The 71,904-nt window shown below is 38.5% G+C and overlaps 4 protein-coding genes across 16 annotated transcripts in view; 3 read left to right on the forward strand and 1 right to left on the reverse strand.

Annotated features, from left to right (window-relative positions):
• Nucleotides 1-4,789: 4,789 nt before the first annotated feature.
• LOC309710992 (zinc finger MIZ domain-containing protein 2-like) lies at nucleotides 4,790-44,400 on the forward strand. 10 transcript variants are annotated; one of them, XM_082540918.1, is made up of 21 exons: nucleotides 4,790-4,855; nucleotides 5,222-5,420; nucleotides 10,335-10,391; nucleotides 19,202-19,277; nucleotides 22,222-22,424; nucleotides 24,916-25,084; nucleotides 26,551-26,769; nucleotides 27,341-27,553; nucleotides 32,389-32,472; nucleotides 33,742-33,919; nucleotides 34,429-34,570; nucleotides 34,917-34,995; nucleotides 35,474-35,605; nucleotides 35,740-35,845; nucleotides 36,983-37,140; nucleotides 37,231-37,298; nucleotides 37,390-37,458; nucleotides 38,778-39,019; nucleotides 41,386-41,507; nucleotides 43,474-43,683; nucleotides 43,986-44,400. In XM_082540918.1, the coding sequence occupies exons 2-21, from the start codon at nucleotides 5,299-5,301 to the stop codon at nucleotides 44,091-44,093; spliced, it is 2,757 nt and encodes a 918-aa protein (XP_082397044.1). In that variant the 5' UTR covers nucleotides 4,790-4,855; nucleotides 5,222-5,298; the 3' UTR covers nucleotides 44,094-44,400. The 10 variants fall into 10 exon arrangements, with proteins under 10 accessions (XP_082397044.1, XP_082397046.1, XP_082397049.1 ...); XM_082540920.1 differs by having other exon boundaries at nucleotides 4,790-4,831; XM_082540923.1 differs by lacking the exons at nucleotides 4,790-4,855; nucleotides 5,222-5,420 and adding an exon at nucleotides 21,119-21,236.
• A 4,450-nt stretch (nucleotides 44,401-48,850) lies between these two features.
• Nucleotides 48,851-51,353, forward strand: LOC309711115 (peptidyl-prolyl cis-trans isomerase-like). Its single transcript, XM_082541141.1, has 5 exons — nucleotides 48,851-49,030; nucleotides 49,817-49,847; nucleotides 50,475-50,563; nucleotides 50,660-50,832; nucleotides 50,927-51,353. The coding sequence occupies exons 1-5, from the start codon at nucleotides 48,962-48,964 to the stop codon at nucleotides 51,060-51,062; spliced, it is 498 nt and encodes a 165-aa protein (XP_082397267.1). The 5' UTR covers nucleotides 48,851-48,961; the 3' UTR covers nucleotides 51,063-51,353.
• A 4,859-nt stretch (nucleotides 51,354-56,212) lies between these two features.
• Nucleotides 56,213-71,290, reverse strand: LOC309710888 (dual specificity protein phosphatase 26-like). 4 transcript variants are annotated; one of them, XM_082540735.1, is made up of 5 exons: nucleotides 71,064-71,290; nucleotides 69,451-69,512; nucleotides 68,311-68,494; nucleotides 67,699-67,910; nucleotides 56,213-64,658 (listed from the first exon to the last, which is right to left on the reverse strand). In XM_082540735.1, exons 1-5 carry the CDS (start codon nucleotides 71,093-71,095, stop codon nucleotides 64,453-64,455), a joined length of 696 nt encoding a protein of 231 aa, XP_082396861.1. In that variant the 5' UTR covers nucleotides 71,096-71,290; the 3' UTR covers nucleotides 56,213-64,452. The 4 variants fall into 4 exon arrangements, with proteins under 4 accessions (XP_082396861.1, XP_082396862.1, XP_082396864.1 ...); XM_082540736.1 differs by lacking the exon at nucleotides 71,064-71,290 and having other exon boundaries at nucleotides 56,213-63,076; nucleotides 64,418-64,658; nucleotides 69,451-70,065; XM_082540738.1 differs by lacking the exon at nucleotides 69,451-69,512 and having other exon boundaries at nucleotides 71,064-71,090.
• The window catches only part of ddx56 (DEAD (Asp-Glu-Ala-Asp) box helicase 56), a 17,419-nt gene continuing 14,372 nt past the window's right edge, over nucleotides 68,858-71,904 (forward strand). The window contains exons 1-2 of the mRNA XM_082540734.1: nucleotides 68,858-68,952; nucleotides 70,491-70,612. Of these exons, the coding sequence (XP_082396860.1) occupies nucleotides 70,556-70,612 (57 nt within the window). The 5' untranslated portion in view covers nucleotides 68,858-68,952; nucleotides 70,491-70,555. The remainder of the gene's footprint in view (nucleotides 68,953-70,490; nucleotides 70,613-71,904) is intronic.

Here is a 71,904-nt window from a genome sequence, read left to right on the forward strand (position 1 = left end):
TTCTTACCACTGTGTGTTTGTTAATGACTCTGGATCATGCACATACTGTCATGCTTCTACTTCTCTTTGCAAATAAGCAAGTTTACCTCAAGGTGAAGTGGAGAAAGTGATGATGGTGTAAGAGAGACGCCTGCATCGCTAAAGCAGGAAAACAGGAGGAGATATGACTAAAGAAACTGAAACAATAGTGTCACAAGTCAGTGATTCATCTGTATTTCATTACATGAATATGTTTGTGTTCTACACACAGATTTAGAACAAAGGATGAAGGTCTGGTTGTTTTAAAAACTCTTAGTAACATTATTATTATTATCATTATTGCTGTTGTAGTTATCATTTGATCATTAATTACATTTCCAAAACACCATGTAATAAAATGATTGATTGATTACAATTAACTTAAAAGAAAAGTTCTGGAAATGGCTTTAAGGCTCCTGTGCTTTCCTGGCTGGCACATCTCTGCAACATTGTGTGCAAGTCTGGCGGTGGAACACGGCACCAGCACTTTATCCTCTGAAGAACCCCGCATGTCTTGGGGTTGTTTTGTAGCATGTCTGTTCTTACAAACTGAGCATTAGTACAGATGCAGTGACAGCTTGTTTCACATTGTTAGAATGATTCTGTTCATAGAGTTTGAGCAGAATTTCTACGTACGTACAGTGATGTGAAAAACTGGTTCAGATCATTAAACAAATTTAAATATAAGACAATGATAACACAAGTGAACACAAAATGCAGTTTCTAAATCAAAGTGTTGATTATTTATGTCAAGATGCGTGGCAAGAACCGGTACCAAATGCAGGATTTGACCATCAGAGTCGGTGTGTTTATTTACAGTGAGAAATGTGAACAATCGTGAAACAGAAGGAAAGAAGTGGTTTCCATGAACGTGCTCCTGACTCCTGCTCCAACACTCGAAATTTACAATTTAAGTTTGTAACAAGACAAGACAAGATCTTCTTCTTCTATAGACATGTTCCCTGTTTAATGGTGCGTTTGGCACCAAATTCAGTATTTAGATCCAGCCGTCAGTAAAAGTGTTTTCACTCACTCCCAGCAGAGGGCATGCAGACATCTCACCTCTCATCTTCATCTTCAGTTCTAAAACAAGCTGAATAAGATTGATGATGAACTGTCCTCCTGAGGTCTTGGCCTTCTCTCTGTCAGTCAGATTAATTGTGTCTATTGACAGTGATCAAATCCAGCACACCTCAGAGCTCCATTAGAGCATACAAAGACTCAATATATTTTATAGAGTCATTCAATTGTTGATCTGTCCTGTTAACATTATGGATTAACTAATCCCTCTCTCTTTCATCCTTTAATTACATTAAATGAGGGTGCTGTACATATTTTTAAACTACTATACAAATAATAAATGTCTTTGTTGCCTCTCAGTCTAAGTTTTATGATGATTTCAGGTGATTAAGTTCAGCGTTTACCCTTAATTATGTGTGACTGTCATCACATGCATCATCCACCATTCATGTCACACCCCTGGCTGAAGGGGAAAGACAGAAATGGACACCTCACTGAAAAAATGAATGTATTTAAAAAACAAAGTCAATGTCTGTAATATGTGAAGTAAATAAAATTCAAATAATCCCAAATGACCTGTAAGAATGAGCGATAGAAACCGAGGTTGCAGACGTCCATATATAGTCTCAGTTGAGTAACTAAGCATGGTGACAAATATTGCTCTAAACAAGCCAGATTTGATTGACCTGACAACATTTTTGATTTGTGCATGTAAAGAAAGTCAATTAAAATGAACAAGAAAAAAAGAAGAAAATGCCCGTGTTATGTAAGCTTTGGATGAAATGGAGATAATAGCTAACACATTAATGAGCCCACTCCTGCAGCATGATAAGTATGAAGGCTTAATTTGTTACCCAGATGATTTCAATGAGAAAAAATACATCTCAGCACAGGACACATGAAGGTGCAGCATGAGAAGAAATACAACAGGAGAAAGATGGTGCAGAGATAATCGTGGACCAAGTAGAAGAAGCAGACAGCAAACTGTGAGCAGACAAAACAAACTAAGAGCTCAAAATTGTTGCGCTGATTGAAGAAAAGTTACATTTGGTTAGTTTGGGCTCTGAAGCTCCAGCTGTGTGGTTAGTTGTTTTGAAGATGAAGATGAAATTAGTTCCAAAAAGAATTGGAGAAATATTATATGTGAAAGTGCCGAAGGCTTTAAAGATCTGGGTGGTTTATTCACAGCAGAAAAAGAAAATAGGATGATCATGACATGATAATGTGGCAAAAAAATGTCTTGTTTCCTTAATCAGCACGACAGTTTAGGTCTCAACTAAAAAAACTTGGAAATGGGTTGCCTTATGCTCAGTGTGTTAAATGTTTAGTCAGTTCTCAGCAGTCTTCCATTGTAATGGTACATTTAATTAATGTAGTTTATTTGAAGAATTGTAGGCCTTAGTGAAATGGAGACACAGCTCCTAAACTCTGAAGACAAACATAAAAAAAAGACAGCTTGGAAGTCGTTCAATGTTGCTTAGCCCTTTGAACGACAGGAAATACAATAACAAACGTAAAAGAAATTGTAATTTAAAAATAATAATTTCATTTGGCATCTGTTGAATTTGTTGTCACAACGTCTTAAAATGGGTGGAAGTAAAGGATTTTTAAAATTTTATATCAGGAAAAAAAATTATGTTTAGACATGAAAATTCTTTCATAAATGAAGCTGATAAAAAGTTGAAGGCAGTGGCACACCCAAATGTTCACATTGTTTATGGAAAAGTGCCAACTTGGTTTAATCCGTGTGAAAAGAGAAAATGGGATGATCCACACAGTAATGAGTCCAATGTATTATTTTCTTAATCAGCAAAGTAGTTTTGGTCTGTGCTGATATCTTTGGAAAAAACTTTTGACTGATAAGTTGGGATTTAACATGATAAACTTACAGTAGATAACAAAATGTACCACTGGAAGACAGGAGACATTGTTGCTGTAAATGGGCTTTTGTACATCTGTGTTAATATTCCATTAAACCTCATTCATGATTTATGGTCAGTGTTACTATTAAGTGTTCATATTTCTTTAATTCTCTGATTAATTATGTGTTACTCAACATTAAACTAAAAATAATTGTAGTCATAGAACAAGACGTTTTTAATTGTATTTAATTTATTTATTATTAACCCTCTGGGGTCCAGGGTATAATTGGCCGCTTTTGACTACTTTTGATTTTACCTCTATATTTCACCTTTAAAATATGTTTTTCTTGCCTTGTTTGGTATCATTATTTTCAGCACAACCTCAAATATCTGAAATTTGAGTTATTTTTTCATTTTGGTATACTATATTAGCACAGTTGATCTAAATTCAGACAAAAAATTCAAAATCAGAGTACAAAAAAGTTGTATTTTTTACTGTAAAACCCACAAACATGTTTAACAAATGATTTTCATAACTTGAAATGCAAATACAAATTGTACATTTCTAAAAAATTATGCACAAGTTTTGCAAACAACAAAGTTATATGGTACTATTTACCTAAAAATGCAGCCAAGGCCTCAGGCGTTTTTTATATAACCAAAATCTATTTACAGAACAATCAGGTGTGCTGCATCAAATAAGAAGGCACACAAATTATTTGTGCCAGTCCAAAAAATGTAGTTTGTGTTCAGTACAGAGGCGGAGCCAGACATTTGAAACACCCAGGGCTTAGCCCTAAAGGGTAGTATGCATGTGGGATTTTTTTTTTTTTTTTTGGGGGGGGGGGGGGGGGGTTAGAAATGACTGAAAGATTAATAGGCTGTGTTTTGAGTTTTGTTCAAAAAAGAATGACTTCATATAGGAAAAAAATATATCACATATGCAGGACACCTTAAACTAGTTTTTTAATTAAGCAGCAAGGCAGAACAAAATCAGGGCTGTATCAAGACACAGGGACTAAACCCCAATTCAACCAGACCCAGGACTGATCCGGAATTAAAATAGGACTACAACAGTTCAAAATCAGGACTACTGAGGACTTAACCAAGACAGAACAAGAATCAGAACTAGATGATAATAGAACTAAAAATCATCATAGACCTGCACTACACTTATTTTTTAATTCGACCAAAGTACACTATTTAGATTGAGAAAAGTTTATATAATTATTTAGCCTTGTTGTGCAAACAAGCCTGCATAACTTAATAAATATAGAATTTGAAAAATAACAAACCTAAAAAGAAACACTAGGTATGAGATACATGAGTACCTATGATACGGTGATACTTTTGGTAAACAATCATTTGACTAAGGCTATGTCCACACGTACCCGGGTATTTTTGAAAACGCAGATTTTTCTATGCGTTTGCACCTTTCGTCCACAGGTAAACGGCGTTTTTGGTCACTGAAAACGGAGATTTTTAAAAACTCCGGCCAGTGTGGATATTTTCTAAAACTCAGTTTTTGCATTTACGTGTGGACGAGAAAAACGCAGAAAACGCAGCGTCAAAGATGTGCGCCTTTTTTGACGTCACAGTGTGCGCCACGTTATTGTTTCGGTGAAATGAATTTCTACAATACTGTTACTGTTAATTGTAGCCTCTGCAGTGTTTAAATGCTTACATATACACACACAGTTACTGTCCCTCCACACATACGACTGGGTTCTGCTTCTATGCCCCAGCTTTGTTTACTTTTTGCCACCAAGGCTTCTAGACTTTCTGATTGGCCAACATTTCTACACGGTTAGGAATCTAGCGCCATCTCCTGCTTTGGCATGTTCCTAGCAGCGTTTTCCTTCATTTCTGCCTTTACGTGTGGACGGGATTATTTTTTAAAACGAAAGATCTCCGTTTTCAAAAATACCCGGGTACGTGTGGACGTAGCCTAAGAGGTCTGTCTCACCTGCTCTTGTTCCATCTCTGTTCTGTCCTCATTCTCCTCTCTCTCACTCTCTGTTCCTCTCTCTCCCTTTTTGTGCTGACAATCATCAAATATACAGTTGAAACCAGATATTTACATACTCTTCAAATAAAAACACTTTTTTAATTGTAACATCAAATCAGACTAAATGTTTATTTTTTTTAGATTGATAAATATAAAAAACGTATTTGTTAACTTTAAGAGTAAAGAGAGAAATTGTCTGTATTTCTTAATTGTAAATGGCACCAAATTGTATTCAAAACTGAGCCACACTTATGGAGCTCCACAATTCTTTCCCAGGTGTTTTGGTTGATATCTCTTGATTTTCCCATTTCAGAGAAACAGGCTCTGGCTGTGTCCCAATTAAGAGACTGCACGCTTGAAGTACGCGCACTACTATGTACGGTGCGTACTATGAGGACGAGAATAACCGGACGGACCAGTTGCACGAACCAAAACATGCTAACAAGTGCACTGGGACTGGGAGACACTTCAAAGAAGTGGAAGCGGGGCGGCCAAAGAGTAAACTTTCAAAAGTAAGTTCTGAATATTATGTCACTTATTTATGTGCAAATGTTTAATAATGAAGAACATTAAAACATTACTGTTGGCCACATGCCGGCAAAGTTATGTGACATTAGCGATGTTTGTACTTTCAGCATTTACTTTGTTTTAAAGCCTTTACTTTATACGCCGTTCGATAGTTGACCTTAATCTTACAGAGAATCTGATGATTTTGTGGATAATTAAAGTCAGTCATATATCCACAAACACAACAAGCTGAAAGTCAGTGATGCTGCTCGGTTTGCAGTCCTGAATATCACTGCACAAGCAGGATTCACTGCACTGTTAATGTTAGCTATGTTATATTGCTGCCTCTGTTCAGTGGTGTCGAGCCAAACTGACTTTAACGTGTGTTTGAACGAGCTGACGGTTCACTCGTTAAGCTGAAAGAAAGATGCTTTAATCACAGGAGTCACACATGTGTCCACTGTACCATCTGGGAACTCTTCTTGTTTAGCACTTGTAATAACACAAACACTAAATCCTCCTTCTCTTGTGCTGTTTTGTAGCAGTGTGTACACCTGAGACTGTCACCTGTCTGTCTGTCCTGCACTCTCTCTCTTTTTCTTTTTCTCTGATTGTGGAATAAAAGTATGAACATGTGTTTATAAGTTACACTTGTGTTTGAATCCTGCAGCTTATCACACATTTGATTTCCATATGTGACAACTGCAAGCAAGGGTGTAGATTTGGTTTTGGCATTGGTGGGGACGGATGATTCAACCACTGAACGCTGCCCTGTTTCCTTTTTTTTCCTTTTCGTCTTTGCTTCTTGATAAACCAAAAAAAAATGGAGAAATATACTTGCCTACATATGCTATTCTACATGCTTTTAAACCATTTAAAATGACAATTCATAGTTTTATATGTGAATTATATAATGTTAAGTTTCCCGATTCTTTTGTCCCCATGATAGAACAGAGAAAACCGACTCATAGTGTGTTAAAACATTTATATTTCTTTTTATTCAATCATCTTCTGGAAGAGAGAGACCCCTGCACAACTCAAACGCCAGTTGCAAGAGCTCTAAAATTTTTAGCTCAACATGTGTCTTATGTGGTATTATTTCTGTACTTCAGACGTCACACACAGTTTCAAACATTGCTTATATGAAAAGTTCCTCCTTTCTGTGTCTTTATCTATTAATATGCCTGTGCACTAAAACTTCCTGTTTTTTAGTCTGGGTGATCACTTTGTGAGTCAAAAGTGGCCTTGCTCTACAAGCCTTCATTATTAAAGCACATAAAACAATATAATAGGAAAATAAGGATACCAAGGATATTGATTTCATGACAACAGTCATGAAAATAAAAGAATATGACCTTAAGGACTTAACAACATTACTTCAGTTATACTACACTAACATCTCTTATACATTAGCACTAAGGGAACACTGAATGACCTGGTGGTTTTTGTCCATAAAACTACTCATCTAAGATTACCACAAAGTAACAGATCTCTTAGCAAAATTATGCAACCTTTTAGGCACACTATTGCCCCTATCAAGTCAGTGATCTGGGATGTTTTACTCTAAACATGAACTACTGTTACAGCAACAGACATGGACTACTGGTGTCCCACACAACAACTCAATGTCCACTATGTGAAGGAGCCAAACACATGCCTTCTCCTCTCATTAACTGAGATAAACTGCTGGCATATTTGTTTTACATCTATACTGTCCAATCTCTCCTGGTGGACATGGCAACACGTTATTCATGGTTACATACAATTTTAGACTGATGTGGGCCAAAGCCTGCCGGGAGTTTGCTGTTCTCCCCGGTTCAGGTATTTGAAGTTTGCACAGCTACGTTCTCGCCTAGAAAGACTAATAAGAGGGACACTGAAATTCGGGATTGTCCGAGAAAAAACGGGAGGGTTGGCATGTATTGCCTTGCATAGCCTGTAACGTTATTATGATGGACAGGTTTTATGAGTGAACTTGACTTTAAGTCACTTACAGGTTTCTTTGAAAAATAGAAAAAATAGAAATATATATATGGTGGATACAATCATGCATTCCAGATGCAAGAATCCATTTGAGCTAGCCACTCAGCAGTCTAAAAGCAACACACACTTACACACCTTGGAGGGACGAGAAAGAGAAAACACACTCTGAGGTAAGAAGCCAAACATAAAAACAACAGACATTGATTTTTGATCATAACAGCATTCCCCCAGGGATCAATAAAGTATTCTGATTCTGATTCTGATATTAAGCATGTAAATATGTTACTTGTTTAGGAGATTACAGTGTCCAATTAACATATATTATATATGACCATGTGATAGGATGTTAGGTTGACTTTCTGACTTTACATCATGAAGTCATCGGTTTGTCTGCTTCATCTCCTCCTCTGCATGTATAAATCTTTGTTGGCAACAAATCTTATAGTGTTGAAAAGCCTGTTTGTTTACCTTGAAATGATGCCACATTTGTGTAGAAAATGCATTTGTGGGTTGAGCAGCAGTGCAACATATGTGTGTGTGTGTGTGTGTGTGTGTGTGTGTGTGTGTGTGTGTGTGTGTGTGTGTGTGTGTGTGTGTGTGTGTGTGTTGTTGAACCGATTTCTTCGGCCTGGTCCCCACACAGGGACCTCCAGAATGGGGGGAAAAACAATAAAACAATGCACCACATTTGATGAAGTTCAATTCTGAGACACAAGATGGCAGTAGTGAGACTGTTATGACAGTTTAAGTTCAGATTTCCACAAAATCACCACCTTGAGTGATTAATAATAGCGACTATTTCTACTACTACCACTGCTACTAATAATAACAAAAAAAAACTACTATATTGTTGTTGTTGTTGCTGCTGCTGCTGTTGTTGTTTTTTGCAAGTTCTTTCACATGACTCTAATTATTGTATGTATGCCTAGATGAGAAATTGAACCAGCTTTATATGCAGTATAGATTCTCAAAAAAAAGAGGGGATTCAAGAAAGTTTTTTACAGAATAATGTTTTTAATGCTTTGTCAATGTGGTGATGGAGTGTTGGAGATTTAGTGTCTCTGTCTGTTATATAACAACAATAACAAAAAAATAATGTGATTAATTAGATTAATCAACTAAAGCTATGGAATAAACACAGCAAAACTGATTTCTGATCTGATGCAAGGAAAAAATGCAAATTCTCAAATAGACATATAAACATAGAAATATGCAGCACTTGCTTTCCCCCCACTGAATGCTGCAGCTTGTCCAGGTATTTAAATTTATGGCTGTTATAGTACAACTTGAGTTCAGCTGCTCCAGATGTTAAGATCAGTGCACCTGAAAGAAACTTTTGGTGGACAACATCAGCAGATTCTACCAAGATTTGAAGTCATCTGAAGTTTGGTGCCAGATAGTCACGTAAAAACATGAAGTATAGGGGTTAGAGGACAAAATGATGATTGGAGTTCATGCAAAGCAACTTTGAAGCCATGAAAGAGGTGTAAAAATACTACATTGCACTATCTGATCACCCATAATATCTGAGTGACTCTCTATTCATACACAAATGGTGTAAATCATTAATGAAGAGACCTGGATTAGGAAAATAACTCATCAGCTGTAGAAGTCATTTTAAATGCAATGTGTTATTTAAGTTCTTCTGCATTATAATGGAATACAAAAATAAGGTAATATGATATGGAAATACTCCATACTCAGAGTTCTTAACCTGAGCTGCAAAAAATCTTAATTATGTTTGGGTTGCTTTAATAATGCTTAAAAAACTGTGCTGTGTATTTGAAACAGTTGTTTTACATATGATATGCTGAATGATTCATTGACTCATTGAGGAATGAGTGCACGGGAGCTTTTGCAGAGCAAAGAAATCAACATTGTCTATTATGAACACAGCTGCTCATTTTCTACTCACTGTGCTGCCCATTCCAAAAAGCGAATAGTCAGTGGAAATGCAATGTCTCTTTAAAAGGTAAAAGCAGTTGGAGTCCATCATAGCTGTTTTGTTTTTCTGATGTTTAGCTGCAAATTATTATTATTAGTAGTAGTAGTAGTATTAGCATTATTAAGATGGTGGAGAAGAACTCCCCTACTGGTGGAAGAGGCCTCTGGCAGAATCACACTCAGGGATAGGCAGTCATCTGCACTTTACATCAATCATCACTGACCTGTTATCTAATAAGACTTTAACCTAGTGACTGAGACCATAAACTCCACAGGAAAGTGATTACTGAGGTCATAGATCAAGGGAACCAAGTGCCATTTTCCAAAGATTTCCTTCCAGCTTATGAATGCCAAAAACCGTAATTTTCCATAGTTTAATTGACTGTGGCTCTGAAAGTAAAGTTGGTTGCCTATTAGTTGGAGAGTGAGTAAGTGTGTGATTGTTGGAAAATAGCTCTGCATGATTTGTGTGTGTGTAAATGCGTAGAGAATGTGGCTTTTAGTAAAAGCATTTTGAATGCTCGGTTGGAACAGCAAGTGTACCAGTCTAGGGTACCAGTTTAGGGTGGTGATTAGTGCTGACGCTTCACAGCAGGAAAGTTCTTGGTTACAACAAGTATGTAGGTTCCCTTCAGGTAATCTTTCACCTGTAGTCCAAATTCATGTATGTTATGTTAAATGGAAACATTAAGCGTTTAAATTGTGTAGAATATACAGAATAGAATATTATTTTATGGGTAAATGTGACTGTAGTATTTTAATGCGCTTTGAGTTGTCCATAAGACTAGAAAACGTTATATAAATGCCTGTCTACTCACTCGCCCTTCCATAGTAAGTACAAAATTAACGGTAAATGGAGACCTATAAAGATTATGCTAATCATGAGTACCACATTTTTTATTCTTGGACACTTTTATTCAGTTAAAATAATCCTCATACATCTTCTGCTGTCTAAAGCAAGACATTTTATCTCCCTTCTTTTCCTTTTTAAGGCAACTTTCTTCTGACTGGCTGGCCCTCATAAACAGCGTGAGCCTCTTGAACACCAGGTAGGCTGGGTGGGCGGGGCTTCTGTGCTAACTGCAAGAGCTGGGTGCTTGAGATGACCATATTGGCGATATCTTCTCTCCGTGATGTCACACAGATCTCACTGCTTGAAACTGAACATTAAGAACAGTCTGAGCCCAAGCTTTGGCTCACAGATATTACATGTTCATATAATGAACTCATTATTTGATTATCATATTGTATAATTTTTCTATGATAGAGAATAAGTAAAAACATAATTGGTTCCTTTTAAGGTCCATGCAATAGACAATGTTGCAAAGTGTTGCAAACTTCACTTGTATCTATAATTAATCAGATAGTGACGGCAAAGTCTAATGTATAGTAAACTTTTTGGGTCCACCTTTATCCATTTTATTGATTTAGAGGCAGAACGGATCATCTTGATGACACTGGGTGGAACTTAATCTCTTGTATGTATAGCAAAAAATTTAATTTTGTGTAGTAACTTTTTTGTTCTTGTAGCAATCATGTGTGTTTTGTTGCCAGCTGTATCTACACAGTATGCATGGATATGTTTTGCCCACGTGAGAAAAATCATGTGTCTGTTAGGAAATAGGAGTTTCTGCAAGCTCGGCCAGTAAAGGGGAGGAGGACCTCGCTGCTTCAGCCATTCTGCGCCTGTGTGTTATTCTGGGTCAACCATTTCCCTGGAATGTTCTGCCTGCTGCCAATGACAAGTCACTACAAAGGAATGCACACACAACAGCACAGAAACACAAGGATGACTTAAAAAGGCCTGAATATGAGGACATAGAGCATTTCTCCTGTGACTGCAACCACTGGCAACACATCCAGAATGCTTCCTCTATTTGGCACTTAGAGGCATAAATGTTCCAAATGATACCTACAGTTATGAAATAGGTGTATACAGTATGGATAACCATTTGTGTTAACGCTACAGAATGCTCCCATGAGGATAATTAATTTGATAAGAGGAATGGTTTTAGAGAAGCAGAAGTACGTGTTTTTACCAAAGGCAGAGTATAGCACTGCTTTACCCTCTGTCTCCTCATCCTCCCCATCAACAAGCTTTTTTCATTCCTCCCCGAGCACAGATTGTTGCAGCAAGGATGGCTCTTCTGCCTCACATTCAAAATGGGCTTAATCCTTCAGCCGTATACATTGTCAGATTTGTTTGTGTAGGCAAAGGAATGTGTGTAGGAAAAGGAGGTGTTCTTTGACATTGTGAAGTGACTGCAGTACACTGGAATTGTATGTGATTGTACTATGCGGCAGGTTGTGGGGGGAGGAAGCAGCAAGGCAGCTGCAGCATGAAAGGTGGAGGTGGTGGTGGGGGGGTAATATGGATAGTGTAGAGAAAAATGAAGAAATGGGAAATCCGGGGAACCTGTTTCCAGGGCAACAGAGGTCTGGAAAAATACAGGCAAGCTGGACTTTTTATTCTCCACACTGCACTAGCCCTCTGGCAAGACACTGCAGACACCTCTAATGACTCCAAAACACTCACTGGCCCTGCTGCTAAAATACTGCCAGGCATCAAGTGATATACGCACCTTTTCTTAGTGTGTGTGTGTGTGTGTGCATGCTGCCTAGGAGCCAATACTGTCAAACATGTGCATTGCAGGTGCATGTATGATGGGAATGAGTGAAAAGCACACATGTTGCATGGTGCATGAATCAAACATAAATGATCATTAGCAGGTGACGTCATGGTCGATGATGCCCCCACCAACTCCCAACTCCCTCCCTCTCGCCACAACACACACAGGCAACATCGCTCCTTTTCTTGTGTAATGACCTGCTGCTCTGGTCTGCAGTCACTCAGCCGCCAGACTTGTAGGAGGAGGGACGTGAAAATGCCTTTCTCTGTGGGAGACAATGACTCTGTGATCTCATGAATATATTAGAGGGTCACTGAGCAAGGTATACAGAGCAGCCATTCTCTGCCTGCAAAAACCTATTGTAATTGACTCAGCTGGAGTCATCGTGTGTATTGACACACACGAGAATAGCTGTGTTAATATATAAACACATTAGTTTACCTTTGTGTGTGTGTGCAATGATAATTGCAAAAATGCATTATAAATCGCCCAACTAGCCTCTGCTCGATAATACGGCCATCAAGCAGCTTTGTCTTAATGACACGACTGCGACACTAGTAGCTAAGCTAACGTTGTTTAGCTAACGTAACTACCTACAATCAAGCGGCTTCGTTGTCTGGCAGCTGGAGCAGATACGGGGTGAGTTCTGCGGGCACTTATTATCAGGAATACCGGTTCCAGGAAATTAGTAAGGCGCTTTTATTATCGCGTGAATAATTACTTAGTTAGTTAAACTAATTACTTAATTAGTTTAGGGTAGGAAAATAGAGTGTTACACAAACTTATCAACGCGAGCTAAGCATCCTCCATTTAGCTAACGGTGCCAACCGGCGGCGTGTTCACATCCCTCCACAGCTCTGTTTCCACTTCTCTGCTGGCATTCACAAGACAGCGATACACGGACTTGCTGCTAGGGTCACAACAGCACGTTGCAGCTAACCAATACGGGACTATTGCATTGTTTCCCCCCACCGTTTCCTTGCTTTTAAATCGCCATTCGGAATCAAAACAACCCGAGTTTGATCATCAGTCCAGGCAGGTCGGTGAAACAAAACATCTGCTATTCTCATCTTGTTTTTTTTTTAAAGTGACGCTTACACACTCGCGCAGAGGTTGAACTCCTCCACACAATCTATGCTGCTGATTTTTCCTCCCGTTCTGCTGCACATACATTACAGCCGCATGTTTTGTTTGTACTGCGATACTCTTGAGTTGAGTGCTAGTGTTGATTTGCATGTTGTACACGGCTCTGATTATCACCTTTTATTCACCTTATCATGTCTAAATGTATGTCACCATTAATTTGCAGTCCATTTCGTTAACTGGGTGTTTCGGGACATTTATAGGCATAGGTGGTCGTTGTTGTTGCGTTGCGATATATATTTCTGAGCTGAGGTAGCCAGTGCCCTGTTTTTTGTTTTGTTTTTCCTTGGCCATGACTTCCTGGATTGTGTGAGGGGTACAATAACATGTTGTTCTGGCATGAAGACAGACTGTTATTTTGGGTCAGCGTTGACATGAAAAGACAGATTCTTACCTTTGTTAACCCCGTTATACGTTCAGAAAAGGCTCAAATGAATATTTATGGTGAAGACTTTTAGCTGCTTTTTCCTGATTTATTTAGTTTTTAAGATGAAGTTGGGCATACATTCTAGTTGGTGACTTAGTGAATGTAATTCAACACTTTTTTTTTTTTACTTGTGTCTAGGATTGTATTTATGCCTAAGGTATGTGTGCTAACGGAAAAGGGGCTAGTGGAATAACTAGTCTAGTACAGTATAATATAGGATAGAAAAAACCAAACAAACAGAAAACATGAGTGAAGTTTGTTTAGGATTGAGTTGCACTTTGTACTCTGGACTATGACTGCAACTTATTGTTTTCATTAGGGGTGCACTGATTGTGAAATTTTTCTCTAGTATTAATGTTTAAAAACAGCTTTTGTTTTCCTTATTGTTCAGTGGAAATAATTTTTTTTCTTTTAGATTTTTTTTTCAAATTACTATAGACCACTCACACTGGTAAATGCCATATTATTTTCTGTTATTCTGATACCAGTCAACAGGCTTAAGGTTTAAGAAAAAAAAGCTTTGAGCTTTTCTCTACACTTCTGTCCAAAATGTTTTCAGGTTGTTGTCACATGTGATGTAGGTGATATTTGGGAAGCTGACACCAAAGATTCGACCTTTTTTTCCCCTTGGAAGTGACAACTGTTTGTTTTCAAAGTTGCTTGTTAGTTAAATTTATCAATTGTTTCATCAGTTGGTATATATGAGGGGAATAATGAGCTTTTAGCTTGTTTTGGAACTGCATTTGTTTTAATACTAAAGACACAAACAGACAAGAGGCATTATTTCTTGTTAAAGTTGGCCCACAACTTCATCTAGGATTGCTGCAGACAGGCAGACACACACACACAGCCCGCTTTACTAGCAGTTAAAGTAGTTAACAATAAACAACAGTAGGAGGAATTTGGAAAGGTCAGTAAAGTTTCCTTCTAAACAATATTGTCACATTAAACATTTTCATAAAGGTTAACCTGGCCAGTGTACACACTGATGTTAGCTGCTTAACTATTAGTAGTTACTAGATCGCCACAAGCGTAGTTTCAGGGGCTCAAAAGCTAGTGTACTCCAAGTTCTGGGCCTACACTCTGATAATTCTGAGGGTTGCAGCTGAAGGTTAACTTAAGCTAGTGAGTAGTGGCTATGGCTAATAATAAAAAGCTAATTTTAATTTTGGAGCTACCCAGCAAACATCAGTCGTGTCCGTCTGTAACATTATAATTTATGGTGTTAATTTGACAGGATAACACAACTATTTGTGTCTGAAAGTTATTTCAAGAGGAAAGCTTAGCAACTAGAGCGAAAACTGGTATCTTATCTTACCAGCTTTATTTGATCAGCAATGAAAATGTGAAGCTGAAGTTACTAGAAGCGCGCTTACCTCATACAGTCTAAATATAATCACTTTTATTTTTTGTTAGCGTTAGCATGCTGTCTTCACAGATGCTTGCAAAGAACCAAAGTTGTGTTAGCAGCATAATGCGGTTGTTTTTGTCCTGGATGCCGTTTTCCACTTTACCATTTATCTCGTCCTTTTGTGCAATAAAAATAAATATCCATATGTCTCTTTATTTTCCTCCACTGACACACAAAGTAAAATCAGCTGATTGTAGTGAGAGTGCAAGAACTGATAAGTGGGGTCAATAGGCAAGGAACTGTAAACTGGTTTTCCACAACCACCGGTTCTCGATTCCCATTCCTACTCTTCACCACAGTGAGGATTGCAGCATATTAGTTTAACATTGGTATTTGGTTGCTGCTCTGTATTGGCAGATACTGTGAGCAGTGAATGTGAGTGCGAATGGTTGCCTGTCTCTGTGTTAGCCCTGCGACAGACTGGCGACCTGTCCAGGGTCTAGCCCGCTTCTCGCCTTATGACAGCTGGGGTAGGCTCCAGTGCCCCCCGCGACCCTGAAACGGATAAGCGAAAGTGGATGGATGGTAATCTAAAAGTGCTGGCTGAGTCTGCACTTGCTCAACTTACCTGTTTTGTTAGAACAAGACACAGTCAGAGCTTCCATCCCATCTCCCTCTTGTCAGAACCTTTCTTGCTGATGTGCTAAAGAACAACTTTTTCATTTTCCATCTTTGAATCACACATGTTATCCAAGGTAGAGGAAACTTATCTGTGACAATGCTAAATCACTGAAGCTATGTCCACCAAACATGGAGAGCATAAGTTTTCTAGCGAAACTGAAATAAGCACAGTTTTCATTGACAATATTGGACTGCGGCCACAGAATGGCTGTAATGTAAAGGATGGCTGCACATACTAATTGACAGACAAGAAGCTTTATGATACCGCTCACTGAGATTTAAAAAAACAAAAACAGAACATATATTTTTTTCTTATCAGTGTATAGGGGTGGCGCTTTTTGCATTTTTAAAATTTTGGCTTTGAAAGGTATCATAAGTCTCCAGTTCTTGATCTGAAGGTCAAAGTCCCAGAGACCTTGACCTCAAAGTTAAGATCAGAGGTCAAGTTGTCTAAAAGATCTAGACAGTTGGATTTTCAGATACTGTGAATTAGGAGTCAAATGTGTGTCAAATTGTTAAGTGGCTTTTTTTGGAATTTGCATCAGAGGTTTACTTTCTTTTCAGTTGTGTGTGTGGGAGAGAGAGAAGTGAAGTGTTAAATAGGGCTGCAGTTTCTAATTTTTTGTGATGGATTAATAGTGTTTTGTTGAATAGTCCAACTTGCACATTTTCAGAAAAGCAGCAATTATTTGCATTTGACAAGCTTAAATTTATTAATTTTAGGCATTTATGCTTAAAAATTTAAAAAAAAAACTGTCTGAAATTTTCTTAAAACGTTCTTAAAAGCAGGAGCTGGAAAGCAGGAATGCAGGTATAGGAGCAGAGGGTCAGTTGTGAGTTGATTGAGTGGCTTTGGTGTTTTGGCTGGCAGTGTGTTGACAGTAACAGAGAAGCAAAGAACATATGGTGAGAAATGAAATGCTGCTAGACATCATTTTGTCATTTCTGTACAGGTAGTCTGTGCTGGTTGTGTTCACATTAAACCTGTGATAAAGTTAGACATCATAGATGTTTCATATTTATTTTTGTGTGGTTTTTGCCATCCAGCTGTAATGAGACAACAATAAGTTGTAAAGTGCTGGAAGTGCTTTTTGATGAATGAGAATTCAAGTATGGTGGTTACATGATTCAAGATTCAACTCTCTCTTTCTTTCTTTTTATACAAAATATGAAGTGTCTGACCTAAATCTACAAAGTGCAAATAGAAAGCCAGAGAAAAGATACAGTGGGAGGGGATGTTCAAGGCTCTGATGTTGGAAAATTAGCATGTCAGTTGGTAACTGTCAGATAAAGAAAATCTTGAGTGGGAGAACCCAGGAGGAGAGCAGTGGCAGAGCAGTGAGGAAGAATGTGCTGGGAAAAAAGCATCTGTCATTAAAGGAGGAAAAGGCACAAATAAAAAAGCAGCGGTGTTAATATATTGACCAAGTCAAAGAACAAGTTTAATCTGTTCTTGCATGTTCTCATGTGGTGTAACCTTTTTTGAACACTGTAATTAAGACATGCTGTGTGTGTAGATTAAAATGGTCCAAGCGTCACATTTGTCTGCACAGTAGAGCTGCAGAAATGTGACATTTCAATTTATGGAGGTTTGATGCTTTTTTTGTCACATATGACAGGGTGTCTTTTACAGATGTACCAATATCAGGTAATTTTAACCTTTTTCTTGTATAATAATATATTGGCAAATATAAATTGCATTTATATTTGCATGGATGATAATTAGCTGTTATGTCAATTTTGCTTTAGCTACATAATAAAAGTAATTGAGTTGTTTTAGGCTTTTAGCTTTTCATCACACGAAGTCTTATTTCTTTATATTGTTCTTCTAAGGAGCCACACTTTCTTGCAGTTTTTCTGAAGCGGTCTTGAGACGGTAGTTCAAAGTTTTACTTTTACAGACAGACATGTCTATAGGAGATGAAAGTCATACATTCTTCACTCTATTGCTAAGGGAGAGGCAAGCCACCCTTGATAAAAACCTAATTTCTGTCACTTGGATACGCAGTCTTGCTCTTTGGGTCACTACCCATAGCTCATGACAAGAGGTGAGGGTTGGGCCATAGTTTGACCGGTAAATCAGTAGCTTTGCTTTTACGCTGAACTCTCTTTCTACCATAGCAGACCAGTACTGCATCACTATAGCCACAGTCCCAACCTGTCTGTCAGCAAGACCATGAGATGCTTAAACTCCTTCACTTGGGGCAGCACCTCGTCCTTGAACCAGTAGACCATGGCTTCAGACTTGGAAGGGCTAATTGTTATACCCATTGCTTCACACTCAGCTGTGAACTGCTCCTTTTAAATCTAAAAGACATGGATTGAAAATACACTATGCTTCAAAATGGATCGTGTTTTTTTTTATTTTTTTTATATATATATAATACTTGTTTATTAAGGCCCTCTTAAAATAAATTTGCACAAGTAAAGACAGTGACAAAATCTTTTAGAGAACTGAAATATCAATTGACTGTATATTCAAAACACTAGCATTTTTCTACAATATTACAACTTTGAAATGGCACCGAATAGTAGGAAGGACATGGCAACCTGCTAGTGATCAAAGAAATCAGAACTCAGAACAGCGCTATATATGCCTTTTTAATCAACTTCACACTACCATAAACCTCCAGCAACCAACTGGGAGAGTAATATACATTGTTCCCTATTGTCCCCCAGTTACATGAGCTTAAATTGATGTCACTTAAACACAACACAGAGATGTTCTGGACATAAAGTTAAAGTGGTTGTTTCTTCACATTCTTTTAATGGCTTGAGTTCATTTTGTAAGGGTTTGGACTCCTTTGAACACAGGAAGCAAAAGAAGTACCTTTTGTATTGGTGCCCTTTTATAACTATGGGCCCTATTGGCTGATGGAGTTAATGGTTAACTCGTGTTTTTTTTCATTAAAATTTCTTTTAGATTAATCTTTAAAATGACTGTAAATTTATTTATGTATTTATTATTTGTAAAATTATGTTCACACATAAGGTGTGTTCAGATGTGTTACCATACTCAGATGTTTGGGTGACAGCAAATTATTTACCCAGGCGATAATAAATTTGATGTTTTGTTTTGTTTTGAATAATGCTTTTTATTTTTTAATAATGAAAAGCATCAAATTGTCTAATTGAAATATTTTAAACGGCAAATATTTCATCTTTTCATCCTTATGATTTTTTCTAAATGATCAACTAGCTTCACTTGTGTTTTGGATTCAGAAATAATCAAATTGATAGTGATCTCTGTCTTCAAATAAAAATAAAACAGGAAAAAATTCTGCTTAAGCTTTAAACGTTTGTGTCGGTAAGTGACTATTGTACATTGGTGTTCTGAGAGAAGACGGTGCCTCTCTGTTCTCTTAAATTTCTTTTGATATCAGCAGGCTAAATATAGCTCGCAGCACCCCTCCCCCTCCTTGACGAGGTATCAGAGCCAAGAGAGCAGTCAGTGATAGGCTAACATTTTGATGTGCACAGTGACACACACACACACATTAAAGTGAGTTGCTCAGAGTGGGACGGCACTGTCTTTGTGCACAGAGTACGGGCTACAGTGATGATAAATTGCTGCTGTTTGCGGCACCAAATGAGATTTGAGTATTCGTCTTTTTCTGTGCGTCTCAGGGCTGCCACTGGAGGATGGTGGGGGTACTCCGATGAACCTCCTCAAGTGCATGAAACCCTCCTTGCCTCCACAAAGGTATCTACACACTCACACAAGTGTGACCATAAGCTCAGTGTCCTCAGGTGAATCATGTGACCCTTCACCTGCTAAGCCAAGCAAGAATGAGTCTTGCATTACTAGGCAAGCCACTACAAGTTATAATGGAATGAAATTTTTCCCATTAGTTGTTCACTTATTTAATATGATTTAAATATACAAATTGGTTATTTCATTAAAATTTTCAAATTATTTTTATGTATGTTTGAAGTGTTCTTAAAACTACTCTTTCCACATCATATCTTCTAAAATTAAAATATGAATAACTTAAATAACTTTCATTTTCAAGCAAACGTCCCAAGCATTTCAAGGCTCAAATAGACTAAATCAGTTTTCTTTGGATTTTGGAGAGCAATCCTGCAGTAAGCTTTTTAAAGGTCTTACACCAGATTTGTCTATAACTGATTGGTTGTCTGTGATACCTACACTACGCCTGGTACAATAAAAGAAATAGTTATGTTTTTCAGAATTTTGAAAGTATGGTTTATTGTGAAATTCCCAATATAAAATCTTTCTTTTATGGCTTTATGCCTTAAAGGGACATTGTCATCTCCAGTTTCATCAGTGCCGTCTCACTTGATGGGGAAGATGTTTTTTTTGAGACACAGGTTCAGAGGGAGAGTGAAGTCAGCGCTGCACGACTTGTAGTGTCAAGCGATAGGAGTGTGCACTGCGTGTGTTAGCTATTCTGACCAGTATCAACCCTTCTTCATTCTGTCTCCTCCTGCACTCCATGGTCACATTTTGCTGTTTTTATGGAGACAAATTCATAACACATATGAAATTATGATAATTTTTATTATGAACTATTAATTTAACAAAGTTCCTAAACATTACATGTTAAGCAGTCATTCGTAAGCAGTCTGTTTTGTGCTGGCTATAGCTGATGTTCCCCTGCAGGCCTTTCCTCATGCAGTCATGGAAAATCAAAGGAAGAGAAGTCCAATTGCAGAACCATGCTGGCAAATATAAATCAATGCATATGGATAGAGAATGGATGGAGAATCTTTTGACTATAGACATGCTCAGTAAGTGTATGTGCTGCACCTCCGACCAGGAAGAAAACTTGGATGCATGGATCTGTAAATAATAAAGGAAAAAAAAGAAGCAGATAACTGAATTCCCTCCAGTTTGAACTATTAAAGGGAATCCAGAGTGTTTTCTGTTAAGTCTTTTTGGATGCATCTGGATTCGCTTAAGCCGAAACAGTCTTAATTGAGTGCAGCCATACAGCTTGATGACTGCTGTTTCACTACAGAAAGAAGTGGAAGAAATGTGTAGGCAGCTCAACAACAAGCAGTAATGGTTAAAAAGGGGGAAAATGGGGAAAAAAGTTACAGAAACATATTGAATCTGATTATTAAGTGAACAAATGCCAGATTAAACTTCTATGTCTTTACCAAAATATGGAAGAGTAATTTAAAAATATTAAAACTAAAACATCCATAATGGTGTTGAAGGTTTCAGTGTCAGTAAGCCTTTAAATATTGTGCTCTGAGACCGGTGCTGTCCTTTCCAGTAAATGGTTTTCAAGGAGGAAGCAGAAACCTTAACTGTGAGATAAATAAACCATGTTATGGTTCATCATTAGCTCGCCAAAGTAAAAGGTGCAATGATTACCTTTTACTCACGTCCTTGTGCTACAGCAGTAAAATGAGCTGTAATAAGGTCTGTTTTCATCATCTATTTTCGTTAGGAAATAATAAAGTTATGTCTGATATTCTGACATTTAATGTTATTGATATCTAGATGAAAGCTCTCTCTGCCTCTGCTGAACCTCCACAACTATCCCAGTGACTTGTATTCATATCCTCCTGCAGCATTGGCGGCTCCTTCATAAATGAGCCAGTCTCCTGGCAACCAGGCACCAATCAGCACGCAGGATCTCTCTCTGTAGTAACCACTGTGTGGGGTGTGACCAATCACACACACAATCAGGTAACACATGACTTGGTATCCTGGGTATCCTGGGACATTGTTCTCCTCCTGTTGGCTGTAACTATACAAAAGACTAATTTCAGAAGTATATACAAAGCCTGGGTTTAATTCAGAGTATAAAATCAAGGGCTGCTATTCTGACTGAGAATCTAGAAGTGAAATATTTCCCTTTACTAAAAGGGCTAGATTTTGTAAGAGGTACTTGTGCATATTCAGTTTGTTAACTAAAATAGATGGTAGTCAGGCAATCCCCTGTTTGGAAGCTTATTGTAGTGGATGGGGTCAGCAGCGAAACGGATGTCGGCCCCTCCAAAAAGAGGAAAAATCTGGTGTAAGTGCACACTGTGTATGAGATTTTCAGCCCTGTTCAACAGGGGACTAAAATAATTGTATTACTCTCCTTAAAGCCACCAGAATCACTTGACGAAAACAGTAATTTTGCCTTGCACGATATGAGAGCTGCTCGAGCACCAGTGTTTCAGTGTGTTGGTCGGTATTTTTCATCATGATTGTTTTTTTGTTTTGTTTTTTCATAAATGTCCCGTAATCTACTATTAGAAAAGTAAAGATTAGAAAACAATAAAGTCATCAATGGGCTAGCTGCTTTTCTCTGAAAGACTTTTACTTTCAGGACACTGATATGGCTGAAGTTGAGCTGCTCTCAACGGTTACATCCACATTTCATTGTTAAATGTCCTATTCCTAACCTACAGTGCTGTTATAACTTTCACAAATACTGTTTCGTCCCAAAGACCAAAACATGTTTGAGTCTACTTAGAAGTACATGTGTAAAAAAATTACTTAATTATTTTAAAATAAACTGTCTCTCTTTAACTTTCAGTTTGAGTGTTAAGAGTTAACCTAGGAAGCCCACACTTTGGTCTAATGAATGTCTCCCACCACCTTGTCTGCCTTCATATCTTCCCGTCACTTTATGGTTTATATGACTGTTTGGGGTGAAATTATTCCTCCTATTCCTATGTAGGTGTTTGGTGCACCCATGGGCCCTGGCGATAGCTCTGGCAGTCACATGATGCCCGGTGGTAGCCCTGGTATGGGTCCTGGGATGGGCTCCCAGTTCATAGGTCAGCAGTCATATGGAGATCCTGTCTCGAAAGGTTATGGCCAGCCAGTCATGTATGGACGTCCCAGCACTGCTTACAACCCAGCCTCCGCCTACAGTGGAAGGTATGCCATCCTATTGTTCTGATTATTGGCCAGTCTAGTTGGTGCTGTGAAACCACATTTTTTTATGCTCAGAGAAAAGGCAAAGAGAAACTACTAGTTGTAGTAAATTATGATCACCAGTTAATAGGTTAATATGCTTTTTCATGTCAAGTTAAAAGACATTGTAGATCCTTCAACACCAATTATTAAAAAGATGTAAGTGAATGTATGTATGCATACATTTTACCTTGAACGTCATTAAAAGATATATGCTGTACAGTCATTCCACCCTGGAAAATGAACATTCAAAGAAATCATGTGTATTTTAGTACTGACTATTTACACAGGCACAACTCCCCTAGCTTGCTGACTACATCCCATAGAGATTGTTTTATACTGTCCGACTACCAATATCACCGTAAGCAACTGAACTCATCTTTATCATTGCCAAAGTAACCTTACAGGGAGTGCAGAATTATTAGGCAAGTTGTAATTTTGAGGAATAATTTTATTATTGAACAACAACCATGTTCTCAATGAACCCAAAAAACTCATTAATATCAAAGCTGAATGCTTTTGGAAGTAGTTTTTAGTTTGTTTTTAGTTTTAGCTATTTTAGGGGGATATCTGTGTGTGCAGGTGACTATTACTGTGCATAATTATTAGGCAACTTAACAAAAAACAAATATATACCCATTTCAATTATTTATTTTTACCAGTGAAACCAATATAACACCTCCACATTCACAAATATACATTTCTGACATTCAAAAACAAAACAAAAACAAATCAGCGACCAATATAGCCACCTTTCTTTGCAAGGACACTCAAAAGCCTGCCATCCATGGATTCTGTCAGTGTTTTGATCTGTTCACCATCAACATTGCGTGCAGCAGCAACCACAGCCTCCCAGACACTGTTCAGAGAGGTGTACTGTTTTCCCTCCTTGTAAATCTCACATTTGATGATGGACCACAGGTTCTCAATGGGGTTCAGATCAGGTGAACAAGGTGGCCATGTCATTAGTTTTTCTTCTTTTATACCCTTTCTTGCCAGCCACGCTGTGGAGTACTTGGACGCGTGTGATGGAGCATTGTCCTGCATGAAAATCATGTTTTTCTTAAAGGATGCAGACTTCTTCCTGTACCACTGCTTGAAGAAGGTGTCTTCCAGAAACTGGCAGTAGGACTGGGAGTTGAGCTTGACTCCATCCTCAACCCGAAAAGGCCCCACAAGCTCATCTTTGATGATACCAGCCCAAACCAGTACTCCACCTCCACCTTGCTGGCGTCTGAGTCGGACTGGAGCTCTCTGCCCTTTACCAATCCAGCCACGGGCCCATCCATCTGGCCCATCAAGACTCACTCTCATTTCATCAGTCCATAAAACCTTAGAAAAACCAGTCTTGAGATATTTCTTGGCCCAGTCTTGACGTTTCAGCTTGTGTGTCTTGTTCAGTGGTGGTCGTCTTTCAGCCTTTCTTACCTTGGCCATGTCTCTGAGTATTGCACACCTTGTGCTTTTGGGCACTCCAGTGATGTTGCAGCTCTGAAATATGGCCAAACTGGTGGCAAGTGGCATCTTGGCAGCTGCACGCTTGACTTTTCTCAGTTCATGGGCAGTTATTTTGCACCTTGGTTTTTCCACACGCTTCTTGCGACCCTGTTGACTATTTTGAATGAAACGCTTGATTGTTTGATGATCACGCTTCAGAAGCTTTGCAATTTTGAGACTGCTGCATCCCTCTGCAAGATATCTCACTATTTTTGACTTTTCTGAGCCTGTCAAGTCCTTCTTTTGACCCATTTTGCCAAAGAAAAGGACGTTGCCTAATAATTATGCACACCTGATATAGGGTGTTGATGTCATTAGACCACACCCCTTCTCATTACAGAGATGCACATCACCTAATATGCTTAATTGGTAGTAGGCTTTCGAGCCTATACAGCTTGGAGTAAGACAACATGCATGAAGAGGATGATGTGGACAAAATACTCATTTGCCTAATAATTCTGCACTCCCTGTAGAAACACTTGAAGAAGTAGGCTGGAAGCCAACATCAGTTAACACTGGAATGATGATAGTTGATCTAACTGTGGTACAGAAGGTCATCATGAGAGATAGGTCCTGCATTTAGTAACCTTTTACATAACCTCAGTAAATATTTCTTGCCCACAGTTGCTAAACAACTGCAAACAGCTATGCAGCCCACCACATTTCTTTCTTTCCATTTCTGTTTTGTTTTGATTCCCTGCTATAGTTTTTTCTGCCTCAGGCTCTTCATATATCGGATGGAAGAGGGTGATCTCCCAAATCAGAGCCATATCAAATATAAATATCTTGTTTTGACTCTAGTGGTTAGGACTGAAATGCTTTTTTTAATTACATGCATGTAATGTAATATGGTTGCTCTCACCCACGACTCTGACTCATGCTAGTGACAAAACGTCACATAGTTATGTGTAGTTTACTAATCCCACTCATCTCCCAGTTTTCCTTTCTCTCCCCACAGTTACTCTGGAAACAGTGGAGGTGCCGGTCTAGGCGTTCGTCCACCCTCAGATTTCACTCAGGCTGCTGCTGCTGCTGTTGCTGCCGCCGCTGCCACAGCAACTGCCACTGCTACAGCGACTGTTGCAGCAATACAGGAAAAACAGAACCAGGAGCTGAGCTATGGCCAGGTAAAGGTCTCTGAGAAAAATATGTGCATCTCTTTGTGTTAGGGGAGGCATGCAAGAAGAGAAAAGGGAGAAGCTGCACATAGCTTTCATGGTTCAGGTGCAATCATTTGATGTAATTAGCTGATTTTATTTTCCATAAATGATAGTGAGTTGAACATCTGAACTCTGCGTTGGATGTTACCAGATGTTTCTGGTAGTTGCAGCTCTAGTTTCAACTTGTTTGTGTTGATCCTGATTGCCAAATTTTTGACTTTAGCATCCAAGGTTGGACCTGTTACATGTCCCACTCTCTGCCTATAATCTCCTCTGAAGTTATTAATGAAGACACAAAAGCACAAAGAGAGCAGCAGGCAGTGATCATGTGCATCCTCTTTTAGCTTAAACAGACATGTCAATCAAGTATTTGCAATAAATGGCAATAAGTCTTTAACATCACTGTGGAGGAATTTTGGCTCACTCTTCCTTACAGAATTGTTTTAATTCACCTACTGTGGTGTGTTTTTGAAACATTCAGATGTTGACTTGTGTATTTAAGATACGTCTGGTGCATGACTCAAGTGTGTTTGAGCTTCAGGATTTTCTGGTAGAGAGCAGAATTCATGATTACATCAGCTATGGCAAGTCGGGCAGATCCTGAAGCAGTAAAGCAGTCACAGAGAATCACACTACCACCATCATGTTTGACTGTTGGTATGATGTACTTTTTCTGAAATACTGTTTCATGCTGAATGTAATGGGTTGTAAGTCTTCAGAAAAGTTCTGCTTTTGTCTTGGCAATCCACAGAATATTTTCCCCAAATTTCAGGGAACAACGAAGGTACTTTTTTTTTGGCAATGTGAGATGAACCTGACAGTTCTTTTTAGTCAGCAGTGATTTTTACATTGAAACTCTGAGCAAAAATTGCAATCTGTTAATATTTTGTCATTGTTGAATCATCATACCTAACTGAGGCCTGCAGTTTTTTAGATGTTGTTCTGGGTTCTTATGAGACTTGTGTGACTTCTTAATTACACTTGGAGTAATTTTGATAGGCTGAGCAATACTGAGCTTATTTTCCTTAAAAAATACACTTTAAATAAAAAAAAAATGCTATTTTTATTTACTTGGGTTATCTTTGTCTAATATTAAACACTGTTTGATAATCTGAAAAATGTACTGTATCTGAAAGTGTGACAAATATGGGAAAAAAACCCAAAACAAAACATCAGGTAGGGGTCTTTTGATCCACAGCACTATATTGATATTGATTAGACTTAAGTTAAATGGGATTCCCATTTTAAGTTACAGGTTGTATTTATTTCAACTACCAAAACTGCGACTGGGCAAAAGTAACTTTCACAGCTCTGAGTTGCTTAATAAATGCAGACCCTGACTCGCTGTGACTGAACTCTGTGAACCGTCAATGCTGTGGAAAAGATCCAGTTAACTTTATAACATTTTTGTTTTTTTCTCCTTTCCTTTTCAGTTGGGCGGAACATCCTCTTACAGCACCCAATTCCTATCTCATGCGGGCCCCCGTGGCCCTCCAGGGATGAACCCTGGCGGGATGATCTCTTCAAGGTCTGGACTTCCACCTTCCACCGGAGGCTTGTATCCTTCTCACCCTGCGCATATTCAGAGGATTCCACATCAAGGAGGCTATCCAGGCGGACAACAAGGACTCAAACGGCCTTTCCATTCCGAGGTCTGTGATCCCACCAAATGTTTGCTCAAACTCAAACTATATTATAGTATATTGTCCTCCATCCATCTATTTTTTTCTGTATATGTTTATCAGGGACTTGGGGTGGGGTGGGGTAGCTACCATATTCTAGCTACCATAGGGCAAGGGTCAGGGTACACCCTGGATTGATCGCCAATCCATCACAGGGCTAACAAAGAGACAACCATTTGCACTCACATTAACACCTGTGGGCAATTTATAGTCACCAGTTTAAAAACATCATTTCACTTCCTATCCCCACTAATTGTCTTTGGACCGTGGGAGGAAGCCAAAGTACCCGGAGAGAACCCACGAAATCATTAGGAGAACATGCAAACTCCACAAAGAAAGGCCCTGGTCAGATGGTGGAGTCCAAATCAGGACCTTCTGTTCGGCAACAGTGCTAACTACCTCTCATCTGTCCTATTTTGGTTTATTCAAAAGGCAGAAAGAATTAGATACTTACTTGATAACTCATGCAATATCATACTTTCCCATTAAATTATGGATTAAACAGCTCTAATTCCACTTTACCGTCTCTGTCTTTTTCCAGGGTTTTTCTGGACCACAGTATGGCTCTGGTGGGATGTCGGGGTACACTAACCAGCCTCTGCAATACCCCTCTGGTTCGCAGCAGAGATGCGCCACCTCACCCTCTTACCTCTCCAGCCGGATGCCTCACGTGGGACACTACTCTGCTGGATCACACAATCCAGCACAGTTTTCCCCTGGAGCTGGACAGCCCAATCCTCCTCAGTATTATAAGGTGACCACAAAACAGAGCCAAGCAGCTTTGGGATGTTTGAGATTAACATAATTTTTAAGGATGTTTGACTATCTTATAAATTCCTAAATAAAACTTGCAATGTACAGAATAAAAGCAGATGCTGAAACTATTTCACCTGGCACAACTATATCTAGAATGTTGGTTATTGGCTGGTAGTTAGATGGTGCCAGTACCTTCTGGGGGGGGTCCTTGGGAATCAGAACTGTCTGGTTTTCAGTTAGCCTGGGTCTCTCTCATCAACTAGCAGGTGGTTCATTTGTACTGCCAGATGCTCATGGATCGCAGTCAGCTTCTTCAGCCAGTAGGCTGAATCATGTTGGGGCCTGGTGTTGTCCAATGCTTCATACTGGAGACCCTTTCTTGGATGTCTGCCATTGTAATGGTTACTGAAACCTGCTCGGGGAGGTTGCTGTGGTCTGCTCTTAGATCCGCTAGCTAGCCGGTGATACATACTAGGGCTGCCACGATTAGTCGACTAGTCACGATTACGTCGACTATTAAAATCGCAGACGACTAATTTAATAGTCGAGGCGTCGTTTGAAGCTTTGTAAGATCCCGAAAGACGCAGGAATAAGTAGTAGGATTTAAGAGTGTAATAACGGACCGAAACAGAAGATGGCAGCACTGCATGTCCAGGGATGCCAGCTGCCGTTAAACCCCGAAGAAGAAGAAGCAGAAGCAGTTAGGGGTGGGTTTTGATTATCAGTTTATCAATTAAAATCGATTCTAGCTTGGATAACGTGATATCGATTCATTAAAATCCTGAATCGATTTTTTCAATATAAATTTATTTTGCCCAAAACGCCAGAATCTCAGGTTAAACCTCACAAAATTTCAACAACCACCAAAAAAGCTAAAACAATAAATGAGAGCAGGTACACGGATTCTGCACAAAGACGTAAACACAAAGCAAGGACCCGCTGACGCATCAGAATCAGCGAGATGTCGCCTTTCTCACCCGACGGCACGGACACAGTCGGGCTGAAAGCCGACAGCTCGCTGATTCTAATGTTTTGGCGGGTCCATGCTTTGTGTTTACATCCTTTTTGCGCTAGATTCTGAAGCTGTAGGTTTTATCTCTCTCCAAACAATATTGATTGAACCAGCAGCAAAAAAAGATCCAAACTACCCTTCACATAAACATCGTCATGAATTTCCTCTTACTTTTGCTGTTTTGCTTCCACCGAGATAAAATCACACTTCATGCACAGCTTTCTCTCTCTCTCTCTCTCATAGTACACTTCAAGAACAATTTCCGTCTAAAAATCTTTTTTGTGCATTATTCGCTTGCTTATTACGCACAAGTCTCCTTTTACTTACTTCCGGAAAAAAAAGCCTCATTTCTGTTGTTCAATAGGCTTCTGAACAAATGTAAACTTTTTAAAATTATGCAAAATTGCAAAACGCTTAGCTGTGTCTTTAAAACCTCTATAACTTTGCCCTGCTTCACCTCAGCAGCATCGGGTAATGTTCAGATGTTGATTAATGGTTTTCTTTCGTTTTTGATCTACTGCTGAATGTTTTTATAAAATCGTTTTTCTGTGTTTTATCCTCAGCTACTTTGACACAAAGGCATCTGTGATGCTTACACCTTTGATAAAGTCTTGCAAGTGTCAGCTTTCTTTTTATAGATATAAAAGCATGGAAATGTACTGGTGCATGATCTGAATTATAATATTTCTGAGTGTCTGAGCAAGATTTCCCCGAATCGAATTGAATCGAATCGTGGATTGAATCGATTCGGGACGTTGTGAATCGGAATCGAATCGATTCTAGTAATCAGTGACGATACCCAGACCTAGAAGCAGTGTCCGGTTTCATAGCTGTCCAAATTTAGCGGCTGCATCCTCCTGTGCCCGCATTTGTAGGCCAATTATGTTACAGCGATGCGGTGAAGCCTGTCCAAATTCGAAGACTCCCCCAAATCCGGCCGAAAAATGCGTCCTTCATTTCCCCAGATTTGAAGGATGGGTCGGGTGTATCCTTCGTGGCCCAACCTATCTCAGAATTCATAGCGCAGCCCAGCCAATTCCAGTTTGCAACAATGGCGGCAGCTACTTCGTTTTAATATTGCTCTTATTACTCTTTCTGGGTCACAAAATAAACTTTTAACATATTTTCAGGCGAGAATGTAGCTGTGTAAACGTCAAATATCTGCTCGATTTATCAAGACATCACATATTTGCAAAAGTGCGCCGACGTTTTCGGAGACCCATCGATAGCTAGAGGGTTGAAGGCTCACTAGAGCCGGCGAGAAACGCGAACTCCCGGCACATCATGTTCAAACCCCCCGCCGTTTTACTCTACTCAGGTTCAACATGATATATAAGTCACTCAGATAATTTAAAAATGTTATTGTTTGGCGTGTTTTATTTGTTCCTGAGTAAATTGGTTTGGCTGAGATTAAAGATATAGTTTTTACACAGCTGAATAAATGTCAAACAGAAGTGTGAAATGGTAGAGAATTTACTCCAGTGTCCTGTTACTAGTCCACTATCAAAATAATTGTTTGTGACTGCCCTAGTACATACAATGCATGGTATGGTTTCTCTTGCTCCTCTTTCTTGGGTTTCTGCTCACTGAGCACGTGGTCGGTTATAGCCATCTTCCTGATGTACTCGTGGATGTCTGTTGTCTTATCCTGGACTGTGGTACTGACACTCACTATGCCCTGGTCTCCTTCCTTCCGCTTAGTGTACAGTCTCAGGGTGCTGGACTGGGGTGAAACCCTCCATGCATGGTCAGGAGCTTTCTCGTCTTCATGTCAGTGGCTTCTATCTCCTCTTTTGGCCAGCTTATTATCCCAACAGGGTAACTGATCACGGGCAGCAGGTAGATGTTGATAGCCCAGATCTTGTTCATACCGTTCAGCTATCTCCTTAGGATTTCTCTGACCATCTGTGTAGTTGGTGGTTGCAGCTTTCCTAGCAGCCTGTTTGGTGTCCATTTACCTGTGGGATTTCCAGATATTTGTAGCTGTCTTTGGTGTTTGCAATTTTGCCTTCTGGTAGTACGATCCCCTCAGTTCTGACTACCTTCCCTCTCTTTGTTACCATGTGACTACACTTCTCCAGTCCTAAAGACATTCCATTGTCCTTCAGTCCAGGTGTGGGGCATCAAGTCATAGGTCTTGTAGTCACAGGTTGGTCAGTCTGGTCTTGCAGTCTAGGGCGAGTGCTTTGTCTACTTGAACCAATTTATTTATTTTTTACAAAACAGAAATGAGAGGACAATTGAAACCACTTGGCTGTTTTTGTTAAAATAACTAACTGAAGTTTATTGAGTTATAAAGATGAACTATTTAGAGTCTAGTTTTGCCTCTATATAACACCAAAGTGGATTTTAAACAAAATTGAAGGTACAAGCATCCAAGCCTGACACCCTGGCGCATGTCCAGGAGGGTCCTGGTCAAGCCGAGCTACAGCTCCTGCGCGCTGTGAGTAAGCAGATTCACGCGATTATGCGTTTTTCCTGTTGCCACTTGTGTTGCCCTTTAATATCATCATAGTCTTTAACTGCACTAACTAAATATCATGTTGAGCAGATGAAATCCCTTGAAGGAGGGACTTGCCTCCATTTGCCTGAAATTGGTAACAAATATACAAAATTTGCAGCCAAAATTTCCCTTTAAATTAAAAAGGCTGGCTTCCTGTTGGGTTTGGGCTATAGTTCCAAGAGACTTTCTTCTACAGCTTGAGACATTACATCAGGGTAAATGGTAATGGTAAATGGACTGGTTCTTATATAGCGCTTTTCTACTCTGTCTGAGCACTCAAAGCACTTTGTACAACTAATTCATTCACCCAATCACACCCATTCACGCAAGCATGTCTAAGCTTAAGTGCTAAGTATCTAACATTCATACACATTCACACTCCGATGGATGCATCGGAGAGCAACATGGGGTTAGTATCTTGCCCAAGGATATTTGGCATGCAGACTGGAGCAGCCTGTGATTAAACCACCAACCTTCTGGTTAGTGGCTGATCTGCTCTGCTACCTGAGCTACAGCCACCCCAGGGTGTGCCATTAAATAAAAGTGTTCACACTGAAGTGTCATCAAGGTCTGATTTGACGTGAATCTGGTGAACCAGTATTTCAAAGTATATTACATGACTTTTCCTGTTCCCACTAGGTGGCACACCAACTTTTGCTGAGATTTGACATATCAATGTGTTCATTTCTGGACTCTCATGACCCCCGAGAAGCTTAGGAGAGACAGTGTTATGTTGGACAATGTGTCTTTGAGTTACAGCAGTTTCGTGCTTCATGGCAAAACATTTAAATTTGCCAAGTTGAAATGATAAAAGTGGTGCCAAAATTTATTATCTTTGATTCAAAATGGTAGACTTCCTGTTGGGTTTAGGGTATCACTCCTAGAGGATTTTATGTGTGTCTACAGATGCTACATGTCTGCCAAATTTCATACATGTACATGAAATACAGCATGTGGGCTCATTTCTTTGCAATTTTTTAGGGGTCACTACAGAGTTATTTTGCTCTGTCCATGTCCCAAAACCAGTAAAATACAGACATTTTCACCAGTTTTGATGCATGTGCAAAATTGAATTCGTTTTTGAGTATGTTTAGGGTTTTAAATATTCTATTCGCTTCACAGAGTAGATAGAGTAGGGCCTTCACAATTTTGTGCTTGGACCCTAATAATTAATACAATGTGAGTGAAGTGCAGACTCTCACCTTTCATCCAAAGGGTTTAACAACAGAATTGCATTAATTGCAGATGTGTTTTCTCCACATCTTTGTGTCGACATACCTGGGTACTCAATGTCATGTTTGGTTTCTGTGGTCTTCAGTCAGAGCCTTTCAATGGTCAGGGCAGCATGGCAACTGGAGGACCAGGAGGATACAATGCCTTCACACAGGCTGCAGTGAACGGGGTAAGTCCTCCATGCACTCACCCCATGCTGTCAACACTGAACACCTAAGCTCAGTTTCTCTTAGTTTTGTTATACTAAAATTCTATGGCTTCCTATATTTTATGAAGATTTTAATATCTAAAAGTTAGAAGTTTAAGTATTTTTTAATGTTTGAATTTAATTCATGCTGTTTTTGATTCATTCTACTTAGAAGTCGTGATGTTTGGTTGCAGGACTGTGTGAGGATTGTAAAGCAGAAGCTAGTTTTCTACTGCTTACAGTATCTAATGTTCATCATGGGGCATCATATAATTTGATAAGAATTTAGTAGTTTTAATTCCATTATCGATATCACTTTTAGATTTGATTCCTTGTCAGTTCGCATTAGGTTCTCACCAACTCTGATTTAAGAACAACATATGAAAGTCATTACAGTCGTGCAATTATTTGCATGCTGTCAAATTTTTGTGCGTGATGGAGATGTTGCCCCTGTTTGTTATGATCGATGTTGGGGTCGTTACTCCAAAAATTTATTACACATATTACAAAGAGAAATTTTTTTTAAGTTATGCAGTAGTTAGTTAATTACACACTGAAGAAAGTATTTTGTGTCACTACTCGTTACATTACTTTCATGGTTCTCTGTAAAATTATCTGAAAATCACTGTCTCATAATTAGCATTTAACAATATGAATCTATAGGCTACAGTCCCACACACTAACATAAATCCCTTTCCTAATGAGGACACATGATTTGTCTCTCAGTATTTACACAAGCTAACAGTATAAAGTAAAGAAGAAAACCAGTACAAAGACGCTTCAAAGCAATCACCGCAGTGATTCTACTGTAGAAACATGAACAGGGAGAAAGGTATTCAGGCTGCAACCTGAATGCTCATTCTTTTGTTGCCTGTTGAAATTCAGCGTCTGGCTGCTGAGGTTAGAATTCAGTCAGCTTTAATATTACTCAGGGTTCTTGACTAGCTTAGCATTAGCATGCTGTCTGTACAGGTATTTACAAAGAGCCGAAGTTCTGTTCTGAAGTGTAATGCAGTTATTTCTGTCCTAGATGCTTTTTGAACTTTTCTAATGCACTTAAGTTAAAGTACTTAAATTAAAGAACAACATGTGCTTAAATTAGATAGGGTTGTGCATGTAGAGAGGTGAAAAATCGATTTAATCCATTTAGTAATAAGGTTGTAACATGACAAAATGTGGAACAAGTGAAGTACCGAAAATACTTTTTAGTTAGGTTTGATGCTCTAAATATTCCTCATCCTCGTCTCTCAGCCAGTTCGGGGTGGGGTGCTTCCTGGGTATCCCACCTCACCAATGGGAGGGAATCCTACCCCTCCAATGACACCGGGGACCTCCATACCTCCCTACCTTTCTCCAGGCCAGGAAACCAAACCCCCCTACCTTACAACAGAAACCAAAGCCAACATCAACACCCAGCAGCCCGTTACAGGTGAGACTCAGCTGCCACAGAGTAAGTACACTGCTAAAGATGATATACAGATGAAGTTTGACTGGAAATAACAAATTACTTGAATTTAGGCTCTGTAGCATTTCCTTAATCTTGTGATGAATGGCACTGAAAACTTGCCTCTACCTCAGCTCTCACAGTGTTAATAACAGAGTAGAAGAATAATTAACAATTGAGAAAACAAACAAACATCAAAATGTTTAATTAAAAATTGATTGAGTCATAAACATTGTATCCACAAAAGAACAACTGATCACAAAAAAAATGTAAATGAGAACACGTGCAGGTCAGAGGTTTTTAGTATTCATCTAAAAAGGTACAGTTACTTTTGTTTCCTTTCAGACTCCTCTCAGGATAAAATTAGGCATAAACAAAAGTGTCTGTTTTATTTGAAAAAATGGGATCACAACCTCGTGCTTCAATTGTCTGTCAAGGCACCAGATAGACCTTGAATTCACTGATGCATCAGAAACTGCAACTTTTCATTCAAGGTAACCCCAGTGACGACCTGCGTCTGACTTTCCCTGTACGAGATGGTGTAGTATTGGAGCCTTTCAGACTGGAGCACAACCTGGCTGTCAGCAACCACGCCTTCCATCTGCGAGACTCTGTCTACAAAACACTAATGATGAGGTATAAAGACTGACACTGCAGTCACATGACGAGAGCAGAACAAAGTGAGAAACAGTGTTTGGAACAGTTTGAAGCCTGAGCTTTGGCTTACATAGATTACTTGTGCATACACTGACCATGTTTAATATCATCCACCATTGGACCAGGATATGACAGAAAAGAAAAAAATGTTATAGGTTCTTTTTGAAAATATTTGAGGGACACTGTGCTTGACTGTGGTGTGATATGTAAATAAATTGCTCTCTTCCTGAGCAATTTAAAACAGCAGAAAGAAAACAAATGAAGAATGTCTGACAGCCCCACCCAGTCTTTTCCCCTGACAGCTGTTTTGTGTCTCCCTCCACAGGCCAGATTTAGAGCTGCAGTTTAAGTGTTACCACCACGAAGACAGACAAATGAACACTAACTGGCCTGCCTCTGTGCAAGTAAGCATCCATATCTGTTATATATTTGTGGACGTCAATATACACACGTATGTACGTTTGGCTTTTTGTATGGACATTTATTATCAGTGCATTCATATGTCTGTTATTCATAGGTTTAACGATTAGACTAAGCACTAAACTCTGACCCTAAATCGAATTGTTACTTTAAACCTGAAGCCAAGTCTGAACCCTTAAAGAGGCATTTGAATGGATATGAAAGGGGAAACTTTGTGTCATCACACTGATGGTCTAAAACTCAGTGGTCTATAATAGAGATAGCTGGATATGTTTTGTATTTATTGGTTTGGTTTCCTGCGACTAATTATAAACAGTTCTTGAGATAACATTTTGAAGAGGTAACTGTCCCCACATTTCAACTTTAATTACCACCTTTAGAAGGGATCTTCTAAAGGTGGTAATTAATTTGCCAGGATTTTGTTGACGTTTTCTCTTCTTCTCTCTTCTTCATTTTCATCAGGTCAGTGTTAATGCAACTCCTCTGTCCATTGAAAGAGGTGACAACAAAACCTCCCACAAGCCCTTGTATCTAAAGCAAGTGTGTCAGCCAGGGCGCAACACTGTACAGATCACAGTGACAGCATGCTGCTGTGTAAGTTCCTCGATGTGACTGTTTCCTGACTCAGTCACAGAAATGCAGAAAATTTAGTACAGTATGTTACATTGAACTAATGAATTAACCTCATTTTGTACTCCTGTTTGCCCCTCATGTCTCTTTGTCCCCAGTCCCACCTGTTTGTTCTACAGTTGGTGCACCGGCCATCTGTCAGGTCTGTTCTGCAGGGTCTGATGAAGAAGAGACTGCTGCCGGCCGAGCACTGCATTACAAAGAGTGAGTTATCAACCTCATCAGTTATAGCAGGGCCCACTGGTTTCCACTTAACACTGTGCATTCATTCAGTGAAGCCCTGTACAACTTGGTATAGTGTGTATGTGTATTTGTATTTTATGCAACACTAGCTGTGAGGTCGCATATTGATTACCAAGGTTCTGTGACTAAGCCTCGAGTTGAACAGTTTTGGTAAATGGACTGGTTCTTATATAGCGCTTTTCTATCCTATCTGAGCACTCAAAGCACTTTATACAAGTAATTCATTCACCCAATCACACAAGCACTTTTTCTAAGCTGTTAGTGCCTATCTAATATTCATACACATTCACACGACGATGGATGCATTAGAGAGCAACATGGGGTTAGTAAGGATAATCGAACCACCAACCTTCCAATCAGTAGATGACCTGCTCTACCGCCTGAGCTACAGCCACCCCAGTTTTACCATAGCCACCTTGGTTTTTTAAAAGTATGCAGGATATGTGAAGAAATAGATTTGAAAAGCAGAGAGACAATAAACACTTATAGTCTAGAGATATGATAATGCTAATCATTGGACACGATAGTTTATGAACCGAATTCCTTATTGTATTCAGTATTGGTGAAAAGTAGCAACTGGCAAATGGACTGGTACTTGCATAGCACTACTGAGTACTCAAAGCACTTTGTACAACATGTCTCATTCAACATTCATACAAGCACTTTTTTCTGTCTAAGTGCTTTCTATCTAACATTCATACTCTGGTGGATGCATCAAATAGCAGCTTTGGGATTAGCAGCTTCCCCAAGGATATCTGGCATGCAAACTATCATAGTCAGGGATCAAACCACAAAGCGTTTGATTAGTAAATGACCCATTCTACCTTCTAAGTTACAGAGAATACAAAATGAAGAATGAAGGAGCTAACTTTGTAGACTTCCAGTTGTGAAAAATAAAATTCACCATTGAAAGAAAACTGATTTGGGGATTTATTGAAAGAAACTTTGCAAGGGGATCAGTACAGGACAAACAGTCTTCACACCAGCATTGATACAGAAAAATCTTTGTCTATTTCGGCTGTAGAGTTTTCTCCTCAAAGGAGTACTAGGAGCACTCGGGTAGTCATCTTTTTCTTTTTTATGGTCATTTTGTTTCAGTAAAAAGAAACTTCAGCAGTGGCACCATTCCTGGAACCCCTGGTCTGAATGGGGAGGATGGAGTGGAGCAGACGGCTATTAAAGTTTCTCTCAAATGCCCCATCACATTCAAACGAATCCAGCTGCCAGCCAGAGGCCATGACTGCAGGCACATACAGGTAAGGTCATGTGTGCACTTATTACTTACACCTCCAGATAAATTCGGTGGAGTTCTTTCAACGTGGAAATCTTTGATCTTTTTTGTATAGTGTTTCGATCTGGAGTCCTATTTGCAGCTAAACTGTGAAAGAGGGACCTGGCGATGCCCTGTTTGCAAGTAAGTGCATTAACAATGACTTGTTGCCCTTTTTTCATAATCAGTAATCAGCATAAAGTTTTCACCAGCTGTTTGCTCCTCTTGTTCACAGTAAAACAGCTTTGCTAGAAGGACTGGAGGTTGACCAATATATGCTTGGGATTCTTGTCTATATCCAAAAGTAAGTGTTGTTACTGTAAATAGTTACTTAACCAGTGGTATTTCCATACCACTGGGTCATGATACTCACCCCCCAAGCAGTCATGGCAGATGCTTGCTACTCCCCCAGCCTGGTTCTGCCAGAGCTTTCTTCCTGTTAAAAGGGAGTTTTTCCTTCCCACTGTCACCAAGTGCTTGCTCCAAGGTGGTAGTTTGATTGTTGGTGCTTTCTCTTTATGTCTCTACAGTCTTTACAATATAAAGTACCTGAGACGACTACCGTTGATATATACAAGTAAAATGACATTGAATTTAATTGATATACGCACTTCTGTACTGCTGTCATTTTTAACAAAAAACAAAGTAATTCTTTATTTGCCATAATCCTGAAAAATGATAAACTGCTATCTAAAGAGCTTGCCAATTTTCAGTTCACTACATTTTTGTGGTTAAAAAGAACAAGGTTCACAATAATGCTATATACACACACACACACACACACACACACACACACACACACACACACACACACACACACACACACACAACAAAAATGTTGAGTCACCTTTTATTTCTTTATATTTTGCTTCCAATTATTCTTTTAAAATCTTTTAAAGTTTTGCTTTTTCACATACTTTTTGCCCAGTCTTTACTTGACCATTTTCAGAGGACTATTTTTTGTTCGGTGAACAACTTAGCTCTGACCTTTTGAATCATTCAAGTGTAAAAAAGGCACCCAACTCATGAAATGAACTAGTCTTGTCGCTACACATAACAGAAAACTTAAGCCAAGAACCAGTTTTAAATAGTATTTTTAGGTACTTTAATAGCAGACCATTGCAAACACACTTAATTAGTTCACATTTTAGTTGAATTTATGAGAAATGACAAAGATAACATAGTTTGAAAGACATAAAATAGTTTTTTTTTCACCAACAATAGGATTCCAAAAGCGCTATTAGCAGAAATAGCTATTATTGGCATTTCTTAACATGCTGTGTGGTGTGTCCTTAAAAAACATGAGGAAACAGAACAAGTGGAGGACAACAAGTGATGGATCTAAACAGGAGCATTAGTTTCCATTCATCACTCCAGTGTTGTTAATTGGGAATCATCAGATGGTTTGGGTTCTCTCTTTAATATTGGAAGCTCATCATAGTATAAAATGCCTTAAAATGACTGTTGCTGGGAACTGGTGCTATATAAGTAAAACTGCATTTAATGAATTATGGACACATGATATTAGAAATGGACAGAATTTGATAAAAGCTCCACATTTTATTTATTTTTGTTATTTAATGTCCTCAATTTTCATGTCTCACCCTTCCCTCCCTTCCTCAGTTCAGACTATGAGGAGATCACTATTGACCCAGTATGTGGTTGGAGGCCGGTGCCTGTTAAACCTGACCTTCACATAAAAGAGGAGCCTGATGGACCAGTCCTCAAACGCTGTCGCACAGTCAGTCCAAGTCACATGGTCTTACCAAATGTGATGGAAATGATTGCTGCTCTGGGCCCAGCATCATCCCCCTACCAAAGTCTGAATGCAGGAGGCAGGAACACCCCAGAGTACAGTCGGCCAGGTATGAAAGAGGACTTTTTTTTGTTGTTGTTATAATTTGAAGAGAGGCGGTTATAATTAACATACATAAAATATAATGAGATTTTTTTGTTACAGTTTAAGTCTGATTCCATTTTATTCACATTCCCTAACCCACCTAACCTCCAAGATCAAAATGTAAAAAATAATTACGGAATACTTCTTGGAGAAGTAATCCGTAATTAGTATCTAATTACGATTTTCAAGTAGCTTGACCAACACTGGTTGCCAGTATTTCCACTGCTGCACAGCAAACAGCAACTGTTGTTAAGAGCAAACTTTATTTTCGAAATTATAAACAGATACATTTTAAAACAACACTTAAGTTGCTGCCATGGTGTAACTCTGTTTAATGCAATAACCTCCATTAAAGTGACCAGTCACTTTAGGACCCCTCTTCCTTTGGGCTCCGCATCCAGACAGTGAAAAGTCTGATTTGAGCGAGCAGCTTTTAGCGCAAAAGCTACCCACAAGAGTGTGAAGCTGCACCCATATACACAAAGCAGACTCACGTGTGCAAAGGCTTCTTTGTGAGTGTAGCTGCTAAGTTCTATTCACACAGGATGTTGAATTTGCACACAAGGAATTTAATTGCGCGAGTGGCAATGAATACCTGCACCATGAAATGAAATTACCTTCTCAGATTACTAGGAGGCTGAGTAGCACTGGCGGCTGCCTGCATGTTTGATTTTAGTGTCACGGTTTCCTCATTAGATTTGTGTTATGCTTTTTTACATTTTTCCAGCCTTAATAATTGGCTCGTTTTCTGCCTACCTATGATATAGCATTCTTGGTCCTCACTCATTAGTCTGTATCATTTACAAATTGTGACAGTTATCTATTATCACGATACCAAGGAGGAAAGATATCAGCCAGCAATGATTTTAAGGTAGCAATTGTTGCTATCTGTCTGTCCGTCCGTCCGTCTGTCTCTCTCTCTCTTTCTTTCTCAGAAGGGTTAAAAGGCCTTTTCCAGACAATTTGAAGCTTTTCCCCAGTAGAAAACAGACAGTTTGCCATCTTTCCAGGAGTGATCGTTCCAACAAATTTCCCCCAAAAAGCCAAGGTCATACAATGCTCAGAGAAATGGCACCATGCCCAAGAGCTACATCTGAGATACTACAGAGCAGAGTTAGCATGTTAACGTTTATGACAATCAGATTAGAAAAACACTGCACAAGTACAGAAAGCCTCATCTCACTAAAAAGAGCATGGCAACACTACTTCACTTTCCAAATTTGCATTTGAACAAACCATGAGACTTCTGGAACAATGTCCTGTGGACAACAAGACCAAAGTTGAGACCTTAAAAAAACTGTGCATAAAGACATGCCCACAAACTTCAATTAACCGATGCAACACTGTTAGAAAGTGTGGATTGATCCCTGGATACTCCCACCTACATGTCAACCTATACTTGAATAAGATACTGAACCCATGTTGCCCAGATACATGTTTAAAAAAGTGCTTTGAGTGCTCAGTACAAAAGCCCTACATACTGTACATACCATGACTGTAACTGTATTAAAAATAAAAATTATAAAATGATAAATAACAATAACTAATATGCTCCCTCAATCAAATAAGGTCTGTTTAGTACTCTGTTAAGTCAAATGAGTTAAGGTAGCAGCTTATGTGTCTTCATTTATTTTTACTGATGTAAAAACACAAAATTACTTGATGTGAAACACTTTCCCAAATTCACTTTACCACACCGGTCCATTATCATACCAGTAATCCATACCCTGTGGTTTAAGGGATTATTATAGGGATTACACCGCTAAAGAGCTGTATACCAAAAAAGCTGTCTTAAATAGCCATTTCATGTCAAGATTTTTTTTTGGTTGAGATTTTAAATAGGTCTTAAGAAAAACGTAATTTTGATTTATAAAATGGTTTAAGAGCCCTGATCTGATGTGGAACCACTGATTCTAATCAGATGGATTTAAAAGCCTGACAAATGTATTGCTGGATCTACTTTTTTCGGTGCAACTTTCTTTGACAGCTTTTTTTTTCTTTAATTGATACCATTTTAAAGAGGACTGTTTGCTTGGTCAGAAATGCCCAGAAAATGAAGTTTCCATGGTTTCCATGCTATCCCCACTTGTAACTCATGATATATATTGTGCATCATTGCAGAAACTATAGACAAGCATAGAAGATAGATGTGAGGTGACCTAAGTAATATTAAAAGCACTGCAATAAAGATATGCTCTTTGACTCTTCAGCAGGAAGTTTTCTCTCTCCACTGTTGCCTTGAGTACTATTATGCAACAGGGAAAAAAAGTATCTACTGGCCCATTTTTATTTGCTCAATGGAAATAATGTTTGCTATTATTTTTGTTGTAGGGAATCAGGGATTCTCCAACCAGCCAGGATTTACAGATTTCCCCAACACTCCTGGGACCCCAATACTAGGAGAGTATGCACCTTCTGGACCACCACCTCCACTCCCTTATCAGTCTGAGCAGGTTGGATATCTTTAATACCCAATTAATATATATGTAAATAAACGGGCAGGAAAAAAGAGGGACCTTATGGCCACAGCAATGAGAATTAGGGTCAGTTTCCTCAGGTATTTTCCTTTGATGCTAAGTAGACTTCAGCGATAAACAAGAATAAATGCACCACAGTCAAAGGCTTCTTATATACTGTACTGTTGTTTATGTAACCCTAATTGATGCAGTCCATTACTTGAAGAAGCACACATAGTAGTTTATCTTAGGGCTAGCTACTAGAAGCTACTGGAAGTCTGACTTCTTGTTTCAAATTATTTTGTCTGTTATGTTTTCTCAACTGAAAACCTCTATCTCAGAGATTCCTGCTCTTAAATCCAAACTTTTTAAAAAACATTTAAATCTTCAACGTAATGTTAAGTCTTATGTGTGATTTGGCGCATCTCAAATAAATAAATAAATGAATAATCCAAAAAGTAGCTATATTAATGCTGAAACAAGGTTAAAATATTCCCTCCAAACAAAACGTATAAATTCTAAATGTGCAAATCAGTCCGTGCATGATTACATTGCTCTGCCTGTTAAAAAGTCACTTGCACAAATCTATCGCCTGTCGTCATTTACTGGATTGACGATTGGAAAAATTTTACGTCGCCCAACCTTAATGTCCATGGGGGAGAGCTTTATCAACAGGAAAAGCTATATAAGATATAAAAATACAGTTAAAAGTCCAAGCTTGATACCCTCCTTTAGATTTTCTAAAGCTGTTCAGTGGGGGAGATTTGAGTCTTTGTCAGGCCAGTTCTGACCCTGGGCCTTATGTTTGACGCTCCTGATTTAGATTATGAACGGAGTAAACGGCTAACCTAACCAATGAGTGCTGTAATAGGATGTTACTGAGTGGATATTGTGCACTGTTTTTTCTCACCCACACCGTTTGGCAGTGACCCCACTTCTCCAAAAGTTGATTCTGTTCATCTGGACGTAGCGTTTTGTGGGAGAAACGTTTCATCACACATCCAAGTGACTTCTTCAGTCTCAGCTGACTGCAGGTTTCCCCAATCTTATAAACAGTACATTTGCATAATGACTGAAACCAGCCAACTGAAGGAACAATGGGCTGGGAGGTCAGTTCCTTTATCATAATTATGCAAATTCTCATGACCATTTATCAACAACCACTGATCAATGGCCACGAGTACCATTCACAGAGAGTCGGGGAATGGCTGCAATCACAGCATTGTAAAATGGCGAAAGATGTACCCTTAGGCCCCATCCTCAATTCAGAGATGGTCTTGTTTTGCAAAGGGCAGCCCATCAGAAATAATGTGGGCTTATGTGGGAGCATGGCCTTAATGGGCTAAAATGGCTTTTTTTCACATAGAGGATGAACTGAGGTCTGCACCAAGCCCCAATATAAGATAGATGAGGATTATTATTAACTGTTAAGTAAGCAGAACTGTTATGGTAAATTTAAGTATATAAAGTCTTTTATGGTCTCTTAGAGCTCCTGGGTAACACACTGTTCTCTCACTGCCTCATTAAAAGTGAGAAAAAAAAGAGTGTTTTGTAAAAGTTTAATGTTCTTTATTTTTGGAGAGCAGTTTTCTGATTTTAGACTTCAAAATAATGCACACCTTTCATGGTCATGAAAGTGCTTGGCAAAATAGACAAAATGTAAAGTTTCCCCCTAATATTTTAAAAGTTATCAATTAGCTTTAAGAGTGTTTGCCTTTTGATTGGTTAGTTATTTGTTTTGGTTTGAATCATTTGGCATCCAGCTTATAATCATGCTTCTCTGCGCTTGGCTGTCATCAACAACATGTTTGCTCACACTTACAGTCATCGGCCACTAAAACAAATCCTGTCACATGCAGCTGCTTCGTTATTGTATTATTTGTGGTGAATAATGTTGTCCATGTGATACTGTAAAATAAGCATTCCCTTCTTGTTTCCTTTTTTATTTTATTTTTCCTGTCAGACGGCTCATTCTGGACAAATTGACCACTCTCATAACATCCTCCAGCAGCATGGCTCAGGTGTGCACAGTAACCCGAGTCTGTGTGACACTAGCAGCCCTCTGCCACAGCGGAGCACCAATACCCAGAATACCCTCGGACAGAGCGAAGGCACCTTTGGTCTGAGCGGCCCGGGACTGCCTGTAGGAGAGGGGACAGATCATACGCTAGATGTGAGTAGAGGCCTGTTGATGTCGTACTAAATTTTCAGTTTAAAAAAAAAAAAAAAAAGAATAGTAAAGAAATCATAAAAACGTATAAACATAGTGTAGCAAAACATTTCCCATAAAGGAACAGAAATATGAACATGATCCACAGAAAGAGTGGGGTAAACAAGAAGTTTAGTTCTTGTTTGTGTATATAAAGATTTGAATACAGTTTTAATAAGATTGCTGTATCTCAAACTTTCAGTGTTTATTTAATTTTAAAAACATTTTAAGTGTCTATTTTTTTTCCTTAATTATCTGTCATCAAGCTTCTTCCTGAGCTGACCAACCCAGATGAGCTGCTGTCCTATCTGGGCCCTCCGGACCTTCCCAACAACAGCAGTGATGATCTGCTTTCTCTGTTCGAGAACAACTGAGTCAAACTTCCATTCCAACCTCTTTCTCTCTTTGCTGTAGCTCGGCTCAGTTTTCACCAACTTCTTTGTGTGTGTTATGTTGTTTTTTGTGTATCAGTTGCTCTGAAGTGTCCTGCTGCTGAAATTCTTTGAGTACAGTGTTAAGGTGTACGTAGGAACACTCTCGAAATGTGAACACTATTATGAGTTTGAAGAATGCAACAGTACACAGGCATTGACTCTACAGACCAGCATTTGAAACTATAGCACAAATCACTGGCTGGAGTATTTTGTATTTAATGATTAAATTGTTTTTTGTTTGGTTTTTTTTATTGGTGTACATTCATAAAGGAGTTCCCAAAATTTGACTGGGGATTTTCATACATTAACATACACTTCTGCACATCGTGAGTGCTGCAAATTGTCTGCAGATCATTGTATTGTAACTTGTCCACATGTTAAGTATGATAATGGAAACAAAAAGTTTCATGCAAGAATATTTTTGTATTCTTGCCTTAAAATTAGGGTTTTCTGTAAGGTTATTATTGGCTTATTTTTAATGCCAACTCAGCTTAAAAAACATATATATTTATTTATATATACAATTAATTTGAATTTCCTTCCATTACATAGCACCTTTAGTTTAAAGCACCCCTATTATGCTTTTGGGATTTTTCTCATTCTGTAGCTTTCTTTGTGTGTGTTAAGTTTACACAGTTCTAAAAGTAAAGGTTCAAGCTAAACAGGGTCACTCCCCCATAGGATACACTGCTCCTAAATGGTATAATGATTATTTATAAACTTGTTTGGCTCTAGCCAATAATATCCCACTAATTACCAACAGACTCCAACATAAACTTCACGACTCAAATACTGATATGGCTTCAGATAGCATATTGCCAGTGACGAGAAATTTGTCTGCATCTGCATTGTCTGGTAATATTAGCCAAAAGAAAGGCAATTTTATGCTACAGAATATGTGACCAACGGCCAGGGTTGTATCATGGCTGTGCAGGTTCATTGTTGCATTTAATTTTTGAGGGGAAAGTCAAATCCAACTATGAGCTCACTTTCTGAGTTGAAAAAGTTGAAAGCAATTGTTTTTCTAAGATTTTTGTTAGTAATACAATGGAAAGCAATAGAAAACATTTAGCACTGGTTATTTACATAAACACATTGCCCAAGAATGACCAGTTAAATCAAACTGGGGCTTGGGATAAGTGTGTTTTCGATAGACGGTATACAAGTTGGAGCCCCGTTTGAAGGTTTGAATTTACTGTTTTCAGCTTTTGGTTAACAAACATTTGAATGTGACAAGGAGGGGCGGGTCTGACTGCGAAACTAGTTGTGTATTGGCTAATGACATGTTGATCACAAGTCATATAAACTTTCATTTTGAAGCATAGTGTGAATAAGATTTACAAAACAGTATTTTGTAAACTAAACTCAGAAATAAGTTACTGAGGTCAAATCACATATAGGGTGTAAAGAGGTGCTGGAGCAGTTTCCCTTTTATTTGTATGAAAATATTACATGGGACCATCATTGAAAGAGCTGATATATATATATATATATATATATACATATATACATATATATATATATACATATATATATATACATGTATGTATATGTATATATATATATATATATATATATATATATATATATATATATATATATACACACACACACACACACACACACACACACACACACACACACACACACACACACACACACACACACAAGAATAGCTCTGACATTCTCATATTATAAATCATAAATTTGTAAGTGATATCTGTTGGAAGTTGATGTTAATCCAAACAAGCATTGTGTGATCTATTTATAAGAACAGCCAGATCTTCTGAGATTATAATGGGGGAAGCCATGAGTGGTGTCAATGGTGAGGTGAGGTTGATCTAACCTTATAACGCTGTGGTCAATTTATGAGAAAATTCAAATTTACAAGATTGCAAAGGAATGTGGTATGATCCAAACCCAGTAAACTTGGGGTCATTTAAAAGTATTTATAGTTATTTTCAAGCAGCAGTGGTTTGATGAGTTTGAGCCAACCTTGGGAAACTGAAGATGATTACATTGGACATTTTTGGTAATTGATAATATTATTAATTAAATAACTAAATATTAATCTTACATAATTTAGTTTGTTTACATTTATTCAGGTAAAGATTGATGATTTTGTGCAATTTTATTTAAATTAAATACTATAAGTAACTATATTTATTCATACAAGTATTTCTTGCTTGAGACCCACTAATTGGTAGCATGATGCATTTCTTAGTTGTGGTCATCTTCTGGGAATTGATGATAATGCAAGATAAAGAAAACTGACGAACATTTTCTTAAATACACACATGATTACAATTTAAAATGAGAGTGGTTAAGGTGTAGAGCTAAAAGACACATGTCGTCATAGAGTAAATGAGAAAAAGCCCAAAGTATGAAGGCATTGCCAGTAGGCCTTTTCCACAACATAAAGCTGGGAGAGCACTGACATTCATTGTCTCTCTGACATCCTTCAGCACTGTGAAATGTACAAAGCCTCATTTTCCCTCTGTTGGTTTACCCTCTTTTGAGGGCTTTCAAAAATACTTTATATGAGCTGTGTGTCATGGCATTTTTCTGCCATTTGAAAGTTAGTATGTTTTTATATTGTTTTACATTTATAACCCATCATGGCACGGGTTTACGTATTGTATAATCAACTGTTTTCATTAGAGAACGTGTGTGTGTATCAGACAAATTGTTAAACATGATCATTTTAATGTTATTAGTTGGATAAAGGATCATTGTTGGCACTGTATACTGTATGTTTAAAAGTGTTAAACCAATTGTAAAAATCAAGGTCATACATAAAAGATGCATGTGTGACAAAAAAATGGACAGTCAGCAGTCATCAAGATAAAGTTGAAATTATTCTTAATGTGGTTTTTTTAAAGTTGACATTTTTTTGTATGAACTGTTTACTCGTTGTGGTCCAACATTGTGTTGACAAAGCAACAGAAATTCTTTTCCACGTTGAGCTACGCAAAATTATATTTGAAAAGTATGAACAAACAAATTTACTACAAAAAAACTAAACAAAAAACAAAAAAGATTTTTAAAAATGTTCTTCCTATTTTGTAACACATTGTAATTGCCATTATTTTCTATTTATTTTTTAATTATAATTATCATTGTATTCACAGTTGCTTTGTCCCCTTCCTGAAACTGAATCAGAATTAAACATTGCTATTTGACCAATGGTGTTTTTCTATTTAACTTTAACATTTATTTTAGTTTTAGCTTTTTGAATGTATTTATAGTATGTAAAGCTTTTTCCATCAGAATGCCAACTGCTGTTTGGGTTAGTCATCTTTATTAATTTTGTTTTCACTAATAGTTAACTATTAGTCTGCTTTTAGCTGGATATTTAAACTCTGTGTTATAAATGGATAAAACTAATAGCATAAATAATTTTTTGAAATAGTTTGTATGTTACAGCATTTTTGGGCTCAGAGCATAGCCTTTAGAATTAATCCTACTTCTATTAGCAGGCACATCATCAATAAACAGTAGTGGTCTGGTTCTACTGGCAACCATGCCTATGCCATAACATTGCCTCCACCATTTCTCTCTTTCTCCATACTTTTCCCTTACTAGCATGCTGTCCCAAGTTAATCTTTGATTTATCTGTTTTTTCAGTGTAATGATGGCCACCTTGACATTTCTGTGGACCTCATATTGAGAGTTCCATTGAGCAGCTACCAAATGGAAATCCAACATTTGGAATCAGCTTCAAATCTTTGATCTACTTAATTTGTCATAGACCTCTCCTGACCATGAAACTGCTTGTTAGTCAACTGTACAATTAATGCTGAACCTGAAAATGGGGGACTATGTATAAAAATTCCTAAATTTTCTGTTCAGACAGTTCATCGTGCCATCCACAAATGTTGGCTGAAGCATATGCAAAAAAGAAGCCATATGTTAAAATGATCCAGTAGTGTCACCATTGTATGTGCACCAAAGCTCATTCAAAAATGGACCAAGGCAAAGTGGAAAGCTGTTTTGGGCTCAGATGAATCATCATCTGACCCCAAATGTAACTGATGTAATGGTCTCGATGGACTTTGGTCTTGTCTTGGTCTCGCTTTCTCGGTGTTGCTGTCTCAGATCGACATAGTGGTCGGGGGAGATTTGGAGTCAACAGTATCCATGACACACAACGTAAGTTCTCTAAGAGCTTCACTTAATTTCCTTTCGCTGCTCAGCTCTCACAGAGTGGCTCAGCTATGCTTCAATCCCTCCATATTGTGGCCAATCACATGCGAGCATATAGGATAATATCATTATGTGAAAAACAGAGAGGGTGAGAGACGCGACAGTCAAGTGGAGCGTGCGTCTGTCCTCTCTGTAAGTGAGTGAGACAGTAGACAGCGGGGAAGAGGGCTGTGCGAGTGCATCGCAAAAACACATAAATTTGCCTGACACCCGTAAACGAAGCAGCATCTGGCTGCAGTTTAAAGACTTTTTTTGTCTCGGTCTTGTCTTGGTCTCGATACCCTCTGGTCTTGGTATTGTCTTGGTCTTGGTTTAGGTGGTCTTGACTACAAGTCTATCAAAAGGGAATAATTTAGGTCAGGCACCTAACTGTTTTGCTTCCTGCCCAGCCCTTGAGGGTTGCCGTGGAAATGTCACACGTAACCTCGATTATCTTAAATCCAATTGGTCAGCATTGGAGTCTTTGAAAGGGAACGGCTGTGATTGGCTGTAGGCCATTTACATCGCTGCCGCAAGACCCATCCAAAAATAGACCCGAGTGTCGCTGTCAGGTTCAGTACGTTATTCTCTATCACGAACGAATCGCGAGCACATTTGTGAACATGGGAAACCCCAGAGTTTTCTTTGACATAACAATTGATGGCGCTAACGCCGGCAGAATTGTAATGGAGGTAAGAGATTTCCTATTATCATTTATTTTGTCACTCTGCGTTCCAGAGCTACAGCCTTCGTCATCTTCTAAGGAGTAGTCTCAATTTCATTCCCAATAGTCTGATGAGATTTAAAACCTCGCTGCTTTATTTATTTATTTATTTATTTTTTAACTTTAGCTAAAGCAATTGCATGTAGGTGTCAGTGTTATCGTCAGGTGACAATATAAACCGAGGGCAACCTAGTGCTACTGTGGTTAGCACTGTGGTTTCCAATCTAGCCTTTCTGTGTGCGGCCTATGGCTTCTTCCAGTGTCTCCGTGGGTTCTCTCCGGGTACTCCAGTGTTCCAGGTTAACGGTTTTTTTACATGAACTACTTATATTTGTATGTTCCAGATGTTGCATTCGCAGAATCGTCAATTCCTACGAGTAGTGCTTGGGGAAGGGTGGGGTTGCTGTCTCTAGTATAGGGTTGAGTGTCGATAAATATGCTGCTTAAAAATATATTAAAATTTAAGCAAATAAATAAAAGCAAGTATCCTTTAGCAGGTCTCAAACTTGCGTTTTTTTATGGTAAATGGCCTGTATTTATATAGCGCCTTACTAGTCCCTAAGGACCCCAAAGCGCTTTACATATCCAGTCATCCACCCATTCACACACACATTCACACACTGGTGATGGCAAGCTACATCAATCAATCAATCAATCAATAATCAATCATCAATTTATGACATCAATAAATTCTCAACCTTAAAACAGAATCCCCTGTTTCCTTTCCACTAATTGAAATCTCTGTGTTCTGTAGCTCCGGGCTGATGTGGTCCCAAAGACTGCAGGTAGGTGAGGTAGAAAAACATTTTCCGTGTCACTGTGCGTCCTCAGCTTCCTCACACCCAACAATCAATTTATGTTTCACTGCTGAAAAGTTTTCGTTCCCATTCAACCACAGCGGGATTTATTCTAAATATCTGTCAGGGCTATGGGTGATAGAGATTGTGAAAATAATACATGAATCAACTGACACGTGGAGATACTAACACCTATAGCTTAATACTAGAAAGAGAAGGATCTGTGTAATGCTTTACAAATTTACTAGATCACCAGCCACTAAGGTTTATGCCACAGCTGCCTAAAAGTTATATTATTATGACATTATTTATTATGTTTCTGAGATTAATAATTCACCATAACTTACTTAATCAAAATGGTATTTCTAAAAATGTTAAAATATAATTATCATTGTTATCCATGAAGTTTCAAATTTACTGTAAAGATGATAGAACTTTATTAATCCCTCAGGTAGGTTCCTCCAGGAAATTGAGTATTCAGGGTTTGTTTGTTTGTTTGTTGTTGTTGTTTGTTTGTTTTTTTACCAAAAGCAGAAAAATAGTTTGCTTATTATTTTTATTGACTTTAGTTGCTGTATATATTTTTAAGTAAGCAACAATATGCTAATTTTACAGAAAACTTCCGTGCTTTGTGCACTGGAGAGAGAGGTTTTGGCTACAAAGGCTCCACATTTCACCGTGTGATCCCTAAATTCATGTGCCAGGTACAGTCGAGGCTTGGAATATGTAGTGTCCTCACTTTCACCTGTATGTATGTATTTATGTATGTTTACCACATGTGCTTCATTTTTTCTCTTCAGGGTGGAGACTTTACCAACCACAATGGAACAGGGGGCAAGTCCATCTATGGAGAGAAATTTCCTGATGAGAACTTTCAGTTGAAGCACACAGGCATGGGGACACTGTCCATGGCCAATGCAGGGCCCAACACAAATGGTTCCCAGTTCTTCATCTGCACAGCCTCAACTGACTGGTAAACTCTACTTAGTAATGCTGCTGCATTCAGGTTCTATTCAGCTTATTTCAGGTGTCTTTCTCGCATACTAATACTTTCCTCTGCTCTCCAGGCTGAATGGGAAGCATGTGGTGTTTGGCAACATTGTGGAGGGTATCGATGTTGTCAAGGCAATGGAGAAGCAAGGCACAAAGAGTGGCACAACTAAAGCCAAGATTGTCATTGCTGACTGTGGCGAACTAAAATAGTGTAACTCATTCCCTTATCAGATATAGCCTTTATTATCCACGCCAGTCAGTTTTTATGGTTCAGCATATCAACAGTCAGAATGGGGAAAAACACCAAGTTGACCAACTTTCTCCTTCTAAAATGTTTCTCTGCTGTGTTGTCATTTGTCGTGTTACTTTTTGTTTGTTTGTTTAAATAATTTATTTTGTTTTATTTCTTTTTACCTATAACATTATCCTTTTCATGATCACATTTGTTAACAAAATCTAGATAAAATGGTGGTGGTGTTATAAATAAACTAATTGAAAGCATGTTTTTTGTGTATGCCCTCTTTTATTTATACATAATCAGAATCGTGTTTATGTGCCAAGTATATGTGCAGACACATACAAGGAATTTGGTTCCGGTAGATGGTGGCTCTCAAGCACAGCAATGTAAATCACACACACACACACACACACACACACACACACACACACACACGTGTCTATATATACATTACATATGCATACGCATACATACACAAAGCTGTGTAAACCAACTATAAATAACTAATCTAAACTTATATACATAAAATACAGAAATGAAATGAGGTGGAATGAATACTACAGAATGTACATAAGGTGCAGTTGCAGTCTGGCAGTGGGAGCAGTGTGACAGGTCAACTGTTTAGAAGGGAGATGGCGAGGGGAAAGAAACTGTTCCTGTGTCGGGTGGTCCTGGTCTGCAGGCTTCTGTGCCGTCTGCCAGAGGACAGCAGATCAAAAAGTCTGTGTCCAGGGTGTGAGGGGTCTGTGATGATTTTCCCTGCCTGTTTCCTGGTTCTTGGCGGGTACAGATCCTGGATGGAGGGCAGGGGGGTGCCGATGATCCTTTCTCCTGCCCACAAACAGGACCCTGGCATAAGTTCCCGGGCGGTCGAGGTGTTGCAGGATGTAATGCAGCCCCATGTTCACTGCATCATCCACCGACCTGTTTGCCCGGTAGGCAAACTGCAGAGGTTCCTTGGCGTACACCTGGCTGAGGATCTTACGTGGTCAGTACACACAAACAAAACAGTGAAGAAGGCCCAGCAGCGCCTCTTCTTTCTCAGGAGACTGAAAAGATTCGGCATGAGCCCCCGCATCCTCAGGACCTTCTATCACTGTGCCATTGAGAGCATCCTCACTGGATGCATCACCACCTGGTATGGCAACAGCACCGCCTACAACTGCAAAGCTCTCCAGCGAGTAGTGCGGTGCTCTGAACGGATAATTGGAGGTGAGCTTCCCTCCCTCCAAGACATCTACAGGAAGCGGTGCCTGAGGAAAGCGGGGAGGATCATCAAGGACTCCAGTCACCCCAGCCATAAACTGTTCAGACTGCTTCCATCAGGAAGGAGGTTCTGCAGCATCCGGTCCCGTACCAGCAGACTGAGAGACAGCTTTTTCCATCAGGCCATCAGACTGCTGAACACGTCATAGACACCTCAGCTTCACTACTGGAACTTCAACATTATGCACTCCACACTGTATATAAATGCCACTTGTTTTGCACATATTCAACTCTGTATATTTTATATATTTTATATATTTTATTATTATTATTATTATTTTATTTTATTTTTTTACTATTTAATTTGTAAAAATGTGTACACACACACACACACACACACACACACACACACACACACACACACACACACACACACACACGTAGGAAAATATTTAGTATACACATCCAGAAATGCATACACTATTATATATTGTACATATATTTATTAGTTTCAGGTTGGCCATTCTTGTATTTTGCTCGTTTGTGTTGTTGTGTTTGCACATCTCTGTTGCTTGTGGGGCTCGCACACAAGAATTTCACTCGCATGTGCTGTGCCAGTGTGCCTGCACATGTGATGTGACAATAAAAAGTGATTTGATTTGATTTGATTTGGTGGCCTGTAATGTCTTTCAGATGGGCTAGCACCAGTCGTTCGAAGGATTTCATGACCACAGACGTCAAGGCGACAGGTCTGTAGTCATTCAGTCCTGTGATGGTGGGTTTCTTGGGAACAGGGATGATGGTGGAGCGTTTGAAGCAGGAGGGAACTTCACACAGCTCCAGGGATCTGTTGAAGATGCGAGTAAAGATGGGAGCCAGCTGTTCAGCACAGGTTTTGAGGCAGGAGGGTGAGACGCCGTCTGGTCCGGGGGCTGTCCTGGGCTTCTGTTTCTGGAATAGTCGGCTCACATCCTCAGTGTGTATTCTGAGTTTCAGGGAGGAGGAAAGGGGGGTGAGAGGTGTGGTGGAGGTCGTTGAGTCTGGATTAGGGAGGGTGGGGGTGGTCGTTGAGTCTTGATTGGGGAGGGTGGTGGTGGTCGTTGACTGGATTGGGGAGGGGGAGGATGAAGGGGGGAGAGGTGGAAGGTGTGTTGGGGGTCAATGTCTGAAGCAATGTCTCTGGGGAGGGGAGGGTGAGGTGTGGAAGTCTGTCCGTCTCAAACCTGCAGTAGAATGTGTTTAACTCCTTGGCCAGGTCTTTGTTTGCTTCAACAGTGGGTGGGGGGCGTCTGTAGCTGGTGATTTCCTGCAGGCCCTTCCACACTGACGCTGGGTTGTTGGCTGAGAGCCGTTCTTCCAGCTTCTGGGAGTAGATCCTTTTAGCTGCTTTCATCTCCTTGGTCAGTGTGTTCCTAGCTTGCTTGTACAGGGCCCTGTCACCACTTCTGTAGGCGTCCTCCTTGGCCTTACGAAGATGTTGGAGTTTAGGAGTGAACCATGGGTTATTGTTGTTGTATGTGCAAAAGGTCTTTGTTGGCACACACACATCTTCACAAAAACTGATGTATGATGTCACAGTGTCCGTGAGCTCATCTAGGTTCTCAGATGCAGCTTCAAAAACAGTCCAATCAGTGGAGTCAAAACAGTCCTGCAGTTCCTGCTTTGCTGCGTTAGTCCACTTCTTCACAGTTTTGACTACAGGCTTGGCACGTTTGAGTTTTTACCTATAAACTGGAATAAGATGGACCACGCAGTGATCAGAATGTCCCAAAGCTGCCCGGGGCACAGAGGCATCTTTTAGAGTGGTGTAACATACACACATGCACTAGGGAGCATGCAAACCCTTGAGATTAACTTAAATTCTAAAGTCATCTAGCCAGCTCTGCCACTTTTGCTGAAATCACATAATACTTTGGTTTCAGAATTCTGTTTCCAGTGGTTTGGATTATCTTGTTGCTTGAAATTTCCACAGCAACGTGAAGAAGCCTGCTTGTTTGCAAGTCATTGTCCTTCAGGTGTATTTACAGCATGTGTTCTTTGTTGCATATACTCACTGGGATTGATAAGAACACAGAGCAGACAAGCGGGGCACATTTCTTGGAGCATTACATCCCATCTGTTTAAACAAGAGATTGCCAAAAGAAATAAATGTAAACTTTACTGATCAGTATGTGAAATTACTATCCAAGCCCCCTAATTCTGAAGCTAAACCTTCCCTCTATCCACTTTCACTTCCATTTTTTTTATGGCTCCAAATCACACTTATATTGTATTATACTTTATATTGTAAGGTAAAGGTGCTACAATAATAGGAAACCCCAAAAATCAGATGACCACCTATGAGCAAGTACTTGACAAACAGTGGAAAGGAAAAAAAACTCTTTTAACAGGTCATAGCGCAGGGGTGGGCTACTCCAGGCCTCGAGGGCTGGTGTCTTGCAGGTTTTAGATATCACCCTGGGTCAACACACCTGAATCACATGATTAGTTCGTTACCAAGCCTCTGGAGTTCTCCAGAGGCTTGTTGAGGAGGTAATTTAGCCATTTGAGTCAGCTGTGTTGGCTCAAGGACACATCTAAAACCTGCAGGACACTGGCCCTCAAGGCCTGGAGTTGCCCACTCCTGTCATAACAGAACCAGGTACAGGAAGGGGCCTCCATCTGTCGTGATTGGGGGTGATGGTTGACATCCATCCATTTTGTTTTGCTTATCCAATTGATGGTCATAGCAGAGATGGAGCTTGTCAGTCAGTTGCAGGGATAATGCATAGTGACAGACAACAGTGCAAACTCATATTCACACCTACAACCAATTTCGAATACCAATTAACCAAAACAATAACAACTCCAATATGGTAGAACCCAACTGAGTTATCGATGGGCTGATATATCCGCCGATATATCTGCAATCTTCTGCCCTGAGCCGCTGTTTCTGTGCTGCCCAGCTGTGGTGACAGTGGCACAACATGTCGCCCACTGATTTTTACCATCTCTGCAGAAACTCTGACATTGGCAAATTATGTATTCGGAGCAGGCGGTGGTGTGTCAACAACAGGTGGACACACTGCAAGACCAGGCAGTGCTGAGCCATTACAGGGGGGGCACGTGATGAAAAGGTTTAGAGACAGAGAGAGCATGTTCTAGGTTCCTTTTTTTAAAAAGGGATTTTCAGAACTGTTGATATATGAAGCAATCCTCATTTAAACATGGGTCAACCCTGTTTTTGGCAATTATGACAGTTTTAATAAAACCTGCAAGTTCCTGCATTTATGCTGAAAAGCAAGGAAAAGTTAAATGATGCTTGTACTCAGTGTTCGGGAGTAACGGAATACATGTACCAGCGTTACGTATTTAAAATACAAAATATGAGTAACTGTATTCTGTTACAGTTACTGTTTAAAAAGATGGTATTCAGAATACAGTTACTTTGTTGAAATAAAGGGATTACACGGCGGTCTTTTCCTGTTTCATATGTTAAGCTGTCCCCTCTCTATTTTTGGTAACTGCATGCTGGTGGAAAACCCAAACAAAACACGCATTAAGAGGCTCTAATGCCTTGGTCTCAATCTCACGGCCCATGTCACCTCTACTTGCGGCCCGCATGAGTCATTTTACCCACACTGGCTTTTCTCTGGGATCTTTGCTCCAGTACGACAGTCTCACGTTTCTGTGGAGAGTAAGTCTGACTTTGATTCTGATTTTCAGGGGGATATGGGGATCATAAATCACAGGTTTGACACAAGATGTATATTATCACCTTATGGTATTATCATCAGCTGTTTTTATGTCTCTGAAGCGAGTCTGTGTGTTCTTCAAGTTGAATGTCCTCTTTCCTTGCATGAACATTAAAATTAAAAATATAAAATATTTGATCTGACACAACACAGTTCGTAAAAAATGAAAACAGTAAAATATCTCAGTTAGAATATTTTTATTACATTTAGTAGAGAATTTATCAAAACAAAATTAGCAATGTTCAGTGTTATTTACAATAAAAACAGACACACAAGATTAAAAACCAACTTGAAGTACACAGATTAAGGCATTAACATCTCATTTGCTAGTGTCTCCTTTAATGAACCGCACAGAAAGTGATACAAAAATAAATTTAAAACAATTCAAGTTTTTCTATAGAAAGGGCTCTATAACAAAACAATAGAGATAGAAACAGGAATTGAGAACAACATCAATCACAGCACAAAAAATTCACGGATACAAAACATGCAAATGCAATACAGCATAGGTAATACAATGGTAATACAGGTCCCATCTAGAAATTATCATATATATATCTATATATATCTATATATATCTATATATCTATAAATATATATATATATATATATATATATATATATATATATATATGCCTCTCCTGTGCTTTAACTCAGTAAAACTAAGGATGCTTTGCCAAATTTTGCAAACCATGCTCCTTTTTTTCCAAATACTAATTGACGCATTAAAGCAACATCATCATATCAATCATATCAATCAGAATCCCATATTCTTACAATAATGTTCATACAGTATATTCAGGGTAATAATGATCTGATCCTCTGTTGAATTTGGTTTGCTCACTTACAAAGAAATGAACAGTCTCTAATTTTTATTGTAGTTGCATTTTAATGGAGAAACAGAATATCAATCAAAAATCCAGACAACTCCATTACTTAAAAGTTATAAATTGAATAGCATATCATTTAGTGGAATAGGTAAATGATCCCCTATAACCTACAGCCAGAATTCTGGCCTCCACAGATTGGTTATGTGCCCATGTAGCACAAAGACTATATTCAGTCTATCAAACATTACAATTTCTGATCTCAAAGCCTTCAGGAAAAGCTTTGTGAGAAAGCTGCTGGTGTGATGGAATAAAAATATAAAACGACTATCAGTCATTCTCGGTCTCCATGTAAGATCTTGCCTTAATAGGTAAGGATGATCATGACCCAAGACTACGATCTGAAGGCAGTTGGGACCACAGTCGCCAAGAACACCATTGATAACACTCTAAACTGTAATGGATTAAAATATTGCTGAGCCCACACGACCCCCCTGGTCAAGAAAGCACATGTGCAGTTTGCACACTTCTAAATGATTCTGGGAACAGTCAGGTGAAAGTGGGGTGGCTGTAGCTCAGGAGGTAGAGCAGGTCAGCTACTAATTGGAAGGCTGGTGGTTTCATCCCTTGCTGCCCCAGTCTGCATGCTAAGTATCCTAACCCTAACCCCAAGCTCATATTAATGTGTGTGAATGCTTAGATAGAAAGCACTTAAAGCATAGAAGACAGTGCTTGTGTGAATGTGGCTTGTTGTATTATGCACTTTGAGTGCTCTAGGAAAGTAGAAAAGTGCTATATAAGAATCAGTCCAAGTCCAGTGGTCATATAGAACTAAAATTGAGCGTTTCAGGGAAGAAAGATGTTGACCCAAAGAATACCATCCCCACAGTCAAGCACGCAGCTGGAAACATTATGCTTTAAGGCTGTTTTTTTTTTGCTAAGGTTACAGCATGACTTCACTGCATTAAGGAACCAATTGGCAGGCCATGTACTGTAAAATGTTGAACAAGAACATCCTTTCCCAAGCCAGAACACTGAAGGATCGTGGATGGGTCTTCCAGCATGACAAATACCCCAAACATATAGCCAAGACAACAAAGAAGTGGCTAAAAAAAGAAGCATATTAAGGTCAGGAAGTGGCCTAGCCAGTTTTCAGATGTCAGTCCTATAGAAAATCAGTGAAGGCAGCTAAAGCTTCAAGTTTCCAAAAACCTAAAGGATTTAGAAAATTTCTGGGCCATAATCACTCCTGAGATGTTTGTGTGGCGGGGTGTTGTCTTTGGCTCTGCCGTAGAGGAGGGATGGTGCAGCGGGGTAAGGGTGTAGAGTCAGGGGAGGCTGGCAGACACAGCAAGGACCTATCATCATAATCATGCATCCACTTTTTCTGCAGTAGCTGAGGAGAGCAGTAGCAAGAAGAGCGAGGGCAAGAAGCACTGCCAAGTGACCAGAAGCTGGAAAGCTGCTCACGCAAGCACAAGATTACAATGCACATTGTAAATGAAGACTCTGTAATTACACTGCCAAGTGTGGGTCACACTTGCTACAATGCACAAACCTGGTGACAACTACAAAAAACATCTCACAACTACATCTACCAATAAGGGCTTCTTTACCAAGTACTAAGTCATGTTTTGCCTGAGGATCAAATACTTATTTCACTCAAACCATAATTTTCATGTTTTTTGGATTTTGGTTGATATTTTTCTCTGTCCATTAAAATGAAATTACTACTACTACAGTTCATTTGTTTTTTAAGTTAGTAAACTTACACATTTAGCAGGGGCTCAAACAATGACTTCCTCCACTATATGTATGTATATATGCACCCTATCTCCTCCTTAAAGGATGGGCCAATCTGAATGAAAAATGTCACAAAGAGCAATTATTTTAGCATTTATTTATTCTAAATGTAAATTATTTTGATATTTCTAAACAGGACGTTCATTTCATTATCCCCCTTCGAATGCAATGTTACATCTTCCGTTTGCATTTCTTTCACTTATCACTTTTTATGTATATTGCCCTTAAGTTAATGGTCACTAAAAATTGTACCTGCGATGGAATTGGAATGACGGAACTGAAAAAGCACCACAGTCCTTGCAAAAAACACACATAAAGTGGGTTTTTGCCAGTAGAAGTAATTTTTAATACTGCAAGGCATAGACATTAAGATGGACAACATCACAGCTCCCTATTCTTGTTAGCATAGAGGATATGAGCCTGACTAAAACATATTTTATCAATTGTAGCAAATATGTAGTCAAATTGACTTTTACGCATCACTGTGATATTTTGTCACTGTTTAGTTGCTTGATTCTAAAAAAAGGTATCTGATGACTGAAAGTGACAGGTAGCTCCTTTGAACAAATAAGTAATGTAGACATGTTTTAGCATCTGTTTAGATATTGTACATAAAAACATTGGAGGACTTTTTAACATTTTTTAATAGTTTCTCTTATGGCTGACACAGCATTTTAGATATACAACAATAAACTACTGTTATCAAGTGAGCTACCATTTGGGTCAGGCACAAGTTGTGGCTACAATACTATGGTAATGTCATGCTAGTTACACTCAAAGACATGGGCTAAAAAGGCAGGAAGTGATAATGGGTATTCCATCCATCTTTATATGCTTTCTATAACAGAAAGTTATAGTCTGATGTGGCCATTTGATTATCTATTGAGCCCTAAGCACCCAGTTAAGATGCAATTAATTCCCTATAAAATGCACACAAATTGTCACTGAAAAGTCATGACAGTTGAGTTCAGATTGCTTGTTGTTCTTTTTTGCGTTCCAATACTATGGTTCAAAATACAGGTATGTATTTTGTGAAATACACCCTTTCTTGCCAAGAGCAGTGTTGCAGAGTAATGGAATACATGTACCGGCGTTATGTATTTAAAATACAAAATATGAGTAACTGTATTCCATTACAGTTACTGTTTAAAAAAGTGATAATAAGAATACAGTTACTGTGTTGAAATAAATGGATTACACTGCAGTCATTTCCTGTTTCACAGGCTGTCCCGTCTCTAATTTTGGCAATTCCCCGCAAACCCAAACCTGGAAACCCAAACAAAACGCAAAATACAAGTCTCTAATGTAAGCGTCCTGTTAATGTTGGTGGCGTCAGTTACACAATGGACCTGGAACAAGCACAACAGAGTCAGCAGTGCGTGGAAAGGAATGTATTTCTTACTTGGAGATTCTGACAACACTTCATATTTGCCAGCAACCAAGCTGCTGAGAGCAATAGTAATAGCACAGTCTGCTCATTTCCAGATTCTCATTTTTATTCTTCAATCATAATAGATTATACTATTTCTTTTATGCTGGGTGTAGGTGCAGGCACTAAGTTTATCCTCTGTCTGAAGAACAGCCAACTTTCTTTAGATTTGCTGCTCCTTGCAAACAGGTTTGAACACCATATGGGTTGGGAGACTAGAGCTGTGTGCCTGAGATGACCTTATTGGAGATATCTGTACTCACTGAGATAATAAAGAGCTAAGAGTAGAAAAAAGCTGTGTGAAACTGTACAATGTGAAGCCAGAGGTTTTACTTGTAAATAAAAATTACTTGTAAATACACTGGCATCAGTGTATTTACTTTAAACACTTTAAACATGTTTAATATGAAAATCCAATATTTTAACACTAATGCGTCTACATATGCATATATATATAATGAGCATAGTACACCCTCTTTAATATCCACAGACTGTACAGATCCTCATTTTGGGGGGTTATTTTTATCTCCATTTGCTGAGAGTAACAATGCTCAATTCATTCCCCCTTGTACCTCAACATGGTGATGTTACACAGCACAAATTCTACAAGCCACAAAATATGTGTTTCAAACATCATTCTTGAGGTAATCGTTAGTAACACACTGGAAAGTATTTGAAATGCTGGTTAAAAGCACAGAATTGGCTCTTCTAAAGGTTTTTTTTTACAAGCCTCACTTTTAACATCAAGACAAAACAGCAGACTTTACCCGACTTGTGCACGCAGCATGATTACTGTGTATGTTATCCAGGCAGTTGGTAGCTTTTGCAACGGCACATCTGTGGTATTGTCTCTCACTGCATGTCTACTCAAAATGCTTCTTGAGCTAGCATACTACATCTTCACTTCGAGTAGTACTCTGGACAGCTAACAGTCACTGTAAAGTTAAGGTGATACACTGGACTGGGAGATACTTAGAGAGCACGAATTTATTTTGATAAATTACCCCATAAAAAGGTTTACTTACACAACACCAAATTGTAAGCAACTAATTAATTAAAGATGCAACAATGGCTTGGCCAGGGACCATCTACTTGGAACAGCCTTACGCTATTCAGAGCTCAGAGCCAACCAGAAGCTGCTCTGAAAAAAAAAAACAGTTACAAGAAAAATTATGAAAATTAAAAAAAATGTTAAAGAAAGAGAGGTCAACATAATTTTATCTGGTAAATTTATAAACATACTGGAAATAATGCAACTACCTGATATTTGTTTTGTTATATAAATCCACCTGCTTACTTTTGGTAAGTTAAGATATGTCAGATAACAGTGGGTATATACCAACTCATTTCTGTTAATTATTTGTACCTCTTTTCACTGTTTAAAAAAGAGAAGATCCTGTTATTTAATGCAATTTGGGGGATTTAGGAAGTTTAATTATTTCTTTTAGTATGAAAATAATATTTTACTTTGAGAAAAGTTGAAAAGTTTGTTTGTATATGCTGTAAGTTATAGTTTTTAGAAAAAAAAATCTGAATCAGCAAAAAAAGGAACTTGGAAGCAAACAACCAAATTGCAATTGGTGCATTTGCTTTTGTGTTCACAAACAAATAATTACATTATATATGCTGTAATTACGCTGGAATTCTATAAGCTACATAACTTTGCTGGATTAGACCCGGGTTATAGGGCACTTCACAAATGTAAAAGTGACTGGAACCACGGGGGAAAAAATCACAAAGAACATTTTTGGGGGTTGATATAACTTATTTACGCTCTATATTAACTAGAAAATACAACAAGGAACGTGTCTGCTTAGGGTCAGTTGTGATCAGTTTTTAATTACTGACACTCCTGAATCATAACAGTGACCCGTGTATTTTATCCATAAGATTCGGGCTAAAGTTGTGGAACATTTAAAGAAATTACTTTCAACATGATGAGGGAATACATTAAATTGATATGGAGTATCACACAGGGCCTAATGTTGCTGTCACACAAACATTTAAATTTCCTAGCACAAACAATTTTCTTCTGCCAATTTTCATCATGTTTTTTTAACAGGCTGAGGTTTATTTTAATATACGATTCTATTCTACTTTTACATATTATAATTTTTGATCATAGTAAAATACCTTTCCTTTCTGCAAAGGACCTCATAACTTCATTAACCACTTTAAAACATCTGCCAGTTTAATTTCAGGCATGAAGTGGATTCACAAATCTTTAAGACTTGCAAATCTATACAACTATTTTAAACAACAATGCCTGTTTGAATTTTAGGCTTAATGATTTGATTTTTGTAATATCACTCGCACCTTTCACTTTTCTTATCTATTTAAAAATATATTTTGTAATGCAGTTACAGCCACATAATGTTAATTCCAAATAGACAGACAAGAACATGGAGTCTGTTTTAAAATTCTTATCTTCACATAACTTTAAAGCCAAGTACCTTTGTGTTACCTTTGTGTAAATTCCCTCTCATTTTAACAACTGAGAGGGAATTTACACAAAACATTATAAACCTAACGTTTCTGGACTACCAGGACCAATAAACAGCATTATAAACCTTGTGATCTGAGTAGTTCAGTGTATAGTTCAGTGTGTGGTTGGTTAGCTCAAACTAAGCAGCTGAAGTTTTTTGATATTGTTACTTCTCTCTGGGTTGAGGCAGTTTTGTTTATTTCATTTTGTTGTAATCATTAAAATACTGATATAAAACCATTCTTGAACACATACTTTCTCTTGCTAGAAAGTCAGACAACACTCAGAAAGTATGTCAAGACAACAGTAAACTCACATCTGCAACCTTGGCACAACTCATATGTGGAACTATTTCTCTACAAAGACTAGATAACAAAAAAGATTAACATCCTATTCAATATCACAGTGTCTGCTGGGGTTATTTTGTGACTCTTTGCTGGGTTCAGACCCCAGATATGTTAATCAGGTTGGCGATAACCTGCCTCAGGTTGACTATTTTCTTCTGAAATTTAAAAAAGTCAGACAGGAATCTCTGTTAGACGTGTTCTCTACAAGCTTGACTAAAAAGAAAAACAATGGATATGAGTTCGAAACTGCAGAAGCGTCCAAAAACATGTGTAGATGAATCCTGTAAAAGCTTTTGGCATAAATTTTGTGGACATCTGTGGCTGGCAAGATAACTGCAAACATGGTACCATGAATAAACATGTTAGCACTTGTCAACCATAAGAATGATTGTTTCTAGTCCTTTATACTTTTAACGTAGGTGTTTTCCCCTTGTCAGCCATAATTGTGCAAAAATTGTTTACCGAGCATCGAAACTAGATCTCAGATCAATAAATAGAAGCTAAGTTAAGGCTACGTCCACACTAATGTGTTTTCTTTTGAAAACGCATAGTTTTCTCTCCCGTCCACACTGAGATGGCATTTTCCCCAAGGAAAAACGCAGCGTTTTGAAAACGCTCTCGAAAATGCATATATTTCAAAACGGAGCTGTCCCGTCGCAGTGTGCACACTCGAAAACGCAGACTTTCTAAAACGATGATGCATTTTTGTCCTGTGATGCATTCATGTGACCAATTAAACAAAGATAGTGGAGGGCATTATACAGCAGTTGTTTTGATTGCTCTCAATTTTGACAGCCCTAAAAAAGATTAATATCAGTTTGTACATGCTCCAGATAGCTTTTCGTCAAATTCTTTAATTCTCACCCACTTTTGCGCATGCGCAGGACTGGAACGTAAGCGTTTTTGGCCGTTTCAATGTGGACGCACATTTCAGACGAAAACGCCGTTTTCAAATCTATCCGGGCTAGTGTGGACATAGCCTAAATTAACATAATTCAGAGGTTACACACCAAACTCCTGTTTCACATCTGACTCAAACCCCGTGCAGCAGTTTCCTCAATTTTGGACTCGCAGTCAACTTTTGAATCCTATACGTCAAAGGTAAGGTTTTACTACTTAACTTACATAGGTCAACTGATGTTGCTGTAAAATTTCTACCATTATGTGCGTGAATGAATCTGAAAGGCAGAGGTCAGTTACAAATTGAAAAAAACACTTTGAAGGAAATAGTGGAATTATTAATAAAAGTTTCTAATTTTTTAGAATCTTAATGTACCAGTAAACTTTGATCTTAAGGAATATAAAATTATTTGGTGCTGCTGTTTCAGAGTCTACAGAACTACAAAGATTAAACAAACTGAGCAAATTGACTATGAAAATAATGGCATCACTTGATCTGTGGTATCACTGGCTACCATTCAGAGATGCAAAGTCAGAAATTCACAGGTTGCTCCTAGTTTGGTCCCAGAATATCTCCCAGTGTAATGGGCTGCTACCTCAGGTGGAGTGTGTCTTGACAGTATTTTCAGCTCTATGGTGATGTCTTTCGGCTCTCTCTCAGGATGCTGTCCAGGCCATTCAGCTGGCGGAGGAAACCTCGGTTAGGGATGACACCTCTGTGGTCTTTTACTGTCTTGATGGCCTCCACAAGCGTCAGATTTTGTCTGATCATCAAGTAGGCTAGCACCAGAGTAGCTGAGCGGCTCACTCCCACAGTACAGTGGACCAGAACCTTACCTGCACATACCAAAAAACATAATCACAAGTCCACGCAAATTAAACAACCTGCATAGAACTCAGTAGCCATGCACACAAAGAACCCAGCACATACACAAAACTGTTTGCTTTGTATCCACTGTGGCAGAAACATCAGCGTTGTTTTAAAATGCATTTTTTTACTATTTGAAAAATGAAGTTTGTCAACAGTTATTGTTTGCTGTGTAGCAGTGGAAATATCAACAACTGCCACTGGATTACATGAATCTTTAAAACTGGAGGATTCTAAGGCGAGCTCTGAAGCCTCAGCACTCCTGTTCCATTAGTCTTGTACAATATCAATATCTTGTACAAACAAACAAACAAACATAACGAGGCTCAGGAAAGTAAGTGTGCATTGTGATCCAGCAATTATAACTTTGGCCAAAATACAGACATTTCATTCGCCAATAAAAAGTTGCTCAGCCTTCAGCAACACATGTAACTGCACGTATCATGACTGGATGAGTTTCAGGTTTTGCATTTTTTTCTGTATTAGAGTGAAGCCAGTGATAAATCAATACATCCACCCATGTACAGTGGAAATTACAGCTATAGTTAAAATGGCAAACTTAACTTTCAAAAAGTCAACAAATCCTGAAGACAACAAATTATTGATGTGCAGCACACATATCAAATCTTTCATAGTGATTTTGTAATTTATTCAAACTATAAACAGGCAAAATAAATAATAAGTTATGGTGTGTTTTAGCTACAGTGAATTTGTTCCAGCTCGGGTGGAGACTTTAATGAGTAAATACTTTTATAGAGATTCAAGTAGATTTTATTGCAGCACATTTATACTTTTATTTCAGTAAAATGTTACTTTTACTGAATATACATACACTATTGTATTACTTTTATATAAGTAGCAGATTTAGGACACTTCTTCCAAAGCTGTAAAATGCTGATAATCAGCATTTGATCAGAGCATTTGTTCACTGTTTATCAAAACAGTGAAGAATACTTTACTAGTAAACACAGATCTAAGTACCACCAGATTTACATAAGATGATTTACGTAAAATGATAGAAACAACCTGAACTGTTCAGATCAGACAAATGAGCTACTTATTGTTGTCATATATTGTAAAAAGACAGTCTGTCACATACTCCTCTCTGTCCACTGCTCAGCGGACGTGTAACTTTATCTAGATGACCTATAATACTGGAACCTGAACCCGCAGTGAGTGGAACTCTGCAGCCAGAGGTGTACAGCTGTGTTTCACTGAGTGACCATTTGGCAGCAACATAAGCACTGGAGAGGCTTCCAAATTTAGTTTCCAAATTGTACACAAATACAGTTCAAAACAACGCTGATCATGGCGCCACCTTGCTTTAATGCAGTAACCTGAAATGTCCATTAAAAGTGACCAATCACATTAGAACCCCTCTTCCTTTGGGCTCTGCTCCAAACAGTCAAAATTCAGTTCATTTGCAGGAGCAAGAGTGAGAGTGTGAATCAAAGTTCTGCATGCACAGGTTGTTGAATTTATGCAGAGGAATTTAATTCTAGATTACGTTTTTTCCTGCGTGGAATTTTTGACATAAATAATTCCATAAGATTACAAAATGTTAGGTCAAAATGTTTTGCTTAAAATGGTCAGTTTGTTCTGCAATTGGAATTCCCACCATCTCTGGCTCCAAAAACAACATGCCAGTGGCCACAAAACTAACATTACGCCAGATTCCAGAAATCAATGGATGATGTCACAAACTTCCATTATTTTTATACAGTCTGCAAAAGAGACATACATAACCAGAGTGTGAGCTTGTGGATGTTTGTTTATATTACAATCTTCAGCGTGGTTTTAGGATAGCTGTGCCCCTGATCACTGCTATTAAACACAAATGGTTGCTCCCCTCATCCCAGTGCAAATTACTAGGATAAATTGATGATTTACAAAAGACTATTAGCTACCCTAAAAATATTTATACATATTTTATATAAATGAAAATAGTTTCATGTAATCAGTGTAAAGCAATATACTAAATATTTGTTCATACTTTAAAGAAAAAGCTAAATGACCAGTTAAGACAAGGGCTGTGCCCCAAATTCCTCTTTTCTTCTTCTTCTTCACTACATTAGACATTTGCATCATTATTTAGACCTGTTGAGCCACACAAGTCTAACTATATAACACAACATTTAAGTGTTTTTGAAGAAGCAACAGCATGTAGTGGGAAAATTTATAAACTAAAAACAGGGCCATTCAAATACAAATGGATGAATCTGCTAAAGCAAGGTTACATTAAGCGTTCCCAGTAGTTATATAAGACCTTTCCTAGATCAAAAAGAGATTCATTTAAAATGTAGAAGATACTACAGTCTGAAAATTTTTTAGGTCTTAGGTCTTTGGGCAAGACACTTCACCCGTTGCCTACTGGTTGTGGTCAGAGGGCCCGGTGGCGCCAGCCTCCCCTCTGTCAGTGCGCCCCAGGGTGGCTGTGGCTACAATGTAGCTTGCCATCACCAGTGTGTGAATGGGTGGATGACAGATTGTGTAAAGCGCTTTGGGGTCCTTAGGGACTAGAAAAGCGCTATACAAATACAGGCCATTTACCATGTACCATTTAGGTCAAAGAACAGTCTTAGGTCTTAAGTCTTAGGTCAAACAACAAATGTATTTGTTTACTCTAGTAATATAATAACTCATTTTTACTTAAAATTACTTTAGTCAATATCTATCCATCAGGCCATCAGGGTTATATGGGGTTCAGTCTTGCCCCGGGATCTTTTTTTGATATGCAGAACACAGAGCTTCTAACTGCTAGATGACCTGCTATTTGAAATGATAATTTTCCCTCATGTTATCAATTAATAATACATTTTTCATAGGCATCTTTCAAAAGAATCAAAGATACCTTGTAAGCAATTAAATAACAAAAAACACAGCATGCAAAAAATAACAATTGGAAGAGTGCATAGATTTAAAAGTTAATAGATCATAAAATTAAAATCAAACACAGTAGAACAGAGAATCTACCCACACAGACCCCCACACACCCAGACTCAGACAAACCTCCACTGGTGAGGGCTTTGTGAATGAACTCAGAAGCAGGATAGAAGTTAACACTCATGTCAAAAGTTGGTGAGTCATGAGCCTCAATGCCAAGATAGGTGATGTTCATCCCAGCATAATATTCGGCTCCCCCGCGCCACTTCGTCTGTGCACAGTTGAGGATATGTGTAATGCCAAGTTTGGCCAATTCTCGTCGATCTGATGCAATGTCCCTGCAGAGGAGAGAAGGTATTTCCAGCTCTAGCAGTTAAACTGTTTTCACTTGACTACATAACTTGTATGATTTATGCTGACATGTAACTCTTATGTGACTCCTAAGCTTATGAATGAGACAAACAGATACTGCTGGGTGATGGAGCTAGATATAGATGTTAGATAAATACGCTTGCTTTAGACTAAACAACTTTCAGCTTATATGGTGGAATGCCAGAATATTTACTTCATTAAAATTAGTTCTCATTGGGTGCTCATTACTGACTCGTAGTAATGGGTATTTTTATTTCTAAGTAATACGTTACTAAGAAATTAATACTTTAAGTATTTATTCACTGTTATTAAGACACTCTGAGTATTTACTTCTTCTGCCACCGTTTAGAGGTTAGAAACACTCACTGGTCTCCGATATAGAGTCGTGGCCACACTTCGTCTGCATGGTTGCAGGCCGTTTTGCCCGTGTAAAGGAGCCTTTCTAGCTCGGAGACGGTCAGGATCGGGGAGGAACGTTCAGAGTCTTTTCGGCTCGGAGACCTGGAGCTGCTCCGGGACCGAGAGAATCGAGACATGAACGCCATTAAATCTGTGAAAACAGAGATGAAAAGAACGGGTCTTTTATTATTATTATCATTATTATTATTATTAAAGAAATTCACACGCGCGTGCGTTCAGAATAAAACGAATAAAATTAAAATATAAACTGGTTGTGTGTTGTAATCCTTACGTTTATTATTTGAATATGACATTTTAATAACAAATGTACCTATAGCTTTATGTAAATAATTCGTAGCATGTTAGTTTACAGTTGCGGATACAAACAAAAGCATGCAGATCATGAATTTTACGTGTTTTTTAAAAACGCGAATACCATATTTGTATTTACCTGTGTTGTTTTATTCCGTGTCTCAGTTATGTGGGGCTAGGTGCTCTGCGGCCATGTTGACTAATTTATTTGTTATGGGAGGATAACTGTGTAGACGAGACAGCTGCTATTGCATTCAGTGGGCATCTTCACCGTCTTCTCAACAAGTCTTCATTGAGGTGCGTGACTCCGAGGACATAGCTCCCGTTTTAAAACGAAATTTAACGAAATTTAAAATAATGTGAGCTTACACAGTACAAAGAGCTTCTCCAGTTCTTCTCTGTGGCAATTTATAGTCGGTTGTGTTGAAATAAACGACTTTCAGCTGCTCCTTTAGTCACATTGGTCACAAGGGGTCGCCACAGCGAGTAAGTCTGCATATTTGATTTGGAAGATTTTTACACCGAGTTCTTGACACCATTGTGACTAAAGGAAGCAATTGAAGGTCGTTTATTTCCCGACGCAACCCCAAAAGGATTTGTGAGCACTCCTGGGATCGAAGAGGGATCTTTCAGTTTTTATGCGAATGTTGCTATTGCTAACTGAAATGATGGCTTTAATGGTATTATTTAACATTAATGGATTTTAGTCATTGTGGTGTTTGCTACCATCTGCTGGTCAAATTGGGGTAAAGCATTAAAAATGTCAAGGTAGGAAAAAATGAATAGCAGTCTTACCACAAGGTCCATCTGCTCTGGAACTTTCCATCACACCGCTGGAGTAGTGCGGTGTTGTTCTCCTTGTATAAAGAGTGATGGAAAATTCTGTCATAAAACTGATTACGTTTTAGTTTTTCTTTAGGAAGACCCATGTGCAGAAAATAATATATGTTATGAATTACAAATTACAATTAATAAAATTAGTTTTAAATCTGATTTAATAATAACTGGTTTAATAAATCATTTAAAAATATAATGAAGAAACGTTAGACCCACTTAAAAAAATCTAACCATAAAAAAATCTAAATTTGGGCTTTCTACGGAAAAAAAAATATAGGGAAAATGAAAATTTATTTGGAATGATTGTGTGAAATAGTACGATTTCTTTCCAGCATCAGACAATAACAACATAAATAACATTATCAGAGGCCTGTATTATGAAGCAATATTATGGTCTTGGTGAGGTTAGTTTTCATTATTGAGGTGGTTGCTTGCCAGGGTACATCACAATGGTAACTTGCGGTAGAGTATATAGAAAAGTATATAAACCTGAAAATAGTATTACTGGTCATAAACAATATTGAGTTGAAATTTAACGTAAAGATGAATATATCCAGATCATATGCCTATCTCATCCAATCTGAAGCACCGTCTTCTGCAACACTAACATACTAAAGGTCCTTCATGACATCCATGATGGTTTTCCTCTTTTCCTCCTGCCTGACAGCTCCATCCACAGCATCTTTTGTCCAGTAAGCTATATATTACCAGTAAATATATATTTAAATATATATTTAAATATATATATATATATATATATATATATATATATATATATATATATATATATATATATATATATATTTAAAAATATAATGAAGAAACGTTAAAAAAAAATATATATATATATATATATATAAATAACCTTGGTTATGTATTTGAAATATGCTTCAGTTTCTTTTTTAAGAGCAAGAAAACTCTGTTTAATATTTAAAAAGTACACTTTTTAGTTATAAAGTAGAGATTGACTACAAAATGTTCTTTCTTTTATTTCGGAGGCGCTTAAAAGCGACATGACGTCATAAACTTGCGACGCACGTGTGAGCTTGGTGAGAGACGAGCGATGGCTCATGAGAGGCTACAATTCCATGAAATGGGCTTAGACGACCGCCTGCTAAAGGTAACAAACTTCGAGGCTGTCGGGGGAACTGTGAATTTTCAGGTGGAGAATAAAATCCTCCGAGAAGTTTGAAAATCCGACAGTTACTTCGGGAGTCGGAACTGCTCGCTCGGTGGCAGAGTTAAGTTTTTATGCAAACATGAAGTTGTGCGTAGGTGAAATTACTAGACATGGAAAAATGCTGGATTACAGAAGTAATAGAAATCATGTCCGCTGTTTTCTAGTATAGACGCCGTTTCGCACTTTTATCAAAAGCTAATAACAGTTTGATTACCCTACATTGTTTTTGACTTTCTCCTGGTTGTAACTGCCTTCCTAGTATCCCGTTTATCATGTATGACAAAATCCGGTTATAACGATATTTACTTAAATGGGCATTCAGTTAACCCATAAATGATGATTTCGACATAAACATGCATACACAGACGCCACATTGAGGGAGGGGGCTCACCCGTTGCTGCGACCCGTCAGCGCGTCCGCCATATTGAATTTGTCCTTCTTTTTTAGCAGCGAAACTACAAAACTACTACAAAAATTATAGATCCGTGTTTCATTGTATGCAATAAAATTTTACGGTTAGAATGTAAAACAAAAAAGGGCTAGTTCCAATTTTTGTTTTGCAAATGTAAGGTGCACTACAAATTAAATGTGTTTATTATTATTCTTGTTGTTGTTGTTGTTGTTGTTAATAGACAGCTGTTCTCCCTCAGCTACAGAGAACAGCTGTCTGTTCTCTCCCTGTTCTCCTCTCCAGCTCTTGGCTGCTTCTGGCTTCTCTTCCTTCTAATCTTCCACACACAATTTGTCTTGGCCTATCGTCAAGGGTGGAAAGTGTCTATCCTGTCACCTCTCACTTTGCAGTGTGGGTTTCTTAGTCTCTCTTGACTTTGGACACTTCAACCATGGCATTTAACAGATATTTTATAAAATGTTGCTATTTTTGTTAACTTGCAAAATGAAAACACAATTTTGACTTAGAATCCCATGGACATATTTTATATATTTTAATCAAAAGGAAAAACTAAGAAAGGTGAAATGGGACATAAAATCCTACAGAAATAATAATAATAACTTTTATTTAAAAGCACCTTTCAAGACACTCAAGGACACTAAACAATAGAGTAAAACACATACCGGTAGTAGAACAATGACAAAATGAAGAACAAAAAAAACAAACGCATACACACAAGATAAAATAAATAAGGTTGGGCAGATGTACAAATTTTATGTGTAACAAGTTTATTCCTGGACCACTTCACTTCGACTGTCCGTCATTTTTGTTCAAAAGATTT

This window comes from Aulonocara stuartgranti, assembly GCF_965226115.1.
Source record: "Aulonocara stuartgranti genome assembly, chromosome: 7".
Classification (NCBI taxonomy): Eukaryota; Metazoa; Chordata; class Actinopteri; order Cichliformes; family Cichlidae; genus Aulonocara; species Aulonocara stuartgranti.

Bases quoted from the DNA above. Each gene is read 5' to 3' on its own strand.
- LOC309710992 (XM_082540918.1), top strand. From the start codon at position 5,299: ATGAGGACGAGAATAACCGGACGGACCAGTTGCACGAACCAAAACATG. The intron at 5,421-10,334 runs GTAAGTTCTGAA...TTCCTTTTTAAG, and splicing joins CAAAGAGTAAACTTTCAAAA to GCAACTTTCTTCTGACTGGC. The intron at 10,392-19,201 runs GTAGGCTGGGTG...TGTGCGTCTCAG, and splicing joins GTGAGCCTCTTGAACACCAG to GGCTGCCACTGGAGGATGGT.
- LOC309711115 (XM_082541141.1), top strand. From the start codon at position 48,962: ATGGGAAACCCCAGAGTTTTCTTTGACATAACAATTGATGGCGCTAAC. The intron at 49,848-50,474 runs GTAGGTGAGGTA...CTAATTTTACAG, and splicing joins TGTGGTCCCAAAGACTGCAG to AAAACTTCCGTGCTTTGTGC. The intron at 50,833-50,926 runs GTAAACTCTACT...TCTGCTCTCCAG, and splicing joins TGCACAGCCTCAACTGACTG to GCTGAATGGGAAGCATGTGG.
- LOC309710888 (XM_082540735.1), bottom strand. From the start codon at position 71,095: ATGGCGGACGCGCTGACGGGTCGCAGCAACGG. The intron at 69,513-71,063 runs GTGAGCCCCCTC...TCTTTATACAAG, and splicing joins CTGACGGGTCGCAGCAACGG to GAGAACAACACCGCACTACT. The intron at 68,495-69,450 runs GTAAGACTGCTA...CTGTTTTCACAG, and splicing joins CAGAGCAGATGGACCTTGTG to ATTTAATGGCGTTCATGTCT.